The 72089-nt window shown below is 48.0% G+C and overlaps 1 protein-coding gene and 1 long non-coding RNA gene across 2 annotated transcripts; one reads left to right on the top strand and one right to left on the bottom strand.

The window, feature by feature from the left end:
* Positions 1-23429: 23429 nt before the first annotated feature.
* On the bottom strand, positions 23430-51324 carry HHIPL1 (HHIP like 1). The gene is given in 10 exon segments (XM_073577706.1): positions 23430-25352; positions 31528-31610; positions 33852-33933; positions 35328-35473; positions 37320-37446; positions 40001-40329; positions 41523-41666; positions 43831-44477; positions 50990-51277; positions 51280-51324. Coding segments are annotated over 10 exon segments (2538 nt in total). The 3' UTR covers positions 23430-24705.
* Positions 50997-66513, top strand: LOC141091921 (uncharacterized). Its single transcript, XR_012232621.1, has 2 exons — positions 50997-51134; positions 66020-66513. It is a non-coding gene; the product is annotated as an uncharacterized lncRNA (long non-coding RNA).
* Positions 66514-72089: the final 5576 nt, after the last annotated feature.

Here is a 72089-nt window from a genome sequence, read left to right as displayed (position 1 = left end):
GAGCTATAATTTTTCCGTATTTTGACCCACCGAGTCATGTGAGGTATTATTTTTTGCGGGACGAGTTGACGTTTTTATTGGTACCATTTTCGGGCACGTGACATTTTTTGATCGCTTTTTATTTCGATTTTTGGGACGCAGAATGAACAAAAACCAGCGTTTCATGAATTTCTTTTGAGGGGGTGCGTTTACACAGTTCCGCGTGCGGTAAAATTGATAAAGTGGTTTTATTCTTCGGGTCAGTACGGTTACAGCGATACCTCATTTAGGTCGTTTTTTTATGTTTTGTCGGTTTTTTGCAATGAAAACAATTTTATATAAAAAATAATTATTTTTGTTTCGCTTTATTCTGCGAGCTATAACTTTTTAATTTTTTCGCTGATGATGCTGTGTGGTGGCTCGTTTTTTGTGGGACAAGATGACATTTTCAGCGGTACCATGGATATTTATATGCGTCTTTTTGATCGCGCGTTATTGCACTTTTTGTTCGGTGGTATGATAATAAATCATTATTTTTTGCTTTGTTTTTTATTTTTATTTTTTAAGGGGTTCGCTAAAGGGGTTAACTAATGGGACAGTTTTATAGGGCAGGTCATTATGGACGCGGCGATACCAAATATGTGTACTTTTATTGTTTTTGGGTTTTTTTATTTTGAAAAAATGGATTTATTGGGGAATATTTTTTTTTTTTTTACTAACTTATTTAGCGATTTTTTTTAAAATTATTTTTAACACTTTTTTTTTTTTTTTTACTTTATTACCTTGTCCCAGGTGGGACATCACTGTCCTGTGACAGATCGCTGATCTGTCACATCACAGATCACTGTGACAGATCAGCGATCTGTCACAGGCACTGCTGTAGACTTCCTCATGCCTGCGCTTTGCAGGCACTGAGGAAGCCAGCTTCCTCAGGCCCCCGAAGGCCCCCGTCGCCATCTTGGATTCGGGGGCCTGGAGGAAAGGAGTCCCCCGCAGCAGCGCTGCACATTGCGCTGCCGTGGGGGGCTCAGGGAAGCACGGAGGGAGCCCCCTCCCTGCCGATGCTTCCCTTTAACCCCCGGTACACCGCGATCGCGTTTGATCGCGGTGTGCAAGGGGTTAACGTGTCGGGGGCGGTCCGTGACCGCCCCTGACACATTGTGCCGGGTGTCAGCTATGATAATTAGCTGACACTCGGCCGCGATCAGCGGCGCTCACCACGTGGGCGCCGCTGATCGCGATGACGTAATATTCCGTCCATGGTAATTAGGTCCATGGTCACATGGACGGAATATTACGTCAATTGTAGGTAAGGGGTTAAACATTACGTACCGTAATGTCACCAGGAGCCTTTCCTCAGGAGGAATCGCACGACGGAGCTGTGTGTCCTGTCTCCGGATGGATTCTTGGACACGAGCAAGCAAATCCCTGAACCTTTCTCGGGACATCCGTATATAATCTGTAAATTTCTCCGGGTTTGCCTGTTGCTCACTGTAGAGGGTGTGGTACATCCCACGGCTCTCCCGGAGTTCAACAATCGGATGTATCTACATACGCCGCCGCTGCCGTCTTCGCTGTCTCTCTCTTCCTTTGTTCATGGCAAGCAACTGCATATGCCCTAGCCATCGCAATGTCCAAATCCAAGTTGAAGTGAAAACTCTTCCAGCGCAGATCCATGTTGACACGAGAAAAATCAAGGAAATGTGAAGAATACTGTAGACAGGGTCTATATATTAACATACCACACCGCCACTGACGTCCCATTGGTCGTGTGTGTTGCCAGATTGTTATCTAGATTTTTTTGGGGGTGAGGACAAACAATGTGCAAAAAAACGCAAACACACTAAAAACGCATACAAATGCTGCGTTTTTTTCCTGCATGCGCATAAAATTGCTTGAAAAAAACGCAGCGTTTGTATGCGTTTTTTTCATGTGTTTGTGTGCGCAAAAACCGCGCTGCAAAAAAACGCAAGTGTGAAAGTAGCCTCAGGTCCGGACCTGAATGTGAATCGCCGTCATTAATCCAGCAGCGTTTCGTTTTGAGCTACTTCTGGCTCTTAAAATCTACAATGTCTTCCATAAGTCGAAATATGTGGAACCTCTTGAGCCCTCATCCCTACCGCTGACCCCAATAATGGTTGATGGAAATCTGGAGTTTCAGATTTCAAGGATTGTAGATTCTTATCTCCAACGTTGTTCCCTACAATACTTAATACACTGGAAGGGTTATGGTCCAGAGGAAAGGATGTAGGTCCATCAGAGGTGAATGCTCCCAGGCTGGTTCGTTCATTTCACACCTCTTATCCCGAGAAGTCTGGTCCTGAGTGTCCAGAGGCCACTCTAGAAGGGTGGGTACTGTCACGGGTGTGTCAGAGGCTGCAGACAGTAACACTGCATCTAGTTGCAGAAGGTCACAGCCGTTAACCTTGCAGACTAGTGGTCACCTCCCTCGGCCTTAATGGTGTCACCTGGATCTGGGTGTTTATAACTTCCAACTTCCTGTTGGGAGTTTCGGTTGTTATTTCCTATTTGCACTTCTCTGTTGAAGCTTGGAGCTGTAGCAGTCTGCTAGCGTCCTCTTGGAGTGTGGAGGGCGTCAGCGTTTCTCTGTGAGTCTACTCAATCTAAGTGTCCCCCTGGTTTCCTTTATTCTTACTGTCATTAGTGTTAGTGAGATTGACTAGCGTTCAACCTGTCCTTCCCGATGCAGGGCTTAGCGCCAGGGTCACACAGAGACTAGGTATCCTGTCTGGCGACAGATGCGGAACTTATATAGGGACGGTAGGACAGACAGGGTGACGTTAGATCAGTCTAGAGGCCTCCACTTCCCCCTTCCCTAGTGTTTGATTACCCTTCCCTAATCCCTTTGTGCTGCTCTTAGTCTGTCCTACACTGTGTGTGACAGGTTGCCATTTAGTAGTGTGGCTGTAGAGAGTGTGAGGCTGTTTTGTCCCTGTGACTGCGCTCTTACAATAGTTGGGCTGTAGTGAGGGGCTTTGGTGGTCTCCTCTCATCGTCTGGTGAGCTCACGCAAGTTGCTCCTCCTGTTCCTTGGTGCTCACAGATCTTGCGGGTTAGGCTGTTAGTCGGGGTTCCGTGATGGGTTGCTGTGAACCTGCTATGTAATGGGATGTGTCACATCCCTGTCAGACTTAGGGCCTGCTGTTCCAGCTTCAGCCACTAGGAGGCGACGGACTGGCACGTCGCCTCCAGACTCGAGGCCTGCTGTTCCGGTCTCGGCCACTAGGAGGCACCGGACCGTCACTTCGCCGTCAGACTCGGGGACGGCTGTTCCTGCCTCGGACACTGGGAGGCGCCGTGGTTCGCTCGTGGGTGATGGTGGTGACAGAGAAGGGGCTCCTGTGCAGGCATCTGGTGGGCGCAGGCTCCGCCCCTCTGTCAGTCATCAGGGGGTTACTGCATCACCATCTGGCCTAGTCCTGGGGGCGGTCCTAATGACATCATCATTCCGGGAACCTGTGAGGGATGACCTGATCTCTCAAATACCTTGGGACTGGTCTTGCAAGACGCTGGATATATTCTTGGTTCCCCTGCATGCTACTGTGTGATTTGCTATAGTTAACTCTGACCTCAGCCTGGATTTCTGACCACTCTATTGCCTGCCGTTTTTGTACCTCTGCCTCTCTCCCGATTTTTGACGCTGACCTTAGCTTGGATTCCTGACCCTTCTTCTGCCTTCTGATTTTGTACCTTTGCTGCCCTCCTGGTTTTTTGCTGACCTTGACCTGGACTTTAGACCCTTCTTCTGCCAGCTGTTTTTGTACCTCTGCTGCCCGCCAGCCTCCGACTCCTGCCCCCGGACCACGATTACAGGTTTTAGTTTTAACCCCTTGGCGGCCGTCCTGCTCTGGTCCACTGCTCCTCTAGACAGCTACCCCCTGGGCCTTGCTACAATTCCAGATCCCTGAATAGAGGTTAAGGGTCTCGGGGTTACTCGGGGCGCTGTTCCTACTGCAGCCCAGATTCACAGACGGTCGCCACATTATATCCGGCGAAAAAGACTGCTTTTTGTGTGTATGCCCATCATATATAAAAACAGTCTCCTGAACTTTTTTTTTTTTTCTTCTTCTCCTGCCTGAGCTGATTTCTTGGCCTAACACCTGCTTCAGTGCACAGCCTGAAGGAACACTCCCATCTTCCTATACCAGCATGCTGCAGCCTGGAGACTTCAAGGGAAATGCTGAGCGTCAGAAATCCACACTCCTGGGACATCGGCCTCTGGGCAGCTCTGGTCATGCTAGCCCAGAGACTCAGGTATTGCCCGCAAATGCGGCTAAAGCTTTGTTACCCAACTCTCTCTCGTTTTCTAAGAAATCTGTGTGTGAAGGCTTATGTGGATTGTGGTTCTGCAATCAACTTTATGTATTTTTTGCTTGCAAGGAATCTTGGTGTACCTCTGCTAAGGCTTAATGCCCCTGTTCAAACCACTGCAATTAATGGTACATCTATTATCCAGGGTGGAGTGGAATTTGTCACTACAGAAATTGCTATGTCAGTGGGAACATTACACACCGAACAGATGTCGTTTTTTTGTTATTCACAATTTATCACATGCAGTTGTTTTAGGTATGCTATGGTTGCGCCAGCATAATCCTGTTATTGACTGGCATCTAGGTGATATCGTGCGCTGGAGTCCACAGTGTCAGAATAACTGTATGTCGCTGTCGGTGAACCAAATTAAAATTAAAACACCCTTTATACCATATGCATTCAGGGACTATGAGGATGTCTTTTCCATAGTGGAGTCTGAGAAATTACCTAGTATGACTGTCCTATAGACTTGGTCCCAGGTTCCCGTCTCCCTAAGGGGAGAATATTTAATCTCTCTGGTCCAGAGCGTGTAGCCATGAATGACTACATAGCAGACAGCCTACGAAAAGGCTTTATTAGACCATCTACTTCACCTGTAGGGGCTGGGTTTTTCTTTGTAGAAAAAAAAGATGGTGGAGTCAGACCATGCATTGATTATCGTGAGCTGAACGCTATTACTGTAAAAGATCAGTATCCGCTTCCACTCATCCCTGATCTTTTTAATCAGCTACTGGGAGCCCGTTGGTTTACTAAGCTTGATCTCCGGGGAGCTTACAATCTGGTCAGCATAAGAGAGGGATATGAGTGGAAAACTGTGTTTAACATACCCCTTGGTCATTTTGAGTATCTTGTTATACCGTTCGGGTTAAGTAGCGCACCAACCAGGCCCTAGAGCAGTATCTCCGCTGCTATGTTTTGGAATGTCAGTCCGATTGGGTGGAACATCTCCCGTTAGCCGAATTCGCCCTAAATAACCAATACCAGGAATCCATCAAAACCACCCCGTTCTTCTGCAATCATGGTTTGCACCCACGTTTTGGTTCATTTTCCTCCAAGATGTCGGAGCTCCCGGGGGTAGAGAAATCCATACATCACTTAAGGACAATCTGGTCGGAGGTGAACACAAACTTGAAAGGGTCCCAGGTCAGGCAGGCTTCGGCGGCAAATAGACGGCGGTCCAAGGGGCCACACCTAGGAGTCGGGGACAAAGTTTGGCTGTCTACCAAGAACATTAAGCTTAAGGTGCCATCTGCCAAACTGCGTCCCAGGTTTATTGGTCCCTATGAGATATTAGAGGTAACTAACCCGGTAGCCTTTCGTTTAAAGCTCCCTCAGTCTTTTAAAATACCCAATGTTTTTCACAAATCCCTCCTCAAGATGTACTGCTCCCCAATTCATCCCGTCCAGTCCCCTCCTCCTCCAGTTTTGGTCAAAGGTGCCTTGGAGTACGAAGTCTAGGGTATCCTTGATTCCCGTTTGGTGAGAGGGTCCGTGCAATATTTGGTGCATTGGAAGGGCTACGGTCCAGAGGAGAGGTCCTGGGTCCCCGCTAGTGACATCCATGCCAAGGGGTTAATTAGAAGGTTTCACCGCCTTCACCCTGACAAACCGGGTTTTGAGGGTCCGGGGGCCCCACTTGGAGGGGGGGTACTGTCACGTCGCTGTCAGACTCAGGGTCTGCTGTTCTGGCCTCGGCCACTATGAGGCGCCGGTCTGTCATGTCGCCATCAGACTCGGGGACGGCTGTTCCTGCCTCGTCCACTGGGAGGCGCCGTGATTCGCCCGTGGGTGATGGTGGTGATAGAGAAGGGGCTCCTGCGCAAGCATCTGGTGGGTGCAGGCTCCGCCCCTCTGTCAGTCATCAGGGGGTTACTGCATCACCATCTGGCCTAGTCCTGGGGGCGGTCCTAATGACATCATCAGTCCGGGAACCTGTGAGGGATGACCTGATCCCTCAAATACCTTGGGACTGGTCTTGCAAGACGCTGGATATATTCTTGGTTCCCCTGCGTGCTGCTGTGTGATTTGCTATAGTTAACTCTGACCTCAGCTTGGATTTCTGACCATTCTATTGCCTGCCGTTTTTGTACCTCTGCCTCTCTCCCGATTTTTGACGCTGACCTTAGCTTGAATTCCTGATCCTTCTTCTGCCTTCTGATTTTGTACCTTTGCTGCCCTCCTGGTTTTTTACTGACCTTGGCCTGGACTTTAGACCCTTCTTCTGCCTGCTGTTTTTGTACCTCTGCTGCCCGCCAGCCTCCGACTCCTGCCCCTGGACCACAATTACAGGTTTTAGTTTTAACCCCTTGGCGGCCGTCCTGCTCTGGTCCACTGCTCCTCTAGACAGCTACCCCCTGGGCCTTGCTACAATTCCAGATCCCTGTATAGGGGTTAAGGGTCTCGGGGTTACTAGGGGCGCTGTTCCTACTGCAGCCCAGATTCGCAGACGGTCGCCACAGGATGTTGCTGTTGGTGCCATGGATTGGGAATAAAATGGGAATCTGTCAGGAGGTTTTTAGACCCCAAACTAATGTCCTGCATGTAGAGTCCCTGTAATATTGAAGACATCCATACCTTTGTGTGAGGAAAGAAGTAAAAATCTCTCCTGTTAGACCCACAGGGCGTGAAGATGTGTAGTGGACCCACTAGACCACTCAATGGCGGATCCTAATAGGGGCGGATAGGGCGGTCGCCCCGGGCCCAAGGTTTTTTGGAGGCCCAGGGGCGGGCTGGGCCGGGTGGCAGAGAGGCAAATGCCACCCGGACCGCTCCCCCAGCACCTGTACAGGGCCGGCCGTGCCCTGTGCTGCCTGTGACACCGCCGGCAGCAGACAGCCGGCCACGTCACATTCTATGAGGGGCCGGGAGCTGTGCACGGCCGTCACCTTGACGGCTGCTCAGCTCCGGCTCCCTCCGGCTATACTTCCGGGTCAGATGTCGGGCGTGCGCGATGACGTCATCGTGCACACGCCGACATGTCCCGGAGGATGCTGAAAGCAGAGACGCTGCTGGGGAGCGAGCTGGCTGTGAGGTAAGTATGGGGAACTTTTTTTATTTTTTTTTATTTATAAAATGAATTAAATGGGGGAGGGGGTGAGTGGGGGCTGTACACAATGAAGGGGGGGTGACTGGGGCCTGTATATGATGACGGGGGGTGACTGGGGGCTGTATATGATGAAGGGGGGTGACTGGGGGCTGTATATGATGAAGGGGGTGACTGGGGGCTGTATATGAAGAAGGGGGGTGACTGGGGGCTGTATATGATGAAGGGGGGTGACTGGGGGCTGTATATGATGACGGGGGGGTGACTGGGGGCTGTATATGATGACGGGGGGGTGACTGGGGGCTGTATATGATGAAGGGGGGTGACTGGGGGCTGTATATGAAGAAGGGGGGTGACTGGGGGCTGTATATGATGACGGGGGGTGACTGGGGGCTGTATATGATGAAGGGGGTGACTGGGGTTGTACAGGATGAAGGGGGTGAGTGGGGGCTTCACAGGATGAAGGGGGGATGAGTGGGGGCTTCACATGGTGGAATGGTGGCGGGTTTTCCGTATGGACCCGCAGCAAACCAAGTGCTGCGGTCCGTACGGCTGTCAATTCCCGCACGGGGACCGCAGCGCTCAGGTGGGAAGGGGGGTACAGGGGCCCAGGTTTTATGAACAGCCCCGGGCCCATAGTCCACTTAATCCGCCACTGCGACCACTGATGGTGCAGTGGTAGCTGTATACCCGATACACAAGAGACAGGAGAAGAGCATCAAATAAACTAAAGATGTTTATTAAATAAAGCAAACAAATGGACAAGGTGCCTGAGGGAAGAACCCTCTGGACCACGACACAGAACCACGTAGTGGAGCACCGGGCAAGGTGTACCCCTATACAGGGGCTCCCCCGTCGCAACACCAGATGACTTTAATGCCGCGATGCCCGGACCAGAGGGACGACCCATACAGACAGTATAGAGGAGGTGGTGAGAGACCTGGAAGGTCTGAGTAATCACAGAAAGGCTAATCTAGCCTGCGATGGTCACTGGATGATTCCAAGAGGAAAGCCTTGGTCAGTCTGGGGTAGGAACCGGAGTGTCCAGAGGGATCCAGGAGCGGGAACTGCCAGCAGAGGATTCTGAGGAGACAGAGATATTAGAACATTGCAATGGCATTCAGAACGCAGAGCAAAGCAGAGTGTGGCCTGAGTGGAAGGCAGCGATCCCACAGAATGAACACATTGTTCAGGCAACTCCCTCTTGAGGGAGGATGCCTTTTATGCACAGAGCATCACAGCACAGACAGCCCTAATAGACAACAGGTGCCCTGCTGTTTTAAGTATGTGCAGGAAGTGGGGCGCGCCGCCTAAGAGCATAACCAGGAGACCTGCCAAGAGGATGCAAGTTCTTAGCAGAGAAAGGAGCCGCTGATTGTCTGGAGCCACGGACAGGGTGAGTAGTAACAGTGGAGCTGCGAGATAGGCGCCGGTCTCCCTGCGCAGCAGAGACCGTGCCTGCGGCTGAGGGCATGACAGTACCCTCCCCCTTACGCCCCCCCCTTCTTCAAACCCGCCAGGAACTTTCTAAGAAGCATCGGGGCATTAATGTTCTCCTTAGGCTCCCAGGATCTATCCTCAGGACCATATCCCTTCCAGTCAACCAGAAAGAGCGACCTGCCCCCTCTTCTCTTCATGGCCAGGATGTCCTTCACTTCATAGACATCCTCGGAACTGACAGGAGAAGGAAATTTACCTGGATCCTGGGTGAAGCGACTGAGAACAACTGGCTTCAGCAGGGAGACATGGAAGGAGTTATGGATCCGTAAGGAGGCTGGCAACTTCAAACGATAGCACACATCGTTGATCCGGTGGAGCACTTCAAAGGGACCGATGAAACGAGGAGCCAGTTTATAAGAAGGGACCTTAAGACAGATGTGCCTGGAAGACAGCCATACCTTATCTCCGGGTTGGTAAGGTGGCGGATCCAGACGTCTTTTATCCGCATGCTCCTTGGTCCGAACCGATGCCTGCTCCAAAGAGGTCCTGGTCTCTGTCCAGACCTTTGAGAAGTCCTTTGCCAGGGACTCAGCTGCAGGATTGCCAGAAGCAAGAGGCAGTGGAGTCGGGATCCTAGGATGCTGTCCATAAACAATGAAAAACGGGAAGTTAGAGGAGGACTCACCGACATGATTGTTGTATGAAAACTCCGCCTATGGTAGCAGGTTGGCCCAGTCGCTGTGGTGACCATTCACAAAATGTCGCAGATAATTTGTGAGGACTTGATTCACTCTCTCCACTTGGCCATTAGATTGTGGGTGATAGGCCGAGGAGAAGTCCAGGGTGACATCCAACAACTTACAGAGGGACCGCCAGAAGCGGGAAATGAACTGAACTCCCCTGTCAGAGACAATATGGAGGGGAAGTCCGTGAAGCCGAAGGACATGCTGAATGAAGAGCTCTGCGAGTTTAGGGGCGGAAGGAAGACCGGAGAGCGGAGTGAAATGTCCCATCTTGGAGAACCGGTCAACAACAACCCAGATTACTCTACAACCGGATGATGCTGGCAGATCCGTGATCAAGTCCATGGCAATGTGTTGCCAGGGAGCAGACGGAACCGGGAGCGGAAGGAGGCGACCGGCTGGCAGTTTCTTGGGTGTTTTATTACGAGCACAGGCGGGACAGCCTGCAACGAAGTCCAGAACATCTTGGAGCAAGGTGGACCACCAGTAGTATCGAGATATTAGCTGTAACGTCTTCTTTTGACCGGCATTTCCGGCCAGCTTAGAAGAATGACCCCAGCGTAGAACTCTCCTCTTGTCTCTTTCAATTACAAGAGTCTTACCGGGCGGGATCTGCGACAGACTGACTGGAGCCACCGTGATCATCTTGGATGGTTCAATGATATGCTGAGGCTCCTCTTCAAGGTCGTCTGACAGGAATGACCTGGAAAGCGCATCGGCTTTGATATTCTTCTCTGCAGGGCGGAAATGGAGAGAGAAATTGAAACGAGCAAAAAATAAAGACCAACGAGCCTGGCGAGGGTTGAGTCTTTGAGCTGACTGGAGGTAGGACAGGTTTTTATGATCTGTGTAAATGATGACTGGATGAACTGCGCCTTCAAGCAGATATCGCCACTCTTCTAAGGCTAACTTAATTGCCAGTAATTCTCTATCCCCAATTGAGTAGTTACGTTCACAGGGCGAGAATGCCTTGGAAAAGAATCCACAGGTCACCATCTTACCGGTAGACAGTTTCTGCGTGAGGACCGCTCCGGCTCCAGATGACGAGGCGTCCACCTCCAGGAAAAACTGCTTGTTGATCATTGGTCTGTGAAGAGCCGGGGCAGTAGAGAAGGCTTGTTTAAGGGAAGTGAAAGCCGACTCGGCCTCAGGAGTCCAATCCCTTGGTTTGGCACCTTTACAAGTCAAAGCGGTGAGTGGTCTTACCAGGGAGGAGAAGTGAGGGATAAATTGCCGATAGTAATTGGCGAATCCCAGAAACCGCTGTATGGCCTTGATTCCCTCAGGTAGGGGCCACTTAAGCACGGCGGAGACCTTCTCTGGGTCCATCTCGAGACCTGTATCAGAAATGATAAAGCCAAGAAAGGGTAAAGATCTCTGTTCAAACAGACATTTTTCAAACTTCGCGTAGAGGCGATTCTCTCTCAAACGTTGAAGAACGAGACTAACATTCCTCCTATGAGATGGTAAGTCGGGAGAAAATACCAGGATGTCGTCCAGATAGACCACCACACAAACATAGAGCAGGTCACGGAATATGTCATTGACAAACTCCTGGAAGAAGGCGGGCGCATTGCTTAGTCCGAAGGGCATCACCAGATATTCGTAGTGACCGTCTCGTGTGTTAAAGGCGGTTTTCCACTCGTCCCCAGATCGTATCCTGATGAGGTTGTAAGCCCCACGGAGATCCAACTTGGTAAAAATCCTGGAACCTCGAAGACTATCAAAGAGCTCTGGAATTAAGGGAAGAGGGTATCTGTTCTTTACCGTTATTAAACTGAGACCACGGTAGTCTATACACGGACGAAGAGATCCATCTTTCTTCTTGACGAAGAAGAATCCAGCTCCAGCCGGAGAAGAGGACTTCTGGATAAACCCTCGAGCCAAATTCTCCTTGATGTAATCAGACATGGCTTGAGTCTCAGTGGGAGAAAGAGGGTAGATCCTACCTCGAGGCGGAGTGGATCCGGGGATTAGGTCGATGGGGCAATCATAAGGCCTGTGCGGGGGAAGAGTTTCGGCCTCCTTCTTGTCAAATACATCTGCGAAGGACCAGTAGGCAGCGGGTAACCAGGGTAAGGCTGCAGGAGGACGCGGGCTTGAACCAGGCCGTACGGGTACGAGGCAGTGATTGTGACAAGACTGACCCCATCGAAGGACATCTCCTGACTGCCAATCCAGGACAGGTTCATGATGGCACAGCCACGGAAGACCTAGTAGAAACGGTGGAGAAAGATTCGGTAACACAAAGAAGGCAATTCTCTCCTTGTGGAGTGCTCCGATTTGAAGCTCCACCTCTTCGGTGATACCAAGAATGGGATCTTTCAGGGGTCTTCCATCTACGGAGATGATGTGCCGGGACGGCTGCAAAGGAGTGATAGGGATCCCGAACTGCATGGCCACTGCTTGCTGGATGAAGTTTCCACCCGATCCAGAGTCCAGATAGGCCGTCTCGGAGAACCGCACCTTTCCGAAGATCACCTGCATGGATATAGTTATTGGAGGTGAGGAATCATTCTCACCTAGGGAGGCCTCTCTTACCTGTCCCAGGCGGAAGAGTTTCTCCGGCCTCTCCATTCCACTGCATGGACTGGGAGCAGGGCATCCACCATAACGATGCGGATTCCTAGCGGACATTTTCTCCTGCCTATTCCTCTTCACCTTAACGCGATCAAGCTCCATGAGTTCATTCTTAGAAACAGGAGCAGGACAAGGCGGAAACCGAGGTTTCGGTGAAGAAGATGCAGGACGATGAAATCGCTTCTCGAGAATCCGCTCCCTGGAGCGCTCCTGGAGACGCAGGTCAATTTGAATGGCGAGGGATATGAGATCATCCAGGGTCTCAGGTAGGTCCCTGACCGCCAATTGATCCTTGATTCTTCCGGATAATCCTCGCCGAAAGGCTCCGACCAAAGGGTCATTGGTCCACTGGAGCTCCAAAGCCAGGATACGGAAACGGATGGCATACTGACCGACAGAGAGAGAGCCCTGTTGCAAATTGAAGAGAGACTCCATAGCAGATGTGGCACGACCAGGCTCATCGAATATCTTGCGGAAGGTGTCCAGGAATACCTGCAGATCAGACACGATGGGATCATTCCGCTCCATTAGGGGGTTGAACCAGGCTAAAGCCTCTCCCTCCAGGTGTGAGGCAAGGAAAGCCACCTTGACCATGTCAGTCGGATAATGCTGAGGCGAAAAACAAAAATGCAACAAGCATTAGTTGAGAAATCCTCTGCACAACTTGGGGTCACCATTGTAACGAGGAGGTTTGCAGAGACGAGGACTGGGTCCTGTAGAGGTCACAACCATAGGATGCAGCACTGGGGGCTGAAGGACTGGGGATGCAGCAACCGGCAGTACTTTAGTTAACTGGTCCTCCACGGAGGTCATGTAGTCCAACAAGCGGGTCTGCATCTCTAGTTGGTGAGTTCCAGATGGAGCTCTGCTAGCTGGGTGGCGTTGGTGGGCTCGGCAGCCTGTAGAGTAGACAGATGGGTATCCAAAGTTTGCATAAAGGCCACTAGCTGATCCTGACTCTGTCGAAGCACAGCCAGCTCACCCTGGGCTGAGTATCGGGTATCAGCGGAGTCCATGGCCTGAACAAACTGTTACACCCACAGGGCGTGAAGATGTATAGTGGACCCACTAGACAACTGATGGTGCAGTGGTAGCTGTATACCCGATACACAAGAGACAGGAGAAGAGCATCAAATAAACTAAAGATGTTTATTAAATAAAGCAAACAAATGGACAAGGTGCCTGAGGGAAGAACCCTCTGGACCACGACACAGAACCACGTAGTGGAGCACCGGGCAAGGTGTACCCCTATACAGGGGCTCCCCCGTTGCAACACCAGATGACCTTAATGCCGCGATGCCCGGACCAGAGGGACGACCCATACAGACCGTATAGAGGAGGTGGTGAGAGACCTGGAAGGTCTGAGTAATCACAGAAAGGCTGATCTAGCCTGCGATGGTCACTGGATGATTCCAAGAGGAAAGCCTTGGTCAGTCTGGGGTAGGAACCGGAGTGTCCAGAGGGATCCAGGAGCGGGAACTGCCAGCAGAGGATTCTGAGGAGACAGAGATATTAGAACATTGCAATGGCATTCAGAACGCAGAGCAAAGCAGAGTGTGGCCTGAGTGGAAGGCAGCGATCCCACAGAATGAACACATTGTTCAGGCAACTCCCTCTTGAGGGAGGATGCCTTTTATGCACAGAGCATCACAGCACAGACAGCCCTAATAGACAACAGGTGCCCTGCTGTTTTAAGTATGTGCAGGAAGTGGGGCGCGCCTCCTAAGAGCATAACCAGGAGACCTGCCAAGAGGATGCAAGTTCTTAGCAGAGAAAGGAGCCGCTGATTGTCTGGAGCCACGGACAGGGTGAGTAGTAGCAGTGGAGCTGCGAGATAGGTGCCGGTCTCCCTGCGCAGCAGAGACCATGCCTGCGGCTGAGGGCATGACATCTCCCCTCCTGAAATGTGCCCCTTACCCTTGGGATTCCACAGGATCATTGTTTCCTTTAAATTAAAAGAGCTAGGAAGATACTCTTTGAAGCTCTTGACACAAGGGTGCATACTTTTTTGCAACTGCAGCCAGCTGGCTCTTTTGTCTGACTGAAGGACATGGAGACCCTGTGGTATAACAAGTCGCAGCAGGCTCTGAGGTATTGAATCTGTAAAATTACCTATAATAACAGAATGCAATATCTCTGAGACTAGCCGAGCAAATAATCGGAATCGGCATTCCTTTCTCCATGCGCCCATATTATTTAGCCACCTCCAGACCCCTGCATTATGGCGTTAAAAAGCATAGCTAACAGGAATTACATACGGTATGCATATTTGGTCTCTATGCGCAGGTAAAATCCAGAGGAACCCTGTGGCGGCACAACCAACCCATTCAGAGATTTTGGCGCAAAATTATGGGACATCCACGATTCTGGACAGAAAATCTTATTCTCAGACATGGGAGGAGTGAGGCAGTCCAGCCAAGGGGTGGCAGCAGAATGTGGGATGGAACAGCCTAGGAGATATAAGGCAGATCCTCATTTTGGACTTAGTTTTTCTACTGGCAGGAGGGCCCGTTAGCTGACGCAACAAAGGGAACCACGTAACTAAGATTTGGACCTGTGATCCATCAGCGCCTCCCTGTCGTCACATGCTGCATAACACAGTAATTGCAACCTATCTATACCCTATCCTTGTACTACACTTGTGACTGTATACCTGTATATTGTTCTTGTAAATACTGTATATACCTGTATATTTCTACTGTAGTACATCTTTTCGGTGATTAAATATAAAATTAATCTTGGGCTGCTCTTTTATCTCAATTCACGAATCCCCACGTCCGCACGCTCGGTTGGTCAATTGTACGCTATCTGGGTTGATTTCTCACCTGACATAAGCCTGTTGTCGGATGGGGTTTATGTCAAACTGGCCAGGAACTGGCGGCAGAATACCGTATTGTTTTAGTGAGGAACTCTGGCAGTGATGGCCGGGAGGTTTAAATATATATCCCCAGCCCAGACTGGTGATATATATCCCCCCTCACTGGGAGTGCCTCACTAACTCGTACCTATAAGGGAAGCCTTTTTGGTGACTATTTGCCCTCGGTGCAGTTCCCTGACTGACCTGGAGCAAATGGTGGCGCCAAAGAGCCGATCCCTGCGCGGCCTTCTCTCCACTCCCCCAGAAGAGCGAAATCGATGCCCCCCTTCCCCTGTGAGATCCGTCACAATTTGTATTGTAAGGCTAGTTTCACACTAGCGTATGAAGGAGCTGCGGAGGGATGCGGACTTCCTCCGTGATGCTCCGCCCACTGCCGCGCCTCCTCTGTTCAGCTCTGCCTCAGTCGGCATGCGGCCTGCTTACCCTATCTTTAGTATTGTGTACACAGACCATGCCAATGTATGCGGATGCCTCCGCATGCGTTGTTTTGAGATGCGGCGACGGCAACAAAATCCAACACGTTGCATTCGGCGCAGGTCGCCACAGTGTCAAAACAACGCATGCAGAGGCATCCGCATACATCGGCATGCTAAAAATAGAGTACGCATGCTGACGGAGGCGGAGCTGAATGAAGGAGGCATGGCAGTGGAAGTCTGCATCCCTCCGCTGCTGCTCCTCCATACGCTAGTGTGAAACTAGCCTAAGGCCGGAGTCACACTAACCTGCGCAAAATACGGTCCATAGTTTACAGGCGTAATACGGATGAATGACCCCTAAATAGTGCTCCGTAGGTCATCCGTAAGCAAGGTGCGGTCGCGTATTTTGCGCATGTCAGCATCCATATGTAATCCGTATGGCATCCGTATGCAATCCGTATGGCGAGATTTTCTCGCAGCCTTGCAAAATGGACATTTAACGGTTTTGAGGCCTACTAACTATTTAAATCAGTAGCCTGCACTGTATTTATTGGCTCAGGACCAGGTGGCAGCCTCCATTCTGTCCATTTGTCACTTTGCCTTCACTAGGTGTGTTGCTGTGGTATGTGCAACATGGCAGACAGTCTGACTTTCAACACAACTGAGCAGGTTCTCTTCAACTGGCTTTTGTCATGGTGCTTTGGCCAACCATACCCAGTGATAGTGGATCCGCGGAGGAGGAGTCGCATGTGGGTACATCCACTTTTGAGGCAACGACTCACAAGAGGTCATTTTCACCGCCTCTATTATTCTCTGTGGGAGCATCCTGTCAAATTCTACCAATACTGTCGCATGAGCCTTGCAACATTTTCTACACTGTTGGAGACAGTGCGCCCTTGGATAACCTTTGAGGATACAAGGATGCGCAAAGCTATATCTGCAGAGGAGCAACTTGTACTCACAATACGGTATGTACTACACAACCACATTCTCTATGTTCATGATGTGTTGGGCAAAGTTTGAATTTTTGCCTTCTTGGAGTAAGTTTTAGGCCCTCATCTTAGTCCATATATGTTTCAACTTACAGACACGAATGTTGTGTGGAATATGTACTGAATATCACTCATTGTGCAAAGCAAGATGTGTGTGTTATTTGCTCTGAAATCTTACCAAGTTTGGTATGTATGGTATGTATGGACCTGTTTGTTTTGTAAATATGTGCATTCGACAATCATCCTTTTCTGTTGTTCTTCAGCTTCCTGGCCACTGGCCTGTCTTATGCCGCCCTCCACCATGAGTTTCTGATTGGAAGATCAACCATATCTGGCATAGTCAGGTCAACATGTATTTTAATATGGACAAGACTATATCAAGTCGTCATGCCCGAGGCCAGGATGGAAGACTGGTTGACAATATCAAGGGACTTTGAGGAAGAATGCCAGTTTCCAAATTGTATTGGGGCCCTTGATGGCAAACATATCTGGGGGCGTAAGCCGCCGAACTCTGGCTACCAATTCTTCTATTATAAACAAAACTTTTCTGTTGTATTGTTGGCTCTGGCCGACCCTCAATACAAGTTTATAATTGTTGAGATTGGGGTCTATGGAAGGACGGGAGACTCTAGAGTCTTCAATACTTCCATTATGGCTCGGCGGCTACGCACCAACCAGTTGGATCTACCACCACCACGCCAGCTACCAGGCTCCACTCAAGAATCTGTCCCTTATGTTCTTGTGGCAGATGAGGCCTTTCAGTTAACGCGCAATGTCATGAGGCCATATCCCCGGCGCAACCTTCACCACAGGCATTTAACTTGCGCCTATCACATGCTCGGCGACTGGTGGAGTGTTCCTTTGGCATTCTTTGTGCCAAATGGCGGGTACTCCAGTCTGCCATTCAGCTGAGTGAACAAAATGTTAATGAAGTAGTGAAAGCCTGTGTGGTACTTCATAACTTCACCAGGATACATGATTGTTCCTCTGCTGCTGGTGTTGTGCGTAGGCTGGACAATGTGCGTAGGGTGAGACCACCTATCAACCATCAACGTAGACCGATCTCTGGCCTCAATGTGCGTGATCATTTCACTAATTACTTTATGGCACCTCAGGGGGAACCTTCTTGGCAAGAGCATGCTGGATCTATGTTGGTAATGTTGGTTTGATGTGTGTCAAAATATATATATATTTCTCCCCCCTCTGAATCTATGACTGTTTCTTTGATTTGGTAAGCGTATTTTGATATGGGTTTGGACAATTAAGACAGAGACGTAAAGTGTAGTTGGCCAATTTTTACTTTTGGCTTTTTTGTGGTTTTTTTTTTTTAGTTTGTAAGGCAAACATATTCTTGCCCTATGAAAAACTTGGGCAATGACCCAAATTGGGCTTTTGGCATATTTCAACATTGTTGTTCAAACAAAATTACCAACATATCCTACAACATACATAGTGCAATAACAACATTGCAACTGTACACATTTGGAATCCAAAGTAAAAAAGCGGAGTTATCCATCATCAAAATGAGCTACACAAGATAATACTAACATTTATTCTGAAGGTTTTCAAATCATATTAATAAGCCACCATGACAGGCAAGGCTACCTTGCGCGTTTCTGACACATATTACATGTCTGTAATAAACACAATATTTCACCGCACTATACTGGGAAAGTCAAAGGATCAAATTAGAAGACTGACTTGATAATACATAGAGAGAGCGTGATGGTTTTGAGGCTGTTTGCCTTGATTTTGGAATAGTTAGCTGGCCTAAATTGGACTAAGAGAATATGGACAGCACGCCTTTTCTATGCATTATCAAGTGAGTACATCTATTTTGATCCTTTGACTTTGCCAGTATAGCCCCGTGAAATATTGTATTTTTTACAGACATGTAATATGTCTCAGAAACGCATAAGATAGCCTTGCCTGTCATGGTGTCTTAATCATATGATTTGAAAACCGTCATAAGAAATGTTAGTATTATCTGTTTTAGCTCATTTTGCTGCTGGATAAAACCTCTTTTTTACTTTGCCTTGGGATTTTAACCACCAGTTCAAACACACTGGACATCTCCTCCCATCAGACCGATTAAGAACAGTCATGTACAGTATGGGTTTAATAATTCCATGTTTTAAGCCACTTATAAATTGTGTAATGTTGGGGAACGAGAAGGCGGAGGAGCAGCCTGTGGTTGCTGCTGACTACTTTGAGCAACATCGCCCTGTATGGGTGCATACTGTTGCCCATGCTGTTGGTACTGACCTTCCTCCTGTGATTGTTGGGGGTAGTGGCCATAGTAATACTGCTGAGGGGCATCTTGTTGGGGCGGGTAGGCCCGTGTCTCATACCCACCAATATAGCCATGTCGTCCTCAACCAGGTTGGGACCAGCCTCCAACACTGGGTGGGAATAAGTGGCCATATTGGTGGGGTTGGCTAGAGCCAGAAATCTGTTGCTGCTGTTGGGAAGGTTGGGTAGGGGGAGGAAGGGGGTGAGGTGTAGGCCCACGTATTAGAGGATGTTCAGACCCTGCTTGAGCAAGCATCTGTGTGGGTGGTCTCATGCGCATTAGATTTCGGGGGGAAAGCTGCCACCTCTCCAGATATTCGAAAAGCTCATATGGGGTATTGGGAGGGGTGCTTGCATCAAGCAGGATCTGAAAACATCCCCTAATACGGAGCCTGACCTCACGGGAAAGGGCACGGAGATAAAGGGTCAGTCTACGTGAGTAGGCCTCCTCCCCATCATCTGTAGTGACTCTAGATAAATAATTTAGCACCCCTGTGTCCACATTGGTCCTGCTCTCTTGAACAGCAACCTGGCGCCTTCTTCGGCCTCACCGGGATGTAACAGCAGCCTGTGGGGATCCCATGATCTGGCCAGTTGGGCTGCTGCTCAAGTTGCCCGGCTCTTCCAGGATGGGTGATGGGGCAGCAGCAGACCGTCCTGGTGGTGTGGTTTGTTGGGCAGCCAATGGGTTCTCCTGTGATGACTCATCTTCTGCCATGCTTCTTGTAGGGGGAGAAGATGGGCCAGCCACCTCATCCCCTACAGGATCAATTATGGGCTCTGTCTCTGAGCCCGTTCCTCGATCCGTAAGGTTGGATTGAGTTCTGTTATGAAATAGAACAGAGGCAAAAATACATCAATATTTTTGGCCCTGTAAAGTATCTGTGCAATGTGGTGTGAGGTATCTACTTACGGTCTCAGATCCAGAATTAGGGCGAGGAAGGAGAGGCGGTCGTAATAGATATATTTTCGTTTTACGTATCCCGCATCCCCACTCCTGGACCGCTCCTGGCGTTCCCAGCGGTATTGGTCCCAGATGCTTCGCCAGCGTCTCATCACATCTTCCACTGCAATGTGACAGGAAATATTGTCAAATTCACATATTTGATAGGTCACATTTGCTACCAGTAGTCTAGGCATGGGGCCTTCTGAGGTGTGCTTTCTACCTATGGTGGCATATCTAATTGGGCAGATACACAGGGTCTCTTTAGCTACACTTAATAATTGGTTTGTCTAGGAGGATGAGGAGCTTGTGGCCTAAACCCTAATTATGGCTGTGTGAATCCACGTGTCACATCCAAATCTAACGGCCTCATGAGGAAAAAAGTACATGCACAGGAAGGGGGGTGCTGATTCTATATTCCTTTTTTGTTGTGCGCTAAGGTTACTCATGTTTTGGCTTGTACTTACGAATTTTATGCTGCTCCTCACGTGGTCGGTCACCAAAGTCATGGTACATCTGGCGACAGATGCGCCTACATGACGCCTCCTTTCTTGCCCGGTTGGAATAATTGGCATCGCGTTGGTCCCAGATTTCGGGACGCTCCTGCACCAGGACTATTAACATCTCCACATTTATGTAAGTGGACGCCATGATGCTGCTGTACTCCGTGGAGGCGTACTTCCTGGATGTCTGGAGCGCTTTTTGAGCTCATTTGCATGTCTAGGCTTCCTGATGATGGATTGGCCCATTTCCTGTCACCAGCCAAAAGACCTGCATATTGCTCGCAGGTCACACGTCTGGTCTGTGTGTAATCCGTATTTTTTGCGCACCTATTGACCTGCATTGGCGTACTACGGCCGTAGTACGCTGACAATCGCAGCGTGCTGCGATTGCCACGGACCGTAGAATACGGATGAGAAATATACGGCTGTTGGGAGCAAACCCATAGAGAATTATTGGTCCGTGTCTAATGCGTGCTTTTAGCGCCTCTCACTCGGCCGTATTCCTCGCCAGTGTGACCCCGGCCTAAGTCTGCTTCTCTATCTTCTAGAAATCAATCGGCAAATGTTTATGCAAATGATCTTGCAAGGACCAGGGGGCCTGGGCCTTCATCATCAGCTCTCCGGCCTCTTACCTGCCTGCCGCCAGCCTCCTGTCAGTGACTTACAGGTCACGCTACTCTGTGACCTGCTACCCTATCCACAATCTCGCGCAGGTGCCATCATTCCCAGGGCAGCACATGCGCAGAAATTTCCTGTGGATGTTGCAGGAGGCAGCAATGATGTAGGACTCAGCCAGCCGTGAGATATGCAGGACATGTGCAGTGCAAGAATGAATCCAGGAACAATCACCCTGCTTAATGTGCATTGCAAAGAGCTGGCGGTGACTCCGGTCTCGCAAATCATGTTATTCACAGGAGTATGATACCTTGATAAGTGGGATGATCAGTCTGTGGAAAACCACACCTCCTCAACTAGTCATCCTCTAATTAGCATATCGCCACCGCAGTTATAAAATTGGTTTTTGGAATAGGCAGAAATCAATAAGACAATTAAGTGAACTTGTTAGGGAGGGTATAGAGGTAGCAATAAATTCAGGGTGGTGGTTTGGTGAAGCTGTCAGGTTCCCTTCAAGCCGTGTCTTCACTCATACCTAGTTCATGGAGTTTATTTTTCAAGTATCGAAATGTCGTAACATACTATTGAATTGAAGTGTGAACGGACTCCTATCAGCAGTCCTCATGTTTATGCTCTTTGGGCACTATCCTCATTTGTCACATTGTGTAGTTAGAGGTTTTATATATTTGTTAATTATTTCTTCACTTCCCTGCATTATATTCTGTGGTGGGGCTGCATTATACTCTGAGGGGGCTACATTATATTCTATGGGGAAGCTGCATTATACTCTATGAAGGGATTACATTATATCCTTGGGGGTTGGCTGCATTATTCTATATGGGGGCCGCATTATACTCTATCAGACTATGGACAGTGCATTATACTATATGTACTACATGGGACATGCATTATACCGTATTGAGGACTATGTGGAATACATTATACTATATAAAGAAATATGGAGTGCATACTATGGGAAGTGAATTGTACTACATGGAGGACTATGGGGGGTGCATTATACTATATGGAGGACTACGAGGAGTGTATTATACTATATGGTGGGCTATGAGGAGTGTACTATATTATTATTATTATATGTGCAATATGTTAGCATTTGGGGCTCCATTTAAAACTTTTGCCCAGGACCCCACTTTGCCTAAAACCTGCCCTGCTAATAGTCAGACCCCACCATTAGTTGCCCAATAGTTAGACCCTACCATTAGTTGCTGCCAGCATATGCTGGATGCTGCCGTGTGGTGACCCTCTATGTGGCGGACTGTTAAGGTACAAATACCTGTTACAATGGTTCAATCAGTCAGGATGGTGTCAAAATAAGAGTCATAAATATATTAGTGTCCAAATAATAAAGGCACGCATTGCCATACAGTGTTCATATAAGATCGGTTCCCCTAAGGATAACACAGACCTTTGTCCTTTGTGGTTTTTTCTTGAACTGTGGAACACTTTATCAAGAGTGTCTGCTATTTATTGTCTGCCGAGCTGGCGTCACATTGACAGCGCTGCAGCCAATCGGTGAGCTCAGCGGCTCATGCAATCTACTTGGAAAGAGCCGCTGAGCTCAGTAATTGGCTGCAGTGCTGTGGACGTGATGTAAGTGCTGCAGACAATAACAGACACCAGGAGCGGAGGTGGAAAATCAGCGCTAGATCTAGGCAGGGTGAGTAAAGCAAAGCTCGGAGTTAACAGTCTCTTCATAATCCATAGATGTAGAACAAAGTGCAATGCCTGGGTATCAGGATGTTTAGGTAAAAAAGCAAAACAGAAAACTAGGAATAAATTACTTTGTTCCCCTTACCAGGTAATGACTAAGGTTTCGATGTGTAATACGTTGCTTTCACCACTAGGTGTCGTTATGTGTCTGCCATGAAATGCAGTACAAGCCATGATGATCTCTACCTTGCACTGTAGGAGTTAATAACCAAATTGCTCATTTTATTTTTACGTCTTGGTAACAAATTCACTCAGATGTTTGTTTTTTTTTCCTAAATGAGGATCATAAGTAAATAATAATGAAATACAAATCCCAGTGAGACGAGTGGGATGTATCGGCTGCTATCCATCAAGTTCTGCAACATTCCGAAATAACTGGTGTTTTCTCGCCAGTTTTTAAAAATGGACCTAATTCTTTCATTGCCTTCTATGCCGAGTGGACACTAAGCATCTACAGTACAGTCTTGGTGTAACCCAGGCCTCACACACACAGACCCCATGCAGAGACAGACTTCCCATAGGATTTCAATACAGACCTCAGTGTGCCGCCATATGGTGCACCAGATATGCAGTTTTGTCTCCTGGAATTAGTGTTTCCAATAGAGAACACTGCTAGAACATGGAAACACATATAAAAAGTCTAGTACGGACCACTCTGATTAATTGACTGGGTGTCCATTACTTTTAAAAGCAGTACATGAGCATTGTGGGTCACATGGGCATCTTATCCAAATTATTAAAAGGTATGGGTTGTGGGAGGAGTCACCTTTTTATGGGTGGGGTCACCGGGAAATACTCGCCCGCCCTCTTTTTATTTCGCAGTCATGTGGTCATTATCCTGCTACGGTCGGGTGGAGTGTCATCCTAATGGTTAACTGCACCCTAAGTCCTGAGCTTAGTACGCCTTTAAATTATAACATCATAAAAAAAGCAAAAAAAAAAAAAAATTGAACCATTTATGTTTATTAGAAAAAAAATTATCAAAATTAAGAGTTCATAAATCCAAATGTACAGATAAAAAAGAAGCTTTAACATTTACCATCAGTATATATGAAAATTCTGGAAAAAGTCTTCATGCTTTTTGAATGAATTCTATATAATTTTTTTAATACATTTAGATTTAATGAATTTTCTTTATTCATACAGAGTCACTTAGTATATATTCTTTTTGTTTACCTGGTGTTCTCCTGAATCCAGTGTTTTTTCTTTTCTTTCTGCACCTCTCCATTCTCGAGATATGACCACTTCTTCCCCTGTATATAAATCTAGTCTTGTTAGCCAAGTGGGCGTTAACAAAATGGGTGTGGTCATTCTTCTTGAGCTTAACAAGACTAGATTTATATACATATCTCAGGAACAAAAGAAAAACAACGCCGGATTCAGAAGAACAGAGGCATTTACACCAGGTAAAAATTATACATTTTATGGCAAGTGATAAGTCCACCTTAAAGGAACATTTCATGGAAAAAGTGATACACTTTGTTATGCCTATTCAAGAAATGAGGGGGGAGCTTCAAAAAGCATCAGAATCTCTCTGCAAAATAGGAAGATTAATGTAAAAATTTAGTGTCATATAATTTTATTTAATACACCTGCCAATCAGAATAACGCTTTTCTGAGTGGCTGAGTAAGTACAAGTGCCCAAGGGATATTTCTCAGCTATACATAGACAACGCTGTGTATACTTGTGGTTGGTGTTGCATGTAGTGCTGAGATTTCCTGCTGCGAGAGAGAAAGCGAGAGCTGCTTATTTCAATGATTGGACACAAAGCTCATCACAAAGACTGAAGTGCTGATAACAAAAATTAAAAAATGCGTGTGAATGTTTTTAAAGCTTTTTCAATTGCAATAATCTTTTGCTGATTTTAGAGCTGGTCTACCAAATAACTACTTTCCCCATGAGAGTAGACTTCTTCCCATTTAAAGGGGTACAAACGTGTATTTCTAATCGACATATCCGGCGTTATTTATCAAGAATATCTAACAGAAAAAACTGCCATCCCGAGCAAATAGAGCACTGCTGCTATGGACAATACATTGATTAGTTTATACAGCAAAATAATTGGTGATAAATTGGAATAATCAAGAAGACGAAGTTGCACTGGTGTAGTCCAAAAATTCTAAAATGTAGAATTCCCTTTAAAAATAAAAATGGTCTACTTTTGTCTTTATCACGAGGCGACATTCCGATTTGCGGAATGTGAAACCTTTCAAGTCATCAACTTTCGGCATACTCCATGTGGCTGCATATAACTCCGGCATCTTCCTGGTGATTGCAGTTGTGTTTGCCGATCTCCTTGTGCTTGCAGTCCAGAAGAGTCTTCTCCTTTCCAGTGCAGTCGACATCGTCAAGGAGGATGCGGAGGTTCCGTCCTTCCCCAAACTCACCCTGTTTGGCGGCTTTTATAACGTATGGGAACCCCAGCTGACGACACACAACGCTTCCGGCCTTGGTGTTCCACAAGTCGTCACATACCGTTCCCCATTCTCCATTGATATAGATTTCCACTCGTCCGCGGTCCGACCTCTGGCTGTTTGCCAAGCGTACTGCGCCGTTACGGAGCTCCGTAGAGGAGGCTTTGGAATCGGCAGCAATTTGTGCCTTGTTTTTCTTCCTGTGGCTTCTCCTTTCGTTGCTCTTACCACCTTTCTTTGGTTTTGGTGATCTCGTTGTGGCTGGTCTGGCCGTGGTGTTGATTGGAGTCCTTGGTTTATCTCCCGGACTTTGCATCAGTTTTAGGAGTTGCTCCACCCAATCGGGTGTTGAATTAATTGGAGGCTGTGCGGTGACCTTGGTCTTCCCGGAGGCTCTGGATGAGGTTTTCACCTTTGGCCGTTTTGTTGGAGTTGTTTTTATTATCAACTCTGTCAAAGAAAAAAAAAACAAAAAAAAAACCTGAAAATATATGAATATATATGACTTTATAATATGTGTTGCTGCTATCATGAGTACGAAGTGGGTTTTTTCAGGACTTTAATATTGAAGACCAATCTCTGCGACCGATGGGAGTTGGGCCATACTGATGAAATCTTGACATGTCCTAAGGCCAAGAATAATAAAGTTCCAGGAAATAAGTTCTATCGCTAGCCGTCTTGATAAAATTCTGTTTTGTGTATATAGATTCTATTTGTGTCTCCATGGCTACAGACTACAAACGAAACCTGTGTAGTCTGATCCCACGGTGATGAGAAACCGTGTTCATGTTTCCTATACATGACCTGCAGACAATAAAGAAAAAGCAGATGGTAGGGAGCTCTTTGTAGGATGAGACTACACAAGATCATAGGCTCAGACAACATGGTTTTTGTAGTGTGTAGCCATAGAAAAAGTGTTAATGGAGTGGGAGGCATGGCCCCTTTCTCCAAAAGGAAATCCATACTCAGCTGCAGCCTTGGTGGGCCTCTTGCCTTCACAAAACAGAAATTGAACGGATAATGCCAGCCCTGCGTTGTCAGTGCAGATTCAAGGACCTTTGGTGATTTCATAGTCACATGACCTAGGGTCCTTATGCATTACAAAACTCAGCAGCAGTAAAGGTTATCCACAGCCTATCGCCCATGTAAACCGAGGATATACTGCTGATCTGCACTGTACAGGGGGACAGAGCACTGACATCATCAATTGTTCTCTATCATTGCTCGTCCTCCTGTGTGAACAGTGCAGTAAACGAGCAATGATAAACTTGTACATAGCCATTCAGCCCTAATTTAACGGCCTAAAAGTGTAACTGTTCCTGTATGGAGATGCAATACCTTAGCAATTGGGACCCCACTTTTAATTTTTTCCTAGTGCCACACTTTGCCTTACACCAGCCCTGGGGACCTATAGGTCATCATAGGATCTGTATGCACCAATAAAACGATATTTGTAACCAATACTTTTTTGTAAAGTTGTCAATTTTTTTTCTCCTCGTAGATAATTTGTAGAAAAAGTAGAAAAAAATTACAGAGTGAAGCATCTGACGAGCCGACCTCCGCTATCTGTGCACTTCATGTCATATTAATAGTGTGTATGATGAGGGCAGACCCGCGTCACAGTCTCACAGAAGACGCTGAGAGGGTTTTGTGCATGTAGATTACTTGCAGAGAGTCGATTCCATGGAAAAGATCTTTGTTGCCAAGACAACCAACACAGCTACAGTACTATTCTCCGAGCGGCGCTGACCTACATACGCCGGCGGCCAGAGGAGCAGCGCCACATTCTGCAAAAGTCTGCAGTGCTGTCATAGAACAAAATCTGACAGAGGGAACAAGTGTAATTCATATTACATATAGAAATGTAATATTGATATCAGAGAGACAACTTACATCATATTATTCCTTTATTCTTCTGGTATGTGTATACATTATGATTCCTGTACTGATCCTGAGTGACATCCTGTATTATACTCCAGAGCTGCACTCACTATTCTGCTGGTGCAGTCACTGTGTACATACATTACTGATCCTGAGTTACATCCTGTGTTATACTCCAGAGCTGCACTCACTATTCTGCTGGTGTAATCACTGTGTACATACATTACATTACTGATCCTGAGTTACATCCTGTATTATACTCCAGAGCTGCACTCACTATTCTGCTGGTGGAGTCACTGTGTACATACATTACTGATCCTGAGTTACATCCTGTATTATACTCCAGAGCTGCACTCACTATTCTGCTGGTGCAGTCACTGTGTACATACATTACATTTCAGGATCAGTACAGGATCAGTAATGTAATGTATGTACACAGTGACTGCACCAGCAGAATAGTGAGTGCAGCTCTGGAGTATAATACAGGATGTAACTCAGGATCAGTATCACTGTGTACATACATTACATTACTGATCCTGTACTGATCCTGAGTTACATCCTGTATTATACTCCAGAGCTGCACTCACTATTCTGCTGGTGCAGTCACTGTGTACATACATTACATATCCTGTACTGATCCTGAGTTATATCCTGTATTATACTCCAGAGCTGCACTCACTATTCTGCTGGTGCAGTCACTGTGTACATACATTACTGATCCTGAGTTACATCCTGTATTATACTCCAGAGCTGCACTCACTATTCTGCTGGTGTAATCACTGTGTACATACATTACATTACTGATCCTGAGTTACATCCTGTATTATACTCCAGAGCTGCACTCACTATTCTGCTGGTGGAGTCACTGTGTACATACATTACTGATCCTGAGTTACATCCTGTATTATACTCCAGAGCTGCACTCACTATTCTGCTGGTGCAGTCACTGTGTACATACATTACATTTCAGGATCAGTACAGGATCAGTAATGTAATGTATGTACACAGTGACTGCACCAGCAGAATAGTGAGTGCAGCTCTGGAGTATAATACAGGATGTAACTCAGGATCAGTACAGGATCAGTATCACTGTGTACATACATTACATTACTGATCCTGTACTGATCCTGAGTTACATCCTGTATTATACTCCAGAGCTGCACTCACTATTCTGCTGGTGCAGTCACTGTGTACATACATTACATTACTGATCCTGTACTGATCCTGAGTTACATCCTGTATTATACCCCAGAGCTGCACTCACTATTCTGCTGGTGCAGTCACTGTGTACATACATTACATATCCTGTACTGATCCTGAGTTATATCCTGTATTATACTCCAGAGCTGCACTCACTATTCTGCTGGTGCAGTCACTGTGTACATACATTACTGATCCTGAGTTACATCCTGTATTATACCCCAGAGCTGCACTCACTATTCTGCTGGTGCAGTCACTGTGTACATACATTACATATCCTGTACTGATCCTGAGTTATATCCTGTATTATACTCCAGAGCTGCACTCACTATTCTGCTGGTGCAGTCACTGTGTACATACATTACTGATCCTGAGTTACATCCTGTATTATACTCCAGAGCTGCACTCACTATTCTGCTGGTGCAGTCACTGTGTACATACATTACTGATCCTGAGTTACATCCTGTATTATACTCCAGAGCTGCACTCACTATTCTGCTGGTGCAGTCACTGTGTACATACATTACATTTCAGGATCAGTACAGGATCAGTAATGTAATGTATGTACACAGTGACTGCACCAGCAGAATAGTGAGTGCAGCTCTGGAGTATAATACAGGATGTAACTCAGGATCAGTATCACTGTGTACATACATTACATTACTGATCCTGTACTGATCCTGAGTTACATCCTGTATTATACTCCAGAGCTGCACTCACTATTCTGCTGGTGCAGTCACTGTGTACATACATTACATATCCTGTACTGATCCTGAGTTATATCCTGTATTATACTCCAGAGCTGCACTCACTATTCTGCTGGTGCAGTCACTGTGTACATACATTACTGATCCTGAGTTACATCCTGTATTATACTCCAGAGCTGCACTCACTATTCTGCTGGTGTAATCACTGTGTACATACATTACATTACTGATCCTGAGTTACATCCTGTATTATACTCCAGAGCTGCACTCACTATTCTGCTTGTGGAGTCACTGTGTACATACATTACTGATCCTGAGTTACATCCTGTATTATACTCCAGAGCTGCACTCACTATTCTGCTGGTGCAGTCACTGTGTACATACATTACATTTCAGGATCAGTACAGGATCAGTAATGTAATGTATGTACACAGTGACTGCACCAGCAGAATAGTGAGTGCAGCTCTGGAGTATAATACAGGATGTAACTCAGGATCAGTACAGGATCAGTATCACTGTGTACATACATTACATTACTGATCCTGTACTGATCCTGAGTTACATCCTGTATTATACTCCAGAGCTGCACTCACTATTCTGCTGGTGCAGTCACTGTGTACATACATTACATTACTGATCCTGTACTGATCCTGAGTTACATCCTGTATTATACCCCAGAGCTGCACTCACTATTCTGCTGGTGCAGTCACTGTGTACATACATTACATATCCTGTACTGATCCTGAGTTATATCCTGTATTATACTCCAGAGCTGCACTCACTATTCTGCTGGTGCAGTCACTGTGTACATACATTACTGATCCTGAGTTACATCCTGTATTATACCCCAGAGCTGCACTCACTATTCTGCTGGTGCAGTCACTGTGTACATACATTACAGATCCTGTACTGATCCTGAGTTATATCCTGTATTATACTCCAGAGCTGCACTCACTATTCTGCTGGTGCAGTCACTGTGTACATACATTACTGATCCTGAGTTACATCCTGTATTATACTCCAGAGCTGCACTCACTATTCTGCTGGTGCAGTCACTGTGTACATACATTACATTACTGATCCTGTACTGATCCTGAATCACTGTGTACATCTGCTGGTGCAGTCACTGTGTACATACATTACATTACTGATCCTGTACTGATCCTGAGTTACATCCTGTATTATACCCCAGAGCTGCACTCACTATTCTGCTGGTGCAGTCACTGTGTACATACATTACATATCCTGTACTGATCCTGAGTTATATCCTGTATTATACTCCAGAGCTGCACTCACTATTCTGCTGGTGCAGTCACTGTGTACATACATTACTGATCCTGAGTTACATCCTGTATTATACCCCAGAGCTGCACTCACTATTCTGCTGGTGCAGTCACTGTGTACATACATTACATATCCTGTACTGATCCTGAGTTATATCCTGTATTATACTCCAGAGCTGCACTCACTATTCTGCTGGTGCAGTCACTGTGTACATACATTACTGATCCTGAGTTACATCCTGTATTATACTCCAGAGCTGCACTCACTATTCTGCTGGTGCAGTCACTGTGTACATACATTACATTACTGATCCTGTACTGATCCTGAATCACTGTGTACATCTGCTGGTGCAGTCACTGTGTACATACATTACATTACTGATCCTGTACTGATCCTGAGTTACATCCTGTATTATACCCCAGAGCTGCACTCACTATTCTGCTGGTGCAGTCACTGTGTACATACATTACATATCCTGTACTGATCCTGAGTTATATCCTGTATTATACTCCAGAGCTGCACTCACTATTCTGCTGGTGCAGTCACTGTGTACATACATTACTGATCCTGAGTTACATCCTGTATTATACTCCAGAGCTGCACTCACTATTCTGCTGGTGCAGTCACTGTGTACATACATTACATTACTGATCCTGAATCACTGTGTACATACATTACATTACTGATCCTGTACTGATCCTGAGTTACATCCCGTATTATACCCCAGAGCTGCACTCACTATTCTGCTGGTGCAGTCACTGTGTACATACATTACATTACTGATCCTGTACTGATCCTGAGTTACATCCTGTATTATACTCCAGAGCTGCACTCACTATTCTGCTGGTGGAGTCACTGTGTACATACATTACTGATCCTGAGTTACATCCTGTATTATACTCCAGAGCTGCACTCACTATTCTGCTGGTGCAGTCACTGTGTACATACATTACATTACTGATCCTGTACTGATCCTGAATCACTGTGTACATACATTACATTACTGATCCTGTACTGATCCTGAGTTACATCCCGTATTATACCCCAGAGCTGCACTCACTATTCTGCTGGTGCAGTCACTGTGTACATACATTACAATACTAATCCTGAGTTACCTCCTGTATTATACTCCAGAGCTGCACTCACTATTCTGCTGGTGCAGTCACTGTGTACATACATTACATTACTGATCCTGTACTGATCCTGAGTTACATCCTGTATTATACCCCAGAGCTGCACTCACTATTCTGCTGGTGCAGTCACTGTGTACATACATTACATTACTGATCCTGAGTTACATCCTGTGTTATACTCCAGAGCGGTACTCACTGTTCTGATGGTGATGTTCCTGAGAACACAGATCTGTTCTTAAAACTTGGATTGATGTTGCCATGCTTCTGTGGCTCTGAGCCCTCAATCTTGCGGCAATGCTGCCAATCTCAGTAGGTCTGTGGTTGATGGGAAGGCAGTATGGCAGAAGACATGCTGTATCATTCCCCATCTCAGCCTTCACTATTTTTTCTAAAAAATAAGTAGAGCGTTTCTGAACTTACTTTCTTGTGGTACAAAGGGTATAGCGGCACTTCTTGTCCTCACTGGTATGGGATGAAAGCTGCATTTGCCTGGTGGCGCCCTCCTGTGGCAACAGAGAGAACTTATCAAGCGGTGAAAATTAGTGCCTAGGAGAGAGCTTCCAGCTGTCATGTGCAGTGATCCGGGCCCTGAGAGACTGCGCATGAGAACTCTCCATCTCATCTCTATTCCTAATAAGAGGATATTAATTATTTATATCAACAGAAAATGTGAGATATAGATTCACCAGTCGGCAAGACGAAGAGGGGACTAGGAGATTTGATCGCAACCCGCAGATATGTGTGCACCAGCTGATCAGCCTGATCATTACCGGGGGGCGAATACATAGGGAGATGCATCCCAGTGTAACGAGACGGTGCACTTGGTAGTAGAATGCAGTAGTTGTGACAACCTTAATGAGATGATTAGCGTAGTTCATCAGCACACACAACACGTTGTCATTTCAAAACCTTCAGTAAGATATGGGGAATTTATATTATGTTGTGGCACAAATTAATGTGTTGTAAAAACATGTACAATAGGACCTGATTCCATGTAAGACTTTGCTCACACAGCAATTTTGCCCTATGTTTTAGCGAGTCCCAACATATGGGCCATAGGGCTCCATGCCGGATAGTGGGCCTGTTTAAACAAGTAAACTAGTTGAAAAGTAAACAAGGACTTTTTTCAATTTTAAGTATGCAGGCGTTAGGTGGGCTTGTTAAATACGTTAAAGAGAACCTGTCAGTACGATTTTATAATGTAAAGTAAAGACATACAGTAATGGCCGAAAGTATTGACACCCTTAAAATTGTTCCAGAAAATGAAGTATTTCTCCCAGAAAATTATTGCAATTACACAGGTTTTGATACACACGTTTATTTTATTTTTTTGTGTGTATTGTTGTTACAACACAACAAAAACATAAAAAAAGGCAAACCGGACATAATTTCACACAAAACTCCCAAAATGGGCAGGACAAACTAGTGGGAAACCACTTTTTCAATAATGTGATGCTTGTTCAAACTCACCTGTGGCAAGTAACAGGTGTGGGCAATATGAGAATCACACCTGAAATCGGATAAAAAGGGGGAGAAGTTGACTCAATCTTTGCATTTGTGTGTTTGTGAATGCCACACTAAGCATGAAGAACAGATTTCAAGTTTTCTGCTAACTAGACTTTGGTGCACAGGGGCTGAACATGTCACTGGGTCTTCTCCTCCATGTCTTTGATTTCCTCCACCCCTGCAGTCTGTGATTCCCCTGCAGTGACCTGCCAATCACAGACCAGAGGGAGGCAGGTGGCCGAGAAACCACAGATGGAGGAGAAAACCCAATGCCCTGAGCACCAAAATCTAATTTGCAGAAAATTTCAAATGGTATTTCAAGAAGAACAACAAAGTGGATTTCCTCACCAAAAGTATCAATGTAATCTGTATTACAACACCATTACAGCCATATTTGTAGTTTACATTACACAATCATGCTGACAGGTTCTTTTTAACCATATACATTGAAATATAGACAGACTTCGGTCAGTATATGGCACACGAAGGTGATCAAGGAATCTAATATTTATCCCTTTATACTTTGGGTGGGAAACTCCCTGAAGGTTGCATTTCAAGACCAGCTTCCCACACAGTGTATATTCTTCTATTTTTTCCTGCTGTATTTTTTATTATATTTTTTGGGGAAAATCTGACGTGTTTAATCGTTCAAGCTAGTGGATGCGATTTTCCGAAAACTCCTGCCCCCTGTGCATTGACAATCTCTGTTGAACTGTGCATTTTTGTGCGTTTTTATCTCTCTCTAGATTTCTATGAGCAGCCTGAAAATAAATCCATGTAAAAACACAAATTTGCAGATTTCCAGCATTTCTGCACAAAAAAAAAAAAAAACATTAAAAAGGAAACAAAGATGCAATAGTCATAGGACGATAGATTACTAGTGTATATTTTGGTGCAATCATCTGCAGAAAAAAAAAAAAAAAAAGTATTTCCACACCTGGGAACATGGCCTAAACGTTATGCAACTTCTGACATTGTGCAAGATCACTTCTTACTTTCAATCAATGGGAATATTCTTGTTACAATGTTATCCTCTGTGATCCCCGATCTCTCTTCTGTCCTGATAGTGTGCTACAATGTATCAGTTCAGATCATATTAAATATTTAAATCACAGAACATAACAACAAATAAATATTGGCTTTCTAGCTTATTTGATGCTAAACTATCAGGCTTTGTCATTGCATGCTGGATTAGGGGAACGTCAGTATACATTTTAATAAATTCAGGATAGTTTCACCTTGATGTATCTATGATCTTGTACACGACACCGGTGGAGGATGTGGCACTGGGTATACCGGTAGACATGAAGTACAGTTCTCCTGAAAGGAAGCAAGGGTCTTATATAGGATTTTTTTGCTGGTAGGTGGGCTCAGGTGTACAGAACATAGGAAGGGCAGGTTGCAGTTTGCTAAATGAATCTGCATTTTTTTTTTTTTTTTTTAATTTTAGGCTCTGTGCAACAAATCAGAGCTCAGCTTTCATTACTTAAAGGGGTAGTCACAGCAGGCAACCCCCCTGTCATACATCCCCCTTAACACGCACAAACTTGTAAAGAACCTAAACCTTCAAATAAAGAGAATTCATTCAGCAAATAGCCAGATCTGGACAATATCATAGACATAAATGTGAAATGCTGCCAATAGTGGATTTTTTAGAATAAGAAACGAGATGACGTTGTAATGTGTCAAGCAGAAACTGTATGAAGCAGAACAACCCCCCCCCGGCAGAATTATCTGTCTTTCGGTGTCTTAAAGTATGAATTTAGAGGTCACAGGAAGAATAAGCTGGTCACTAACGGGGCAAAGAAAGGCCCTAAAAGATGTGGATTTTGCTGGCTGAAAAATCCAAATCCAACAAAAATTAATGATTTTGTGCTTTCAATCATTTATTAGTCAAATTTTGATTTTTTTTTTTTTTTTTTTTTTATTTATTTTAAATCAGAAATATCTCAAGAATTAACATGCTGCTTCTTTTTCCACGTGGAAAGGAAACAACACCTAGTGTACAATAAACATGTTTTCACAACGAAAGAAGTATCGTTTCGCCTTGCGGAGATTGACATGCTAAGCATGCCAAGATGAGGAGACTTAAAGCTGCAATGCTCCTCTTGGAAATATGCAAATTGTCTCTTCACAGAGGAAGAGGAGTAGAACTCTAGTGCCACCTCTGAAGAGACAATTTGTATATTTCCCAGAGGAGCATTGCGGCTTTAAGTCTCCTCATCTTGGCATGCTTAGCATGTCAATCTCCGCAAGGAGAAACAGTACTTCATGGATATCGGTCAGACGCCTCTCACACAGCCAAACCAGATCTCCCACTTTGCACTGACGAGGGGCAGGAACCCTGAAACACAGCGTCTGCAAATTGAGATTCTGGCTTGGCTTTTATCCTAAGTCATGTAACAAGGCTCGTTAAAGGGTCAAAAATGACTGCTCCTTCCAATAGGTGGCACTAGAGTTCTAGTCCTCTTCTTCTCTGAAGAGACAATTTTCACAATGAAATTAATAGGAAATTGTTTTTCATGTGAATTTTGGAGCAGAATCTGATCCAAAATCCATGCCAAAAATTGTGCGTCAACATACCCTTATGGAATTTGACGTGAATTTCGATGTGCATTTGTGGCTTTTATATGAATGGAGTTTCTAAAATCCCAATTATATGACATTTCCAAGTAGATTTTTTTTGTTTCGCCATAGAAAAATAGCCCACTTACCTGCTTCATCCTCAGCAAAAGAGATGATGTACTGGTAATAGTTATTGATGAGGCCAGGAAATAAGCACGTCTGCCCCATCCCCATGCAGATTTCATGGTACTGCCATTCCCCTGTATTCTGATTTTCCTTCAAGGCCATCAATCTTCTGTTGTGATTGACAAAAAAAAAGAAATACAATGCAAAAAACTTATTTCATCAATGCAAAATTCAGACACAACTCGAAAACTCTGGAAATCTATTATGGTTGTATGACATTGATATGCCCTTTTGCCTTCCTAGAGATGTACATGACTGTCTACCTCCAAGACATCTGGTGGTATTTCCTGGAGAGGTTGCAAAAAAACCTTGAAACGCGTAGAATAAACCACTGTCAAACTTTATTAACCTTCTGGAATTTCATCACATGGGCAGCGCGGACGAAATCCACGTATTCCTTTGCAGAGTTCTAAATTTATCATAATGGCACACATTATCAGATGAATATTGTGTAAACTCAAAGAAGCTTGCTTTTTTGTGTGTCTTTTTAGATTTAAAAATTACCCAACCTTCTAAAATGTCATGTGTTAGCCTTCATCTGCATGAAACAATTTTTATATTTGGTGCCAAAAAAAGACTTAAACTTGAATATTCATGAATTGGAAGAAAACTTCCAGAACTGATTATTAAAGAACAAAAGAAAGTGATGGCGCTTTAATAAAAATGCAGAAAAACATGCATGAATTGCCTTCCATGTTTTCAAAGAGGCTATTAGCATCTTATAAATCTTTCCCCGATTGGTCAGGGCCTGAAACCAGGGACCCCCAATGCTTCTGAGATGCATCACTGGGGTTTCCTTGCACAGTGCATATCCTGAAGTACAGGAAACTTGCAGCTGGTACCGTTCACTTAAATTCGACTGTAACATATTTCCTTGTACTGTTGTGTGGCTATGCTGGGGAAAAAGCAGTGAAAACAGCAATGCCACATCCCCTCTATTTTCAAATGTAATGGGGTCCCAGAAGTTAGAACCACCTACCAATTAGAGTGGAGACCCAAGAGCAATGGCTCTTACTTGATTTGCCTATGTTTTAAATGGTTGTTCCCATTTTTAGACCTTCAATTTGCTGATCAGTGGGGGTCCGACCACAAGGACCTCCACCAATCCCAAGCGCAGTACTTGGCAATCTCCAGCACTCCTATAGAGAATGAATGCAGAAAGGGGTGCGGGTGTGCAGCTTCTGCCTAATTCAGATGGGGCACTGCAGAGATGTAGTCTCAGCAGCGGACGGACCTCAACCGCCCAGCAAGTCATCACCTCTCTAAACGGATAGGTGATAACTTTTAAATACTGGGATTAATCCTTTAAATAGATGGCCACTGATCTGAATGCTCAAAATGTAGCTGCATGTCCAGATGGCCGTAGATTCTCTCATCCAATAGAATCTGGCCAATTATGATAATGAAACTCTGATCCAAGTATGAGCACAGTGTGTTCTGATTATTTCGGATAAGGAGAAAATGGCAAAAAACTCCATGTTCCGTGTTTGAAAATCGGACTGCACTCAGATGTCATCCAAGTGCAGTCTGATGTTTCCCATGCACTCATTGACTTGCATGGCCGAGTGCGATCCGAAAACTAGTTCAAACCCAAGCATGCACCAATTTTCTCCTTTGTCCGCACGGCCCCATAGACTAATATTGGTCCGATATGTTCTTGGATCGCACTAGGACCGAAAATATGCTCGTCTGCACCCGCCCTAATACTGCATTTCCCAATCGGCCCCAATCAGTTGATCACCATAGTGGATCTCAAATATGAAAAGGGGGTCTGTGTGATGAGACGACCCCTTTACATCTGCTGCCATCACGGATTTTCTCCAAAGAAATCTCCTTACTATTAATCTCCCGCTTTTGATCTTGTGAGCTGTGCAGAGACTTTTCAGATTATCGTACAGCAGATTACACACTGCATTACTGAAGCTTAGAGCACTTGATAAAGAAAAGAAACGTACCCACTCATAAAATCTCCAAATATATAAAGCCCATTTAAGTTTGGATACTCGCAGCCTCGGTACACATATCCGCCGGTGACAGATTTTCCAACCTTATGGGGGTAGGCAAAAATCGGAAGAACATCATCTGCACAAAAACATATTTGGTAATTAAAAAAAAAAAACAAGCCAACAAACAAACTGGTGAAAAAATTTCATTTATGCTTTCGTTATTTAATTTCCGCCTCATTCTCATAGCGCCGCAAGGGGTTGAACAATTGACTATGTTGCCAAAGCAACCAATCACTGCGCAGCTTTCATTTGAAATTCTGCTTATAAAAAATCAAAGTGGCGCTGTGATTGGTTGCTAAGAGTTAGCTCCCATTGCTGTGGCCTTATGGTTACCAAATATAACATACACATATTAATAAAATAAAGCATCTTAAAATATCAGACTTCCCCTTTTTAACATTACTTCTTTCTAAAATTCAGATTTGGTAACGGCAGCAATGGGAGCTGCATTATCATGGCTGTGTTGCCAATAGCAACCAATCACAGCACGACTTTCATTTCTTCAGAGCAGAATATGAGATGAAAGCTGCGCTGTGATTGGTTGCTATGCGCAATGAACACCCCATTGCTGAGGTCGGAATAAGGCCTATGGTTACCAAATCTAATGTACTAAGTAACTAAACATAAAGTTAAAAGCGAAATCATCTTAAAGGGGAAGTCTGCATTAAACATTCCATGTGTTGTGTGCTTTTAGGGCACGGGGAGCAAATATACAAAACACTAATTAGCCTCGGCCAGTCATCTGGGCAGAGACAGATTGCAGGTGCTGTAATGATTATCCCATGGGTATGATTGATGTCCGCCATGCAGCCTTGTGTCACCCTGGCCAGGAAAAATGCATGTTGCATGCATGCGCAGGATGATTTATGGCTGCGTGGAAGATGCCAATCACGCCAAGGTATGTGCGACTACACCGCCTTTGGTGGGACTACTAAACAAGTTGACTTTGGACACAAAGTTAATCCTGGCAGGGACATCATCAGAGGCATATTAGAAATGAAGAAAAGGGGGCATAACATCGTTATCTCAATGGCTTCGGAAGCTTAGAGGATTCTTCACTTGCCATAAATATGTATTTTTTTTTATATACCTGGTGTAAATGACGCTGTTCTCCTGAATCCGGCGCTGTTTTTCTTTTGTTCCTGCGCCTCTCCGTTCCTGAGATATGGCCCTTTCTTCTCGATATATAAAACTAGTCTTGTTAGGCAACTGGGCTTGGCACAAAAAGAAGACCGCACCTACTTGGCTATTGAGACTAGATATACATACTAGGAAGAAGGGGCCATATCTCAGGAACGCAGAGGCATAGAAATGAAAGAAAAACAGCGCCGGATTCAAGAGAACAGCGGCATTTACACCAGGTAAAAAAAAAATAATGTATTTATGGCAAGTGACAAGGCCTCTTTAAATTGAATCTTACCACAATTTTGCTGCACATTCTTAAAATATAAAGTAAATCCGGTCTCCAAACAAATCCCAAAAAGGGGAACATTGCGGCCATGTGGGCCTAGCAGACTCATAATGACTTTGGTTGAAAATCTAGCAGTAAACTGCGGCACTTTGCATGCATAGTCCAAGATGTGACCTCAGGATCTCACAGAAATGGTGGGAGCTACTAAGGAGCGTTCTAGACACAGAACCTGGAATCTGCAGATTTCGTAAAGAGAATCTGTCACGGCCTGACATGAATGAAGCATTCCACAATGTGAATGTGAGGCTGCCGCTTCTGGTAAATTTTCCATCCCATGTACTGTGCAATCTACTCTGCTTTTACAATGGGACCTTTATAGGCGATTTAAGCCACTATGTGGCTTCAATATAGTGTTATATATCAGAGCTTTTTATCAGAGGTGTATGTCAGTAGCATGTACCCAGACTTTTTAACCCCCTTCGCGACTAGACAAATTTTAATATTTTTGGCGTTTTCGATTTCATCTAAGAAACATAACTTATTGTTCTCTCAACATTTGTTTCCCTTTTTTCCTACAGGAAAAATTCTAGTTTGAATGACACCATTCATTTTATCATATAATGCACTGAAAAACAGAAAAAAAAAATCTTTAAGTGCTGTAAAATTTTAAAGCCCCTTCAACACCCACCCCCCTCCCCCGAAAAAAAATAAACGCAGTTCCGCCACGGAGTTTTATTCTGCAGTAAAAATGACCTGTAAAAATGGTTCTCCGTGGCAATTTTTGTTTTTTAAGTGGTTAAAAAGATTTTGATAGCTATTTATTGCATATTTTGGGAGGGCCAGTAGCAAACGAAAAAACACTTCTAGCATTTCAATAATTTTTTTATGACATTTATCCTACGGTTAAATAATTGTATATTTTGATACATCAGGATTTTGCAGGCGTGGAAAAACTGAACATATTTTTCATTATTCTCTTTTTTATTTTTTTTTTTAACTTGGAAAGCAATTTTGCTATGTTTTTATATATTTAAAACTGCTTTATACATAATGTGGCATCGGCGTAAATCCTATTTACATGGAGCCAAACAGACAGAAGCTTCTAAAATGTTAAAGTAAAACATTTTGTGAACTTTTGATTGGATTTCCCCTATAAATAATGATCATATAGTCATGATTGGAAGAAGTGCGGCCACATACGGTAATCATCAATCATTACCTAGAGAAGAATTGGCGCACAGCTTTTTATCATAGCAGCTGAAGCCTTCTCTGGCTCTCCAGCCATAATTTTTTCCTTTCTCTACAATGTCGACTTCTTCGAATTTATTCTGTCCTACATCTCCACAGAACAGGCGTCCTTTCCCTTCCTTTGTATGGGGGTCTCCCCTATCAAATGAGCAGCGCCACATGTTCCTCACCCCATATGCATAAATTTCGGGCCTGGCCAATGGGTCATTGACAAACGGATTGTCTGGTGGGATTCGGTAAAGAGGTCCGTGATTGTTATGAGTCACGTCAATTCGGAGGACTTTCCCTAATAATGTCGATCTGGAAATGAAAGGAGAAAAAAAAACAAGACAAAATAATAAAAAAACAAAACATCCAGACAAGAAAAAAACAAAAAAAAAAAACTTTTGAACTAAGTGTGCCTGATCAACATCGCTCAAAGTCTTCCTTACCTCTTTTGAGTTTTCAGATGTGAAGACCTCCATATTCTGCCTACCAGGGCATTTAAATAAGAAATATTCTCCTTTACTGCCTTGTTCACACAAGTGTAACTTAAGATAAATATTCAGACCGCAATGCCCGATCTGGCAATGGCTCTTCCAACCCATATTTACGGCCTCATATATGTCTATGAGGCTGTATGTTCGGGTGGGGAGACCTGTGGCCAGTTCAGGCACTACGGTCTGTACTGTGAAATACGTACATGTGAACCCGGCCTAAAGGATGGTCAAAAATTAAAAAACAAACAAAACATGGCTGTCTTATTCCAAAAATGGCATGTTATGCATGTTGGTGCTACAGCTCAGGATCATTTTAACCTCTCTGCACCCCATACGTAACTGCACATCACAGTCAGTGATGTGCAGTATGGAGCAGGTTCAAGAGGACACTAAAATATAAAGTAAAAATGTAAAAAAAAAAAGTTTTAAAAATTCTTTAAAAAAATCCCAAAAGGTTTAATCCCCCCACCCTTTTTTCAATTAAAAATAATGAAATATAAAAAAAAAAAAACAATATTTGGTATTGTTGTCTATAGTCGATCTATCAAAATATTAAATTATTTAACCCATAAATTAAATGTCAAAAAGAAAAAAAGAGAAAAAGTGCCAGAATTGCCATTTTTTTGGTCATTGCACTTCCCCAAAATATATACAAAAAAGGAATCAAATGTTCATTATAAGCCAAAATGGTACCAAAGACTAGAGGTCAGCAATAAATATGGTGATAATGGTGACTGGTCATTGTCCTCCAGAAGGCTCAATGCAAGCAAGGCTTTGGAGAAACGGTACCAAGGATGGGGGCGATATTTAAACAAAGACTTTATTAAAAAAAAAAGTATACTAGAGTCTGAAAAAAAAAGAAACAAAATCCTTAATAATGGGTAAAGGTGAATACTCTATCTTGCTTTCCAGCTTTTTCGGATTGCATTATGTATCTGGAGGACACATAGCTAGTAAAAGATTACAAACAGAACACAGCTCAAATTCCCTCAGGATATATGTAAATGTTCTCACTTGTTCTGAGCATTTCCAAACTTTCCAAACGGATCTCCAGCCATGCCTCCATCTCCAATAAATATGTAGAGGTAGCCATCATCTCCAAAGAGCACCTCTCCGCCATTGTGATTAGAGGCCGGTTCCTCCACTTCCAAGATTATCCTAATAATATCAGCAAAAATTAAGTACGTTAATTCAAATGTTTATTCTCATTACTTACGATCAGATGCTCTGACTGACCCATAAGAGTGCAAGATGATCCTCAAGTAGACCCAAGGGTCCAGAAGATATGAACATGATATAGGAGCTAATCTTGTCACCAAGGTCTATTTCTTACAGGATGATTCACAAATCATCTACATGTCCTGGGTATACAATGATACTGAACATGCACAGTGTCAAGAGGGTCCATCAGAATAATTTCCTCTGGTGGACCCAAGGAATCACGGCTGGCCACTGTCTGAAAACTAATTTATTGCCGTTCTTCATGCTCTTCTGACCCAGCCCATGTGGAACACTATGTGTATTTCTTATAAGAGTTATTCCTACAATTGAAAGTTATCCTCTATCCATAGGATAGGGCTCTATCCATAGGATAGGGAATAGCTTACTGATCTCTGGGGGTCTAGCTGCTGGTATCCTAAAAACACATCTATGGATCCAGAAAAGGTGCGTATAGTCACTATGTACAGAACTGGAAGAAATATTGGAGCACTATACTTGACTTTTTTGGCAGTCCCATAAACAATAAATGGAGTAGAGTGAGACCAGGGAGACATCTGTCCCATTCAAAACAAAGCCCTTCAAAGCCACATTCTTGAGATCGCTGTGGGGGTCCTAAAGTTCGAACCCCAGTGATCAGTAAGTTATCCCATCTCCTATGGATAGGAAATGGCTTTCAATTGTGGGAATATACTTTTTAATGTAACATACAGTCCATCATCTTTTTCTGTAAGTATACCCCCTGCTGACTTCTGATCCCGCATTGCCATTTTTCTAGTGAGACATTGTTTTATTCTCTTTGCTAAACATATATATATATATATATATATATATATATATATATATATATATATATATATATATATATATATATATATATATATATATATATATACACACTCACTGGCCACTTTATTAGGTACACCATGCTAGTAACGGGTTGGACCCCCTTTTGCCTTCAGAACTGTCTCAATTCTTCGTGGCAGAGATTCAACAAGGTGCTGGAAGCATTCCTCAGAGATTTTGGACCATATTGACATGATGGCATCACACAGTTGGCGCAGATTTGTCGGCTGCACATCCCTGATGCGAATCTCCCGTTCCACCACATCCCAAAGATGCTCTATTGGATTGAGATCTGGTGACTGAGGAGGCCATTTGAGTACAGTGAACTCATTGTCATGTTCAAGAAACCAATCTGAGATGATTCGAGCTTTATGACATGGCGCATTATCCTGCTGAAAGTAGCCATCAGATGCCTGTTCTTAGCTGAGAGGAGTGGTACCCAGTGTGGTCTTCTGCTGCTGTAGCCCATCTGCCTCAAAGTTCGACGCACTGTGCGTTCAGAGATGCTCTTCTGCCTACCTTGGTTGTAACGGGTGGCAATTTGAGTCACTGTTGCCTTTCTATCAGCTAGAACCAGTATGCCCATTCTCCTCTGACCTCTGGCATCAACAAGGCATTTCCGGCCACAGAACTGCCGCTCACTGGATTTTTTTTCTTTTTCGGACCATTCTCTGTAAACCCTAGAGATGGTTGTGCGTGAAAATCCCAGTAGATCAGCAGTTTCTGAAATACTCAGACCAGCCCTTCTGGCACCAACAATCTTGCCACGTTCAAAGGCACTCAAATCACCTTTCTTCCCCATACTGATGCTCGGTTTGAACTGCAGGAGATTGTCTTGACCATGTCTACATGCCTAAATGCACTGAGTTGCCGCCATGTGATTGGCTGATTAGAAATTAAGTCTTAACACACAGTTGGACAGGTGTACCTAATAAAGTGGCCAGTGAGTGTATATATATATATATATATATATATATATATATATTCCTATATTTAGAGATGGGACATCAGGATCATATGGTAAACTCCTCAACACAAAACGAGTCTCATAATTAATCCCCCCAAAATCGCATATCCATTATTTTCCTGGCATGAAATTTATGTAAAAGAAAGGGACCTCTAAAAAATGGCAGCAAAATTCTATGTTTTTATTATGCCGTGGAGGTTTCAGACAAGTGGCGCAGTGCCCATGAGAGCAGCGCTAGTTAATAACTGAAAGAGCCGCACACCAGGCTGGTGAATGCTTGCGGAAAATTACCTCTCTGAGCTGTGATCGACCATGTTCATGTCGTGAGCGGAAACTCTGAACTCGCTGATTCGTATGATCTCATCAAAGCCAATTTCCACTGAGTAATAAACATAGACTTTGCCGTTATGTCTGAAATTTGGATGGAAAACAATTCCTAGAAAACCTCGCTCGTCGCCTTCCCAGGGTGAGGTCAGGACGGCTTGGGAGATATTTAAAAATGGCTTTTCCAGTCTGGAACGATCGGGAAGATAGGTCCAAACTAGGCCAATCTGCTCTGCCACAAAGAAGCGATGCGTACCATCGTTGGCATGGACCATGGCCACGGGATTCTGGAGACCATTCGCCACTTCTTCCAGACATAGCTGCAGACAGCCCTCTGAGTCAGCCGTCACCAAGCCCAAGTTCTGGTTGAGTTTCGTGTTCACTAACAAATGAGGAAAACAGTAATCGATGTCATCTAGAGCCAAGTGGCGGCAGAATTTGGCCATGTTCCCTTCCAAGGCCAATAACTCTTTGTCAGACGTCATGTATCTGAAAAGTGACCTGCATTTTTTCCAGACATCCGAGCAATAATCCTCACAGAGGCCAGCCACGGAACGCATCGGTGTGCTGGGGTCTTCAGCATCATATAAGTGAGCAGCATACGGGGAGCACTCCTACAATGGCAGAAAAATAAAAGGAAAAATAAGCTGCGCCATTTTTTTGCACAAATGAATTCATATACAGTGGGGCAAAAAAGTATTTAGTCAGTCAGCAATAGTGCAAGTTCCACCACTTAAAAAGATGAGAGGCATCTGTAATTTACATCATAGGTAGACCTCAACTATGGGAGACAAACTGAGAAAAAAAAAATCCAGAAAATCACATTGTCTGTTTTTTTTTCCTTTTATTTGCATATTATGGTGGAGAATAAGTATTTGGTCAGAAACAAAATTTCATCTCAATACTTTGTGATATATCCTTTGTTGGCAATGACAGAGGTCAAACGTTTTCTGTAAGTCTTCACAAGGTTGCCACACACTGTTGTTGGTATGTTGGCCCATTCCTCCATGCAGATCTCCTCTAGAGCAGTGATGTTTTTGGCTTTTCGCTTGGCAACACGGACTTTCAACTCCCTCCAAAGGTTTTCTATAGGGTTGAGATCTGGAGACTGGCTAGGCCACTCCAGGACCTTGAAATGCTTCTTACGAAGCCACTCCTTCGTTGCCCTGGCGGTGTGCTTTGGATCATTGTCATGTTGAAAGACCCAGCCACGTTTCATCATCAATGCCCTTGCTGATGGAAGAAGGTTTGCACTCAAAATCTCACGATACATGGCCCCATTCATTCTTTCATGTACCAGGATCAGTCGTCCTGGCCCCTTTGCAGAGAAACAGCCCCAAAGCATGATGTTTCCACCACCATGCTTTACAGTAGGTATGGTGTTTGATGGATGCAACTCAGTATTCTTTTTCCTCCAAACACGACAAGTTGTGTTTCTACCAAACAGTTCCAGTTTGGTTTCATCAGACCATAGGACATTCTCCCAAAACTCCTCTGGATCATCCAAATGCTCTCTAGCAAACTTCAGACGGGCCCGGACATGTACAGGCTTAAGCAGTGGGACACGTCTGGCACTGCAGGATCTGAGTCCATGGTGGCGTAGTGTGTTACTTATGGTAGGCCTTGTTACATTGGTCCCAGCTCTCTGCAGTTCATTCACTAGGTCCCCCCACGTGGGTCTGGGATTTTTGCTCACCGTTCTTGTGATCATTCTGACCCCACGGGGTGGGATTTTGCGTGGAGCACCAGATCGAGGGAGATTATCAGTGGTCTTGTATGTCTTCCATTTTCTAATTATTGCTCCCACAGTTGATTTCTTCACTCCAAGCTGGTTGGCTATTGCAGATTCAGTCTTCCCAGCCTGGTGCAGGGCTACAATTTTGTTTCTGGTGTCCTTTGACAGCTCTTTGGTCTTCACCATAGTGGAGTTTGGAGTCAGACTGTTTGAGGGTGTGCACAGGTGTCTTTTTATACTGATAACAAGTTTAAACAGGTGCCATTACTACAGGTAATGAGTGGAGGAAAGAGGAGACTCTTAAAGAAGAAGTTACAGGTCTGTGAGAGCCAGAAATCTTGATTGCTTGTTTCTGACCAAATACTTATTTTCCACCATAATATGCAAATAAAATGAAAAAAAAACAGACAATGTGATTTTCTGGATTTTTTTTTCTCAGTTTGTCTCCCATAGTTGAGGTCTACCTATGATGTAAATTACAGACGCCTCTCATCTTTTTAAGTGGTGGAACTTGCACTATTGCTGACTGACTAAATACTTTTTTGCCCCACTGTAATATAGAGATGAGCAATGGATTTGGCATACTTGAGTGGTATAAAGGTATTCAGGCAAATTATCGGGAAAAGTTATATGGATGGCCTAGGACGGTAACATGAATCGACATGGGCGGTTATGTGGGAGGCCATGGGCGGTTATGCGGTTGACCATGGTCAGTCGTGTGGTTGGCCACGGGCAGTCATGTGGGTGGCCATGGGCGGTTATGTGGATGTTGATAGCTATGGGCGGTTATGCGGCTGGCCATGGGCGGTCATATGGATGGCCAAGGGCGGTAATGCGGATGGCCAAGGGTGGTCATGTGGATGCTGATGGTCATGGGTGGTTATGTGGATGGCCATGGGTGGCTATGTGTATGGCTTAAGTAAATAACTTAGGGCATCCAAGTTAATGCATTAGACTTATTTATATATCATGCAAAAATGAGGAAAAAAAAAAGTACAAAATGAGCTAAAACACTATCTGCAGACCAAAATTTAACCAGGGGCTCAGGGAGGTCTACAATGAGTATTTACTAGAAAATTATGGCAGTTTCTGCCTTGTTTCATTGATAGGTTTATCAATCAACGTGACACAGTGGTCTAGCCGGATAAGCAAGTTTAAAGGCAGCAGTACGACGTCTCATAGTGCACTTTAAAGTTACAAAAGGGCAGGTGGTAATTCCTTCATTAGGGCCAACGACTATTAGATAGAGGAGATGATGGTTTTCATGTGTCTTTTGTTCTGAGGACTCCGTTTTGTGGGGTATCAATGGGCGATTTATTAGCATAGCCTTCAGGGCATTTTTGAGTTATAAAAGGGGTGAAAGGTATTTCCCCCCGCATGGGCATCAATAATTATCTAGAGCAGATTACAACTACAAAGTGTATATTTTGTTCTGGAGGACCCCATTTTGCTTGGTATCATGTAATACTTGCTTCCACCTGTGGAAGCACTGCAGAGAAAATACAAATCTTTTGCTTGGTTTCCCTACAGATATTGTTTATTTCTGGAAGTTCCAAGCAGCCTCTGCCAGATTTCCTTACAGATAATTGCTGGAGCTCCAAGCAGCCTCTGCCAGGTTTTGCTGCAGCTTCTGCCTAGGGCTCCAAGCAGCCTCTGCCAGGTTTCCCTACAGCTTATTCCTGGGCCTCCAAGCAGCCTCTGCCAGGATTCCCTACAGATTATTCCTGGGCCTCCAAGCAGCCTCTGCCAGGATTCCCTACAGATTATTCCTGGGGCTTCAAGCAGCCTCTGCCAGGTTTCCCTACAGATTATTCCTGGGGCTCCAAGCAGCCTCTGACAGGTTTCCCTACAGATTATTCCTGGGGCTTCAAGCAGCCTCTGACAGGTTTCCCTACAGATTATTCCTGGGGCTTCAAGCAGCCTCTGACAGGTTTCCCTACAGATTATTCCTGGGGCTTCAAGCAGCCTCTGACAGGTTTCCCTACAGATTATTCCTGGGCCTCCAAGCAGCCTCTGCCAGGATTCCCTACATATTATTCCTGGGCCTCCAAGCAGCCTCTGCCAGGATTCCCTACAGATTATTCCTGGGGCTTCAAGCAGCCTCTGCCAGGTTTCCCTACAGATTATTCCTGGGGCTCCAAGCAGCCTCTGCCAGGTTTCCCTACAGATTATTCCTGGGGCTCCAAGCAGCCTCTGCCAGGTTTCCCTACAGATTATTCCTGGGGCTCCAAGCAGCCTCTGCCAGGATTCCCTACAGATTATTCCTGGGCCTCCAAGCAGCCTCTGCCAAGTTTCCCTACAGATTATTCCTGGGGCTTCAAGCAGCCTCTGCCAAGTTTCCCTACAGATTATTCCTGGGGCTTCAAGCAGCCTCTGACAGGTTTCCCTACAGATTATTCCTGGGGCTTCAAGCAGCCTCTGACAGGTTTCCCTACAGATTATTCCTGGGGCTTCAAGCAGCCTCTGACAGGTTTCCCTACAGATTATTCCTGGGCCTCCAAGCAGCCTCTGCCAGGATTCCCTACAGATTATTCCTGGGCCTCCAAGCAGCCTCTGCCAGGATTCCCTACAGATTATTCCTGGGGCTTCAAGCAGCCTCTGCCAGGTTTCCCTACAGCTTATTCCTGGGCCTCCAAGCAGCCTCTGCCAGGATTCCCTACAGATTATTCCTGGGCCTCCAAGCAGCCTCTGCCAGGATTCCCTACAGATTATTCCTGGGGCTTCAAGCAGCCTCTGCCAGGTTTCCCTACAGATTATTCCTGGGGCTCCAAGCAGCCTCTGACAGGTTTCCCTACAGATTATTCCTGGGGCTTCAAGCAGCCTCTGACAGGTTTCCCTACAGATTATTCCTGGGGCTTCAAGCAGCCTCTGACAGGTTTCCCTACAGATTATTCCTGGGGCTTCAAGCAGCCTCTGACAGGTTTCCCTACAGATTATTCCTGGGCCTCCAAGCAGCCTCTGCCAGGATTCCCTACAGATTATTCCTGGGCCTCCAAGCAGCCTCTGCCAGGATTCCCTACAGATTATTCCTGGGGCTTCAAGCAGCCTCTGCCAGGTTTCCCTACAGATTATTCCTGGGGCTCCAAGCAGCCTCTGCCAGGTTTCCCTACAGATTATTCCTGGGGCTCCAAGCAGCCTCTGCCAGGTTTCCCTACAGATTATTCCTGGGGCTCCAAGCAGCCTCTGCCAGGATTCCCTACAGATTATTCCTGGGGCTCCAAGCAGCCTCTGCCAAGTTTCCCTACAGATTATTCCTGGGGCTTCAAGCAGCCTCTGCCAAGTTTCCCTACAGATTATTCCTGGGCCTCCAAGCAGCCTCTGCCGAGTTTGCCTACAGATTATTCCTGGGCCTCCAAGCAGCCTCTGCCAAGTTTCCCTACAGATTATTACTGGGGCTTCAAGTAGCCTCTTACAAGTTTCCCTACAGATTATTCCTGGGGCTTCAAGTAGCCTCTGACAGGATTCCCTACAGATTATTCCTGGGGCGGCTCCAAGCAGCCTTTGCCAGGTTTCCCTACAGATTATTCCTGGGCCTCCAAGCAGCCTCTGACAGGTTTCCCTACAGATTATTCCTGGGGCTCCAAGCAGCCTCTGCCAGGTTTCCCTACAGATTATTCCTGGGGCTTCAAGCAGCCTCTGCCAAGTTTCCCTACAGATTATTCCTGGGCCTCCAAGCAGCCTCTGCCGAGTTTCCCTACAGATTATTCCTGGGCCTCCAAGCAGCCTCTGCCGAGTTTCCCTACAGATTATTCCTGGGCCTCCAAGCAGCCTCTGCAGAGTTTCCCTACAGATTATTCCTGGGCCTCCAAGCAGCCTCTGCCGAGTTTCCCTACAGATTATTCCTGGGCCTCCAAGCAGCCTCTGCCAAGTTTCCCTACAGATTATTCCTGGGGCTTCAAGTAGCCTCTGACAGGTTTCCCTACAGATTATTCCTGGGGCGGCTCCAAGCAGCCTTTGCCAGGTTTCCCTACAGATTATTCCTGGGCCTCCAAGCAGCCTCTGCCAGGTTTCGCTGCAGCTTATTCTGGGGCTCCAAGCAGCCTCTGCCAGGTTTCCCTATAGTTTATTGCTAACTCTTGGGGCTCCAAGCAGCCTCTAATGGTCTGATTGCATCTTACATATAAAATTGTAAATTCCCCTTTAAACCCTCAGACTTCTCCACCTGTTACATTTTGTCACCCATCCATCAAGTTATGCTTCTCTCCCATCTGTTATAACAGTTCTTCTGATGACTGCAAATTACGCTTGATTTTTTCCTCCATTAGACCTGGAACATAATGTGATCTCCTGAGATGTGCTCCTGAGATAGTAGTTAGTCTCTCACTTGGTAACCACCTCGGGCAACATATGAGTCACATGTTAATGTATGATAACACACTTGTAATCCTTCACCTGGCCCCATCTGCAGATCTGCGGCTATAGTAGTCCCGTAGATCAGAAGTTGCTGCCTCCCGCTGTGACTTTGCATGTCCTCTCATTGGGTGAGCATGCATGTGTTTTCCAATGGGAAGAGGGAAGTCATTGCCAGACCCTTCTGGTGGTTTACTTTCCATGGGACTAAAGGATGAAACATGTTGAAATCCGACATGTCCAATCCTTCTGTTACTGAACATCTGTTGCTGGGAACCTTCTAATACTTTGGAGAATTGGCTTAGCTTTCCAATAATGGAAGGTTTCTTTGTTGTTTTGGAATTTTGTAAGCAAGAATGGGAATTCTTAACATATCAGACATGTCTGCCAAAAGATGCTTCAAACAAGAGCCTGACCTTGTGCCATTACATAGACTTCAGAACGGCATTTCTTGATGACTGCCCATTGCCCCAAGTAAATGCCCTATTACCCATTGTAGCTAGGCTTCCCATCACGGGTGGTAAAGATTCTGCCTGGCATGGATCATATGCACCATATTGCTTTGTACCATCACATGGCAGAGATAACGTGACCTCATTTCCAGTGTCACCTGGCTGAGATCACATGACCCCATATCCGGTATCACCCAGGAGAGATCACATGACCCCCCCATATCCAGCATCACCTGATCCTATATCACATGACCCCATATCCGGTATCACCTGATCCTATATCATATCACCCCATATCCAGCATCACCTGTCAAAGATCACGTGACCCCATATCCGGTATCACCTGATCCTATATCATATCACCCCATATCCAGCATCACCTGTCAAAGATCACGTGACCCCATATCCAGCATCACCTGGCAGAGATCACGTGACCCTGACCCTATGTCATTATCACCTGGCAAAGATCACATGATCCCATGGTACTGGAATAAATGATGTGACCCCCATCCCTGGCAGTCATTGCACTGGGGGGCTTTGGTTGCAGCTGCTTTGTGAATGAACTGATGTCCGGAATGTGGGCACTCACCTGGCACAGGATGTCCTGCACATGGGCAGCGCACAGCTCGTAGCCTGCCTCGTCTATGTGCCCCATCACCCGGTAGAAAGTGTCCATGATCTCCCTGTCCCGGGAGGAGTCGCAGCAGCCCAAGTCTCCGTACTGCACACAGAAGGTGAGCGCCTGCGGGGGCCGGAACGGGGGCTTGAAGTCCAAACACTGCGGGTGACAGAGAGCCCGGGGCAGCAGAGCCGGGAGCAGCAGCCAAGCAGCCCACCTCAGCCCCATCCTGACAGCCCCAACACTGAGGCGCGATCCGGCTCATTCAGCTCGTCCCTCCCCAGTGATCTGCGGCAGCTGCACATTGTCCCTGTTATGCAATAAGACCTGCCCCTGGGCTGAGCCTGCACCCCCACCCCCTGCTGCACTGTGCACCCCACCTCCCCGCACTATGCACCCCCACCCCCTGCTGCACTGTGCACCCCCACCCCCTGCTGCACTGTGCACCCCCACCCCCTGCACTATGCACCCCCACCCCCTCCTGCACTGTGCACCCCACCTCCCCGCACTATGCACCCCCACCCCCTGCTGCACTGTGCACCCCCACCCCCTGCTGCACTGTGCACCCCACCTCCCCGCACTATGCACCCCCACCCCCTGCTGCACTGTGCACCCCCACCCCCTGCTGCACTGTGCACCCCACCTCCCCGCACTATGCACCCCCACCCCCTGCTGCACTGTGCACCCCACCTCCCCGCACTATGCACCCCCACCCCCTGCTGCACTGTGCACCCCCACCCCCTGCTGCACTGTGCACCCCACCTCCCCGCACTATGCACCCCCACCCCCTGCTGCACTGTGCACCCCCACCCCCTGCTGCACTGTGCACCCCACCTCCCCGCACTATGCACCCCCACCTCCCCGCACTATGCACCCCCACCCCCTGCTGCACTGTGCACCCCACCTCCCCACACTATGCACCCCCACCCCCTGCTGCACTGTGCACCCCACCTCCCCGCACTATGCACCCCCACCCCCTGCTGCACTGTGCACCCCACCTCCCTGCACTATGCACCCCCACCCCCTGCTGCACTGTGCACCCCCACCCCCTGCTGCACTGTGCACCCCACCTCCCCGCACTATGCACCCCCACCCCCTGCTGCACTGTGCACCCCCACCCCCTGCTGCACTGTGCACCCCACCTCCCCGCACTATGCACCCCCACCCCCTGCTGCACTGTGCACCCCACCTCCCCGCACTATGCACCCCCACCCCCTGCTGCACTGTGCACCCCCACCCCCTGCTGCACTGTGCACCCCACCTCCCCGCACTATGCACCCCCACCCCCTGCTGCACTGTGCACCCCACCTCCCCACACTATGCACCCCCACCCCCTGCTGCACTGTGCACCCCACCTCCCCGCACTATGCACCCCCACCCCCTGCTGCACTGTGCACCCCACCTCCCCGCACTATGCACCCCCACCCCCTGCTGCACTGTGCACCCCCACCCCCTGCTGCACTGTGCACCCCACCTCCCCGCACTATGCACCCCCACCCCCTGCTGCACTGTGCACCCCCACCCCCTGCTGCACTGTGCACCCCACCTCCCCGCACTATGCACCCCCACCCCCTGCTGCACTGTGCACCCCACCTCCCCGCACTATGCACCCCCACCCCCTGCTGCACTGTGCACCCCCACCCCCTGCTGCACTGTGCACCCCACCTCCCCGCACTATGCACCCCCACCCCCTGCTGCACTGTGCACCCCCACCCCCTGCTGCACTGTGCACCCCACCTCCCCGCACTATGCACCCCCACCTCCCCGCACTATGCACCCCCACCCCCTGCTGCACTGTGCACCCCACCTCCCCACACTATGCACCCCCACCCCCTGCTGCACTGTGCACCCCACCTCCCCGCACTATGCACCCCCACCCCCTGCTGCACTGTGCACCCCACCTCCCTGCACTATGCACCCCCACCCCCTGCTGCACTGTGCACCCCCACCCCCTGCTGCACTGTGCACCCCACCTCCCCGCACTATGCACCCCCACCCCCTGCTGCACTGTGCACCCCCACCCCCTGCTGCACTGTGCACCCCACCTCCCCGCACTATGCACCCCCACCCCCTGCTGCACTGTGCACCCCACCTCCCCGCACTATGCACCCCCACCCCCTGCTGCACTGTGCACCCCCACCCCCTGCTGCACTGTGCACCCCACCTCCCCGCACTATGCACCCCCACCCCCTGCTGCACTGTGCACCCCACCTCCCCGCACTATGCACCCCCACCCCCTGCTGCACTGTGCACCCCACCTCCCTGCACTATGCACCCCCACCCCCTGCTGCACTGTGCACCCCCACCCCCTGCTGCACTGTGCACCCCACCTCCCCGCACTATGCACCCCCACCCCCTGCTGCACTGTGCACCCCCACCCCCTGCTGCACTGTGCACCCCACCTCCCCGCACTATGCACCCCCACCCCCTGCTGCACTGTGCACCCCACCTCCCCGCACTATGCACCCCCACCCCCTGCTGCACTGTGCACCCCACCTCCCCGCACTATGCACCCCCACCCCCTGCTGCACTGTGCACCCCCACCCCCTGCTGCACTGTGCACCCCCACCCCCTGCTGCACTATGCACCCCCACCCCCTGCTGCACTGTGCACCCCCACCCCCTGCTGCAGCACTGTGCACCCCACCTCCCCGCACTATGCACCCCCACCCCCTGCTGCACTGTGCACCCCACCTCCCCGCACTATGCACCCCCTGCTGCACTGTGCACCCCCACCCCCTGCAGCACTGTGCACCCCACCTCCCCGCACTATGCACCCCCACCCCCTGCTGCACTGTGCACCCCACCTCCCCGCACTATGCACCCCCACCCCCTGCTGCACTGTGCACCCCACCTCCCCGCACTATGCACCCCCACCCCCTGCTGCACTGTGCACCCCACCCCCTGCTGCACTGTGCACCCCACCTCCCCGCACTATGCACCCCCACCCCCTGCTGCACTGTGCACACCACCTCCCCGCACTATGCACCCCCACCCCCTGCTGCACTGTGCACACCACCTCCCCGCACTATGCACCCCCACCCCCTGCTGCACTGTGCACCCCCACCCCCTGCTGCACTGTGCACCCCACCTCCCCGCACTATGCACCCCCACCCCCTGCTGCACTGTGCACCCCCACCCCCTGCTGCACTGTGCACCCCACCTCCCCGCACTATGCACCCCCACCCCCTGCTGCACTGTGCACCACCCCCTGCTGCACTGTGCACCCCCACCCCCTGCTGCACTGTGCACCCCACCTCCCCGCACTATGCACCCCCACCCCCTGCTGCACTGTGCACCCCACCTCCCCGCACTATGCACCCCCACCCCCTGCTGCACTGTGCACCCCACCTCCCCGCACTATGCACCCCCACCCCCTGCTGCACTGTGCACCCCCACCCCCTGCTGCACTGTGCACCCCACCTCCCCGCACTATGCACCCCCACCCCCTGCTGCACTGTGCACCCCCACCCCCTGCTGCACTGTGCACCCCACCTCCCCGCACTATGCACCCCCACCCCCTGCTGCACTGTGCACCCCCACCCCCTGCTGCACTGTGCACCCCACCTCCCCGCACTATGCACCCCCACCCCCTGCTGCACTGTGCACCCCCACCCCCTGCTGCACTGTGCACCCCACCTCCCCGCACTATGCACCCCCACCTCCCCGCACTATGCACCCCCACCCCCTGCTGCACTGTGCACCCCACCTCTCCACACTATGCACCCCCACCCCCTGCTGCACTGTGCACCCCACCTCCCCGCACTATGCACCCCCACCCCCTGCTGCACTGTGCACCCCACCTCCCTGCACTATGCACCCCCACCCCCTGCTGCACTGTGCACCCCCACCCCCTGCTGCACTGTGCACCCCACCTCCCCGCACTATGCACCCCCACCCCCTGCTGCACTGTGCACCCCCACCCCCTGCTGCACTGTGCACCCCACCTCCCCGCACTATGCACCCCCACCCCCTGCTGCACTGTGCACCCCACCTCCCCGCACTATGCACCCCCACCCCCTGCTGCACTGTGCACCCCCACCCCCTGCTGCACTGTGCACCCCACCTCCCCGCACTATGCACCCCCACCCCCTGCTGCACTGTGCACCCCACCTCCCCACACTATGCACCCCCACCCCCTGCTGCACTGTGCACCCCACCTCCCCGCACTATGCACCCCCACCCCCTGCTGCACTGTGCACCCCACCTCCCCGCACTATGCACCCCCACCCCCTGCTGCACTGTGCACCCCCACCCCCTGCTGCACTGTGCACCCCACCTCCCCGCACTATGCACCCCCACCCCCTGCTGCACTGTGCACCCCCACCCCCTGCTGCACTGTGCACCCCACCTCCCCGCACTATGCACCCCCACCCCCTGCTGCACTGTGCACCCCACCTCCCCGCACTATGCACCCCCTGCTGCACTGTGCACCCCCACCCCCTGCAGCACTGTGCACCCCACCTCCCCGCACTATGCACCCCCACCCCCTGCTGCACTGTGCACCCCACCTCCCCGCACTATGCACCCCCACCCCCTGCTGCACTGTGCACCCCACCTCCCCGCACTATGCACCCCCACCCCCTGCTGCACTGTGCACCCCACCCCCTGCTGCACTGTGCACCCCACCTCCCCGCACTATGCACCCCCACCCCCTGCTGCACTGTGCACACCACCTCCCCGCACTATGCACCCCCACCCCCTGCTGCACTGTGCACACCACCTCCCCGCACTATGCACCCCCACCCCCTGCTGCACTGTGCACCCCCACCCCCTGCTGCACTGTGCACCCCACCTCCCCGCACTATGCACCCCCACCCCCTGCTGCACTGTGCACCCCCACCCCCTGCTGCACTGTGCACCCCACCTCCCCGCACTATGCACCCCCACCCCCTGCTGCACTGTGCACCACCCCCTGCTGCACTGTGCACCCCCACCCCCTGCTGCACTGTGCACCCCACCTCCCCGCACTATGCACCCCCACCCCCTGCTGCACTGTGCACCCCGCCTCCCCGCACTATGCACCCCCACCCCCTGCTGCACTGTGCACCCCACCTCCCCGCACTATGCACCCCCACCCCCTGCTGCACTGTGCACACCACCTCCCCGCACTATGCACCCCCACCCCCTGCTGCACTGTGCACCCCCACCCCCTGCTGCACTGTGCACCCCACCTCCCCGCACTTTGCACCCCCACCCCCTGCTGCACTGTGCACCCCACCTCCCCGCACTATGCACCCCCACCCCCTGCTGCACTGTGCACCCCCACCTCCCCGCACTATGCACCCCCACCCCCTGCTGCACTGTGCACCCCCACCCCCTGCTGCACTGTGCACCCCCACCCCCTGCTGCACTGTGCACCCCCACCCCCTGCTGCACTGTGCACCCCCACCCCCTGCTGCACTGTGCACCCCACCTCCCCGCACTATGCACCCCCACCCCCTGCTGCACTGTGCACCCCCACCCCCTGCTGCACTGTGCACCCCACCTCCCCGCACTATGCACCCCCACCCCCTGCTGCACTGTGCACCCCACCTCCCCGCACTATGCACCCCCACCCCCTGCTGCACTGTGCACCCCACCTCCCCGCACTATGCACCCCCACCCCCTGCTGCACTATGCACACCACCTCCCCGCACTATGCACCCCCACCCCCTGCTGCACTGTGCACCCCACCTCACCGCACTATGCACCCCCACCCCCTGCTGCGCTGTGCACCCCACCTCCCCGCACTATGCACCCCCACCCCCTGCTGCGCTGTGCACCCCACCTCCCCGCACTATGCACCCCCACCCCCTGCTGCGCTGTGCACCTCACCTCCCCGCACTATGCACCCCCACCCCCTGCTGCACTGTGCACCCCACCTCCCCGCACTATGCACCCCCACCCCCTGCTGCACTGTGCACCCCACCTCCCCGCACTATGCACCCCCACCCCCTGCTGCACTGTGCACCCCACCTCCCCGCACTATGCACCCCCACCCCCTGCTGCACTGTGCACCCCACCTCCCCGCACTATGCACCCCCACCCCCTGCTGCACTGTGCACCCCACCTCCCCGCACTATGCACCCCCACCCCCTGCTGCACTGTGCACCCCCACCACTTGCTGCACTATGCACCCCCACCTCCTGCTGCACTGTGCACCCCACCTCCTGCTGCACTGTGCACCCCACCTCCCCGCACTATGCACCCCCACCTCCTGCTGCACTGTGCACCCCACCTCCCCGCACTATGCACCCCTACCCCCTGCTGCACTGTGCACCCCACCTCCCCGACACTATGCACCCCCACCCCCTGCTGCACTGTGCACCCCCACCTCCTGCTGCACTATGCACCCCCACCTCCTTCTGCACTGTGCACCCCACCTCCTGCTGCACTGTGCACCCCACCTCCCCGCACTATGCACCCCCACCTCCTGCTGCACTATGCACCCCACCTCCCCGCACTAGGCACCCCCACCCCCTGCTGCACTGTGCACCCCACCTCCTGCTGCACTGTGCACCCCACCTCCTGCTGCACTGTGCACCCCACCTCCTGCTGCACTGTGCACCCCACCTCCTGCTGCACTGTGCACCCCACCTCCTGCTGCACTATGCACCCCCACCCCCTGCTGCACTGTGCACCCCACCTCCCCGCACTATGCACCCCCACCCCCTGCTGCACTGTGCACCCCACCTCCTGCTGCACTGTGCACCCCACCTCCCCGCACTATGCACCCCCACCCCCTGCTGCACTGTGCACCCCACCTCCTGCTGCACTGTGCACCCCACCTCACTGTGCACCCCACCTCCTGCTGCACTGTGCACCCCACCTCCCCGCACTATGCACCCCCACCCCCTGCTGCACTGTGCACCCCACCTCTCCGCACTGTGCCCCCACCTCCTTGCACTGTGCACCCCACCTCCTTGCACTGTGCACCCCCACCCCCTGCTGCACTGTGCACCCCCACCTCCCCGCACTATGCACCCCCACCCCCTGCTGCACTGTGCTCCCCACCTCCCCGCACTATGCACCCCCTGCTGCACTGTGCACCCCACCTCCTGCTGCACTGTGCACCCCACCTCCCCACACTATGCACCCCCACCCCCTGCTGCACTGTGCACCCCACCTCTCCGCACTGTGCACCCCACCTCCCCGCACTATGCACCCCCACCCCCTGCTGCACTGTGCACCCCACCGCACTGTGCACCCCACCTCCTGCTGCACTGTGCACCCCACCTCCCCGCACTATGCACCCCCACCCTCTGCTGCACTGTGCACCCCACCTCCTGCTGCACTGTGCACCCCCACCCCCTGCTGCACTGTGCACCCCACCTCCCCGCACTATGCACCCCCACCTCCTGCTGCACTATGCACCCCCACCTCCTGCTGCACTGTGCACCCCACCTCCTGCTGCACTGTGCACCCCACCTCCTGCTGCACTGTGCACCCCACCTCCCCGCACTATGCACCCCACCTCCCCGCACTATGCACCCCCACCCCCTGCTGCACTGTGCACCCCACCCCCTGCTGCACTGTGCACCCCACCTCCTGCTGCACTGTGCACCCCACCTCACTATGCACCCCCACCCCCTGCTGCACTGTGCACCCCACCCCCTGCTGCACTGTGCACCCCACCCCCTGCTGCACTGTGCACCCCACCTCCCCGCACTATGCACCCCCACCCCCTGCTGCACTGTGCACCCCACCTCTCCGCACTGTGCACCCCACCTCCTGCAGCACTGTGCACCCCACCTCTTTGCACTATGCACCCCCACCCTCTGCTGCACTGTGCACCCCCACCTCCCCGCACTATGCACCCCCACCCCCTGCTGCACTATGCTCCCCACCTCCCCGCACTATGCACCCCCACCTCCTGCTGCACTTTGCACCCCACCTCCTGCTGCACTGTGCACCCCACCTCCCCGCACTATGCACCCCCACCCCCTGCTGCACTGTGCACCCCACCTCTCCGCACTGTGCACCCCACCTCCCCGCACTATGCACCCCCACCCCCTGCTGCACTGTGCACCCCACCTCTCCGCACTGTGCACCCCACCTCCCCGCACTATGCACCCCACCGCACTGTGCACCCCACCTCCTGCTGCACTGTGCACCCCACCTCCCCGCACTATGCACCCCCACCCTCTGCTGCACTGTGCACCCCACCTCTCCGCACTGTGCACCCCACCTCCTGCTGCACTGTGCACCCCATCTACCCGCACTATGCACCCCCACCCTCTGCTGCACTGTGCACCCCACCTCCCTGCACTATGCACCCCCACCCTCTGCTACACTGTGCACCCCACCTCTCCGCACTGTGCACCCCCTGCTGCACTGTGCACCCCCTCACCCCCCTGCACTGTGTACCCCATCTCCTGCACTGTGCACCTCCATGTCCTCTATGTGCACCTCAGCACTTACACTATGCACCATCAACCTCTGCACCTCCAAATCAGTGTGCACCCCAGCACTTGTACTATGTACTTCCAAATCATCAGTGTGCACTAGGGTGACCGGATCTCATATGGGGGGGAAAAAATGTCAGAATCTTGTTCGTCTGGACTCCACAAAACGATTCCCCTTTCCAGATATTGAGAGAGCCAAAATTTGAGCTCGATCAAACGACGTTAACCCGTGCCGCTCGTCGCTCAAAGTTTGAAAAAATCCAAATTGAGGTATTTTAAGATTTAGGTATTTTGCATAGTCTGTTAGACTATAAAGAATGTGACAACAACATTGCAGAAATAGCCCTGACCAAATTTTCGAACCATTTGTGGTATTTGAATGCAGAGTTGGTGGGATTATCGTTTTTTGATCCCACCATTACAGACAATGAAAAGTTGTTAATGGCTAATAAATTGCTCAGTAGCACAGATGAACCATCAGAGCACGCTAACCTACATGAGTTGATAATTTTACATAGTTATCTAATCTATTCTAGAGCTTTTGTTAAAGTAGTTTTTGAAACGTCAGAATATAATGCTCGGCATTTGCTTACAACTTGCAGGACATATTGCTTTTGTTCTTCATCTTTTGTCAGAAGGTCGTTAAAGTCGGTTACTTCCTACCTCTTTTCATTTTTCTTTCCTAACTTTTGGATTTACAACCCTAGCGTGCTCTGATGGTTCATCTGTGCTACTGAGCAATTTATTAGCCATTAACAACTTTTCATTGTCTGTAATGGTGGGATCAAAAAACGATAATCCCACCAACTCTGCATTCAAATACCACAAATGGTTCGAAAATTTGGTCAGGGCTATTTCTGCAATGTTGTTGTCACATTCTTTATAGTCTAACAGACTATGCAAAATACCTAAATCTTAAAATACCTCAATTTGGATTTTTTCAAACTTTGAGCGACGAGCGGCACGGGTTAACGTCGTTTGATCGAGCTCAAATTTTGGCTCTCTCAATATCTGGAAAGGGGAATCGTTTTGTGGGGTCCAGACGGACAAAATTCCGACATCGATTTTTTGCGGTCACCCTAGTGTGCACCTCTGCACTATGCAATTCCAAATCCTCTCTCTGCGCCCCAGCCATTGGCCTGTGCGCCTGTGCACCCACTCTGCCTGCACTGTGTACTTTCACCTATAGTATTATGTGCTTCAAAATCCTCATTTGAACTCCCAGCTCCTGTACTTTGCACCCCAGCGTGCAGTCTTTGGACTTCTACCTCTGCACCTCTATATACACCGAGCACCCTCACCCCCTGCAATATATACACCTACAAATCAACACTGTACACTGACATCCCACATACTGTGCACCCCTCTGCGGATGTTCACTGCCTCTAGTGTGCATCTTTAGACTATAGCCCCACAATCTTCACATCCTGCACTGTGCACTTCCAAATCCTACCCCTATACCCATTATCACTACCCCAACAACCTTATAATGATCCCCTCCACGTTCACCTCCAAACCGCAGTCCTACACTGTCCTTCTCTAAGCTAGAACTTTGTAGCCTACCCATTGCGCGAGGCACCTACAAATCGCTTCCATCTACACCACCAATGCAATGAGCCCCTCCATGTCATGATGATAGCGGGCTATGAAAAGTATGTGGCTTCTTGTTATCTAGTAGCTGATGGTCAGGATTAAGGTGATGTTCTGTCTCCCGAGCAGATCTTTTGCCACCTGTTTCTCTTTCACCCTGTGATGCTTTAGTCCGTCTTGCATGATTTTGTGCCGCAGTCCAGGGCTCCTTTTGTTCTTTTTACACCAGACCTTCCCTTGTGACCTGCAATTATTTTCCACCAACTATCTCCCTCCTAGCTACACAATCAATCCTCCTCATCTCTAAACTTCTGGAACGCTTGGTTCAGTCCACTATCACTCTGCTCTCTTAAAAGGCATCTGTCAGTAGGACCAACCCTCCTAAGTCTGTATGGGTATGTAGGTGATAGGAAGCTGAATAAGAGATGCCATGATATCTGCGATCCAATGTCTTATTCCAGAGAAATCCACATTTTCCTTCATATGTAAATGAGCTGTTAAGATTTATGGGCGAGACTAAGATCTTCACGAGAATCTGCCCCCAGAGCTAATTTTAAATAAAAGGTGTTACCAGTGTGAGACATGTTATGGCTGACCGTCTGCTCTCTTCATCTACATGTCTTACACTGGGTACGCCCCCTTTCATTTAAAATTAAGTGATATTTCCGTGTTTGATTCTACCTTCTACTGCCTTGGGGTTGTATTTGATCTTTGCTTTGTATTTACATTCAGTCACTCACATCAGCTGCACCTCAAAAACATCTCCAGAATTCAACTTTTTCGCCTGTCACTACATTCGTTTTCCATCCGCTACAGAATATAACATAAGCTTATAACACTCACCTACAAAGCTCTTCATATGGCTGCACTGCCCTACATCTCCTCTTTCATATTCTACCACCTTACCCATTCTCTCCACAGCACTGCACTGCCCAACATTTCCTCTCATTTGTCTACCACCCTTGTCCTCTCTAGTGCCTCACTGCCTTACATCTCCTCTTTCATCTGACAATCACCTTACTCGTCCTCTCCACAGTACTGCACTGCCCTACATTTCCTCTTTGTCTACCACCCTGCTTGTCCTCTCCACACTGCTGCACTGCTCCTCTTCACAGCGCTGCACCGCTCTACTTCTCCTCTCTCATCTACCACCTTACTTGTCCTCTCCACAGTAGTGCATCACTCTACATCTCCTCACCTATTTCTACCATACTACCTGCCCTCTCAATAGTGCTGCACAGCCCAACATCTACTCATCTGTCTACCACCTTATCCATCCTATTCACAGTACTGCACAGCCCTACATCTCCTTTCTCATCTGTCTCCCACCCTACTCATCCACTGCACTATGCTGCACCACTCTACATCTCCAACTTCAACTCTGTCTACCTCCCTACCTGTGCTCTACATAGTGTGGCATCATCCTACATCTCCTCCTCATCGGTTTTACCACTGTGCTGCACCACCCTACATCTTCTTTCTTGTTCCTGTCTGCCACAATACTGTGCACTCCAGTCCCGTAACTCATTACATCTCCTCCTTATCTCAGACTACCACCCTACCCGTCCTCTCCACAGTGCTGCACCACACTACATCTTCTCGTTTGTGTACCACCCTACCTGTCCTCTCCATAGTGCTGCACCGCTCTACATTTCCTCCCTTATTTGTCTACCACACTACCCATTCTTTCCATCCATCTAATGGCCGAAGACTAAAATTCTTCATCTTCCGACTCTCCTCCTCCAAGTCTTCCAAGAACCCCTCCAAATCTTAACTCGCGTTGCACCAGCTCTCTGGAATACATTACCTCAGACAATCAGGTTAATTATACAGGTCTGCGACTAAAAAGCTGTTTGATGATTTTCATATAATTTCCACGTGTTTTGATAACGAAAAAATATGGAAAAAAATCCTAAATGTCAGAACTTGCCACAAACCTATAGGTTCTTCTGCAAACTCTGGTGTGAATCATCAGCAGGCAACTCATTTTCTTTCCCCATTAACATCAATAGGAACTGCATGATTGGCTGGTGGCAGTCAGATGTTTAGTGATATAATGAAAGGTCCTTATACTTTCAAGAAACTTGCATTGGAATCATTCGTCAACTGCGTTTCTCCAAATTAGCGTTATGGCTTTTGCGGAAGTTTATTATTCGCCTGACTGTTTGTTTCATTTGTGGTGAATATACAATGTTGAATCAACAGCTGAATATTACAGACTTTGTGAAAAAAGTATACTTTGCATACTTAGAACTAAAACTCAAGAGCTCAAGATAAAGTTTGAGTGCCTCATAAAATGTACAAACAGTGTGTTGAGAACCTCCGAAATTGGTTGAAGGGTAAGAAAAAAGCTTTCTGTTATGGGATTCCTATGGCATGGCGAGAGCAAAAGAACCATAGTGATGACTTCTACTTTTGTTCATGCAATGTGAAAGGGTATAATTCCTAATGGAAGCATTCCATTTCATACCCCAATCTTCACAGAGCAATTTGTCCCATCCCCAATGGCATATATCTATACCAGTACTCTAGGCCCCTGCTACCTTGGAAGATACCTAACTCCGATGAAGGTGGAGTCATACCTGAACCAGATGACGAATCAAGTTCTGACTTTGAAGATGATACAAGACCAAAATTATTTTCCCAGGAGGAGATGAAGGATTTAGTAAGAGACTTGAATTTTCCCAAAGATGCCACTGAGTAACTTGGTTCAAGGCTCAAAAGCAGGAATGTAATGTTATCAGGAGTGTCTTTTTAATGGTTCAGACTTTGTGAAAAGGCGTTTGTTCCTTACTTTGTCCAGAAAGACAAGTTGGTTTATTGCATTGATGTTGAAGGTTTGATCGGTTAATTCAAAATCCAACGTGATTCAGCAAAATTCCGTCTTTTTATAGATTCTTCAAAAAGAAGTCTCAAAGCAGTTTTACTTCACAACAGCGTTTCATACGTTTTCATCCCTGAAGGTCGTTCCGTACACTTGAAGGAAACCTACAAGAGCTGGGAATTGGCTCTTCGTAAACTTTAATATGAATGTAACGGGCTGGGTGATGGAACCACTGTGCCAAAGCCTAAGGAAAACCTGGAGGGTCATCCAATCCAACCACAGACATGCAGTGGTTAATGATACTGCAGTCCGTGGAGAGACAAGGGAGGTGATCCAGGTGCTACTCCAGGATTGACCTTGGGTAGTTGGCGGCTGACCCCTAGGAACTGATAGCTGGGATGGCCCAGGGAAATGTCCAACAGATGCAAGCAGAGAAGATGACCGGAACTGCAGAGCAGACAGGACAGTCTGAAAGAAAGATGAGCACTGGCAGGTAAAGCTGGCTCTGCTGCTGTTGAGGTGAGAACTGGCAGGTGCAGCAGGCTGAGATGCAAGTACTGGGACCTGAGAACTGACAAGCGTGTTAGGAACAAACTCACAACATTGCGCAGTCACCTCCATGTTGGAGGAGGCGGTTTAAATAGTACGTGACCTCCAACTATTTGGGGACACGTTAGAGGAACGTTGCCGTACCCTTTAAGAAAGAGGAAGTGTGCGTGCGCCCTAAGCACAGTGCCTGAGGACTTGCTAGGAGAGCACGCATCCCGGACAACAGCAGACCCGGAAGGAGTAGGACGGGAGCCTCGGCGGTGAGTACGTTGATGTCTCTGCTGGCAGAGATGCGGGTGCTACAATGAGGACCAGAGTTGACAAGTGTGTGGGGAATTGAAGGTCTTGTATGTGCATGCTGCTTGGGCAACAAGCTGGATGTACCAAATACCCTTGTTTTCTGTGTCTGAGGTACAGTCGAGACCGACAAAATCACTGGACCAAAAAGAGTTGGCAGCCGAGGGTGCTCACAGTCGATGAAAAAAATGTCCTCGGAGAAACTTTGGTACCTCCCTATAAAGTTCTTCTACCACCTCTCCACATAAAATTTAGCTTGATGAAGCAATTCGGAAAATAACTTCCAAGAAATGGGGAATGCTTCAAATACTTGGTCACCAAGTTTCCAAGCCTCTCAGAGGCAAAATTGAAGGAAGGTGTGTTCGCTGAACCAGACATTAGAAGGCTTATAGCTGATAATGAGTTTGTCAATAGCATAACGGACCCTCAAAAAGAAGGGTGGATTAAATTTAAAAAGGTCGTAGAGAAATATTTAGGCAATAAAAGAAAGATCCTGACAACAAAGATCTTCGGACGAATGCTGAAAGCATTTCAAGCTTTAGGTTGCCTGATGAGTTTGAAATTGCATTTCCTCCATTCCCACCTTGACTACTTTCCTGAAAATTTGGGAGCTGTGAGTGAAGAGCAAGGTGAGCGATTCCACCAGGACGCTAAAGAAAAGGAAAGAAGATACCAGGGAAAATGGAGCATTGCAATAATGCAGACTACTGTTGGATGCTTCAGAGAGACACTCCAGATGCCACTCACAAGCGTAAATGTACCAAGAGGAGCCTCACAGGGAAAAAAATAGATTTTAGTGAGCTCATTTCAGTTCAAAAATGATTTTCATGAAAAATTTGTAATAAAAAATTTTTAAGTCTATTTTCATTTAGTTTGCAGTATTGCCTTATTTAACATAGTTACCTAATATGTCAGGACGTGATGTTCCATGACAAAACGGAGATCATTTTTCGGATTCGGAGCACAAAAAAGCATAAAGATCACATGGAATAAACAAAACAGCTCTTGAAATTGTTTTTTTGCAGACCTGTGTTACCAGTGTCTACAGTTTTCAGCATGCACTAACACCACATCTCTTTAGGCAGTCCTATTCCATCAGTAATTTAATCTCGCTTCTCCTTTGCCAATGTTTCATCCAAAACTGATAATTAATGGGCATTTACTCCAGAAAAGCCATATTTATTTTTTTTTGTTATAGTTTTATGCTCACTACTATGTGAAAAACATTGCTTGTACTGCCTGAACCTAGATAAGCAGGGGTGTCACACTACTACTAGCAATTGACACAGTGCCCTCAGTGTTTATAAGCTGATGACACTTATAATATCTCGTCTGTAATCGGTTGTTTTCACAGTGTCCGCAGCCAGAACGACTTTCCTGGATCATGAAGGATTTACTACGAGAACATCAGCCAGCTCTGAACATTGGCAAGAAGATGGAGATTTTAGAAAAAGTAAATAGCGTCCAAGTTTGTAGCGTGGAAATAAACATGACAGTGATCCCCTGTAGCTTGGACACATTGCACATGATGCTCCTCTGCGCAATTAATGATGGAGATTATTGGTGCTGAGCTCGAACACATAATCTGGACCTTCACGTTTCCCTAAAACAACAATGTAACGATATAGTTATGTGTTGTATCTCCTGGATATCAAGATTACAATGGTTGTCCAGTCTGGATGAACCTCGCGATTGAATGATCTGCTGACAACCTGGCGGGAAGAGTTTCCTTTCCCTGCAGCGCCACCACTGCAGAAGTAATGCATTACACAGTGCACAATAAAATCAATGGACTGTACAGTTCTTTCTAGTTCTGGTAGAACATATTATAGATACTTCAAAATTAAAGAGCACGTCTGGTGACCATCACGTGAACTGACAGGAATCTGGACCTATGCAAACTTTGCTTTATAAGTCATTTCTTTACAACTTTCGCAGTCTTCACAGTTACAGATTATCTCACTGACGACCATGGTCCCCACCACTGATGTCACATCAGCGCCCATAGAGGTGCCACAGGGGTGGTTTATAACCTTATAAGGGGCTCCCTGGATATACAGGGGGATTGTTTACATGACTCCTACATATGTGAGGATTTATTCACAGGCTACTAGCTTTTATTTTTTTTTTCTCCCAGATTTCTGCATTTTAATAATAATAATAAATCTTTATTTATATAGCGCCAACATATTCTGCAGCGCTTTACAGTTTAACAGTTTCAAAACACAAGTCATAAGTAACAACGCTAACAATACAATAATTAAAGCAAAGTAAGACGAAATAAGACGACCCTGCTTGTGAGAGCTTACAATCTACAATGAGGTGGGGGGGATACAAAGTACAGGTGTGTATTTACAGTCATATGTAAAAGTTTGGGCACCCCTATTAATGTTAACCTTTTTTCTTTATAACAATTTTGGTTTTTGCAACAGCTATTTCAGTTTCATATATCTAATAACTGATGGACTCAGTTATATTTCTGGATTCAAATGAGGTTTATTGTACTAACAGAAAATGTGCAATCTGCATTTAAACAAAATTTGACCGGTGCAAAAGTATGGGCACCCTTATCATTTTCTTGATTTGAACACTCCTAACTACTTTTTACTGACTTCCTGAAGCACTAAATTGGTTTTGTAACCTCATTGAGCTTTGAACTTCATAGCCAGGTGTATCAAATCATGAGAAAAGGTATTTAAAGTGGCCACTTGCAAGTAGTTCTGCTATTTGATTCTCCTATGAAGAGTGGCATCATGGGCTCCTCAAAACAACTCTCAAATGATCTGAAAACCAAGATTATTCAACATAGCTTTTCAGGGGAAGGATACAAAAAGTTGTCTCAGAGATTTAACCAGTCAGTTTCCACTGTGAGGAACATAGTAAGGAAATGGAAGAACACAGGTACAGTTCTTGTTAAGCCCAGAAGTGGCAGGCCAAGAAAAATATCAGAAAGGCAGAGAAGAAGAATGGTGAGAACAGTCAAGGACAATCCACAGACCACCTCCAAAGACCTGCAGCATCATCTTGCTGCAGATGGTGTCACTGTGCATCGGTCAACAATACAGTGCACTTTGCACAAGGAGAAGCTGTATGGGAGAGTGATGCGAAAGAAGCCGTTTCTGCAAGCACGCCACAAACAGAGTCGCCTGAGGTATGCAAAAGCACATTTGGACAAGCCAGTTACATTTTGGAAGAAGGTCCTGTGAACTGATGAAATAAAGATTGAGTTGTTTGGTCATACAAAAAGGCGTTATGCATGCTCTGTATTGTTGACCGATGCACAGTGACACCATCTGCAGCAAGATGATGCTGCAGGTCTTTGGAGGTGGTCTGTGGATTGTCCTTGACTGTTCTCACCATTCTTCTTCTCTGCCTTTCTGATATTTTTCTTGGCCTGCCACTTCTGGGCTTAACAAGAACTGTGCCTGTGTTCTTCCATTTCCTTACTATGTTCCTCACAGTGGAAACTGACTGGTTAAATCTCTGAGACAACTTTTTGTATCCTTCCCCTGAAAAGCTATGTTGAATAATCTTGGTTTTCAGATCATTTGAGAGTTGTTTTGAGGAGCCCATGATGCCACTCTTCATAGGAGAATCAAATAGGAGAACTACTTGCAAGTGGCCACTTTAAATACCTTTTCTCATGATTTGATACACCTGGCTATGAAGTTCAAAGCTCAATGAGGTTACAAAACCAATTTAGTGCTTCAGGAAGTCAGTAAAAAGTAGTTAGGAGTGTTCAAATCAAGAAAATGATAAGGGTGCCCATACTTTTGCACCGGTCAAATTTTGTTTAAATGCAGATTGCACATTTTCTGTTAGTACAATAAACCTCATTTGAATCCAGAAATATAACTGAGTCCATCAGTTATTAGATATATGAAACTGAAATAGCTGTTGCAAAAACCAAAATTGTTATAAAGAAAAAAGGTTAACATTAATAGGGGTGCCCAAACTTTTACATATGACTGTACATTGATGGTCCAGCCATCTTGAGGGAGTGAGGGATAGATTGAGATAGTGAATGGGCTACACATGCACACTTAGGGTACTGTTACACTTAGCGATGCACCAGCGATCCCGACAACGATATGGATCGCTGGTGTATCGCTAAGTGGTCGCTAGTGAACTGCCACACAGGCAGATATCACCAGCGACATAGCAGCGGTCGGGGGTCGCTACTTACCTGTCAGACGCGGCGATCCTTACGTCCTCCCGCCCGCCTCCATGCGTTGCTCGTCGCCACAGCAGGAAGCGCCTGACGAGAAATGGTCCAGGACCTTCTCGCGCGATCAGCGATAACCAGTGGGGGAGCCGGTCGGAGGTAAGTATCACATGTAGCGATATCGCTGCTACGTCACAAAATCGGTGACGTTACAGCGATATTGCTAGCGATATCGCTATGTGTAACGGGCGCTTAACACATAGAATGACTGATTAGTGAACGTGATAGGCCGCTCTGAACAAATGGGTTTTGAGGGAGCGCCTAAAACTATGCAAATTGTGGATAGTCCTAATTTCTTGGGGTAGAGCATTCCAGAAGAAAGGCGCAGCACGGTAGAAATCTTGGAGTTGGGAGTGGGAGGTGCGGATTAGTGCAGAGGTTAGTCGAAAGTCGTTTGCAGAGCGCAGTGGTTGGTTAGGCCGATAGACAGAAATGAGGGAGGAGATGTAGGAGGGTGCGGCACTGTGGAGAGCTTTGTGGGTGAGAACAAGTACTTTGGATTGGATCCTATAATGAATGGGCAGCCAGTGTAACGATTGGCGAAGAGCAGAGGCGTCCGAGTACCGGTTAGCCAGATGGATAACCCTGGCCGCTGCATTAAGTATAGACTGGAGAGGGGAAAGTCGAGTAATGGGGAGACCAATTAATAGAGTATTGCAGTAGTCCAGGCAGGAGTGGATCAATGCGACAGTGAGGGTTTTTGTTGTTTCCATGGTGAGAAAAGGGCGGATTCTAGAGATGTTCTTCAGGTGTAAGCGACAAGAGCAGGCAAGAGATTGTATATGGGATGTGAAGGAGAGATTGGTGTCAAACATAACACCCAGACAGCGTGCCTGCTGCTGGGGTGTTATTATGGTGCCACCCACGGAGAGGGAAATATCAGATTTAGGGAGGTTAGAAGACGGCGGGAGTTCAGTTTTTGAGAGGTTAAGTTTCAGATAGAGAGCGGACATGATGTTGGAGACTGCGGACAAACAGTCACTGGCATTCTGTAGTACCACAGGGGTAAGGTCGGGGGATGACGTGTATAGTTGTGTGTCATCAGCATAAAGATGGTACTGAAAGCCAAATCTGTTGATGGTCTGTCCATTTGGGGCCGTGTAGAGAAGAGAAGGGCGCCAAGGACTGAGCCCTGAGGTACCCTGACAGTGAGAGGAAGAGGCGATGACGTGGAGCCAGCGAACAAAACACTGAAGGAGCGGTCAGAAAGGTAGGAAGAGAACCAGGAGAGAGCAGTGTCCTTAATGCCTAGTGACTGGAGCCTAGAGAGGAGGAGACAGTGGTCAACAGTGTCGAAAGCTGCAGAAAGGTCAAGAAAAATGAGCAGAGAGTGGTCACCGTTACATTTTGCTGTCAGAAGGTCGTTGGTCTCTTTGAGTGCAGTTTCTGTCGAACGTAGTGGGCGGAAGCCGGACTGTGAAGGGTCTAGGAGGGAGTGATTGGAGAGGTAACGGGTAAGGCGGGGTAGACTAGGCGCTCCAACAGTTTAGAGATGAAGGGGAGATTGGAGACTGGTCTGTAGTTTGTGCAGGATGGGTTGAGAGCGGGTTTCTTTAGTACTGGAGTAACGCTAGAGTGTTTGAAGGAGAATGGGAAAATGCCCAAGGAGAGGAAGAGACCACGATTTAGCAAGTTCACAGTGTGCAGAGCTGGAAGTGGTGGGATTCAAATTTTTAACAACAGGTTCTGTGTTTGTTTGTAGGAAAGCCACACCCATTTTAACCCACACCCATTATTACGCCACACCCATTTACACGCACCTTTTCCTCAAACATGTATAAGTAGGGGCGCAGTCAAGGAGCTGTTCCCTATAGGCAGCATTGTTCCCTATAGGCAGCACAGGTCCCCTATAGGCAGCACAGGTCCACAATAGGCAGCATTGTTCCCCAATAGGCAGGCACAGGTCCCCAATAGGCAGCATTGTTCCCCAATAGGCAGGCACAGGTCCCCAATAGGCATCACAGGTCCCCAAAAGGCAGCATTGTTCCCTAATAGGCAGCACAGGTCCCCAAAAGGCAGCACAGGTCCCCAATAGGCAGCACAGGTCCCCAATACACAGCACAGGTCCCCAATAGACAGCACAGGTCCCTATAGGCAGCACAGGTCCCCAATAGGCAGCATTGTTCCCTATAGGCAGCACACGTCCCCAATAGGCAGCACAGGTCCCCAAAAGGCAGGCACAGGTCCCCAATAGGCAGCACAGTGCTGCACAGGTCCCCAATAGGCAGCACAGTGCTGCACAGGTCCCCAATAGGCAGGCACAGGTCCTCTGTCCCTTCTGTCCACCCCAGACTCCTCTGTCCCCTCTGTCCACCCCAAACTCCTGTGTCCCCTCTGTACTCCTCTGTCCACCCCAGACTCCTGTGTCCCCTTTGTACTCCTCTGTCCCCTTTGTACTCCTCTGTCCACCCCAGACTCCTGTGTCCTCTGTCCACCCCAAACTCCTGGGTCCCCTCTGTACTCCTCTGTCCACCCCAGACTCCTCTGTCCCCTCTGTACTCCTCTGTCCCCTTTGTACTCCTCTGTCCACCCCAGACTCCTCTGTCCCCTCTGTCCACCCCAAACTCCTGTGTCCCCTCTGTACTCCTCTGTCAACCCCAGACTCATGTGTCCCCTCTGTACTCCTCTGTCCCCTTTGTACTCCTCTGTCCACCCCAAACTCCTGTGTCCCCTCTGTACTCCTCTGTCCACCCCAAACTCCTGTGTCTACCCCAGACTCCTCTGTTCTCCTGTCCACCCCAGACTCCTGTGTCCCCTCTGTACTCCTCTGTCCACCCCAGACTCCTCTGTCCCCTCTAGTCCTCTCTGGACTCCTTTCTCTCCCTCAGACTCCTCAGTCACCTCTGGACTCATCTGACCCCTCTAGTCCTCTGTCCCTTCTGTCCCCTCCGGACTTCTCTCTGTCCCCGAGACTCCACTGTCCCCCCCAGACTCAGCGTGTTCCGTCACGATGTGTACCTGAGCACCTGACCGCGTCCTCATAGCACCACACGCTCTCTGGGCACTTGCTGCAGGACGGGGGCCATCTCCTTGGTGATATACGGTAGCTGTAGTTCCGGATTCTTGCTTCCTGGGGCTGGGCTGGAGGTGAGCTCTGTTCTCCCCGCACTGTGCTGGCTGCAGCTCCGGCCCCTGTATAGTCCTCAGAACCGGATTGCAGCTCTGAAGCTCCCCGGTTCGCGGAACCGGCTGCTTTTTT

The sequence above is a fragment of the Dendrobates tinctorius genome, unplaced genomic scaffold (assembly GCF_039654945.1).
Source record: "Dendrobates tinctorius isolate UK_male_01 unplaced genomic scaffold, ASM3965494v1 ptg000057l, whole genome shotgun sequence".
Classification (NCBI taxonomy): domain Eukaryota; kingdom Metazoa; phylum Chordata; class Amphibia; order Anura; family Dendrobatidae; genus Dendrobates; species Dendrobates tinctorius.
The sequence above is the reverse complement of the archived record's forward strand: the minus strand, read 5'-3'. Positions and strand labels throughout refer to the sequence as shown.